Genomic DNA, 72,089 nt, shown 5'->3' with positions numbered 1-72,089 from the left:
CTGCCTCAAAATCAGGGAGGATCGTCGATTCATGATCGATGATATGCAAACCAGGCAGGAGTGAGCTTGTGCCAGCGTGAGGTTTTGCAAATGATACATGTTGCCGCTAAGTTTCTTTCTCGATTGCTCACAAAGTATCAAGTCATTGGTATGAATTTGAACCAGGACTTTAATATCAGTTTGAAAGTGATCCAAACATTTTGACCATCATGATGCCACTTTCCGAGAATTACACAAAATCTAATAGGAAAATGTTTTGATGGTGTAGAGGCTGTAAAAAGAACTTCGCATAGCGCACTGCTCGATATAAACGTTCCAGACTTCCAGAGGTGCTTCAAAGAGTGGGAAAGAAGGTGGGAGAAATGAATCGCATTTAATGGAGAGTACTTTGAAGGAGACTGAAAAAAATGCAAGAAATGTAATAAATTATTTACGTTTCAACTTCAGGTAGTTACTTATTGCGAGAAAACCGGAGAATGGAATTATAATCCCCTTTTGATAATTTAACAATTTATTTTAAAAGTAAAAAGTAACTAAACAAATTAAAAAAGCATATACATTTACAACCAGATGCAAATCAATATCCAAAGGTTCATTTTGATACCTTAATGCCGAGTATAGTCTGGAGCCAACTGAAATAGAAAAATATCAATATTTACGAGGAACGATATAATCGGAAAACAATTATTACGTAAACACGGGCGCAAATGGGTGGATAACAGGTTAGATGTATTTCGGAGAAATTATATGTAGAGTAGAGAATAGATATAGTTTGATAAAAACAAAAGCAATGAAGAGATTTTCGGAATGCGGAATTGCACATCTGTTTCCCAATGGCCATCATTAGAATTTTTTTGTCATTTGTATATAAATATGATGTATAGCAGTACAATTAAACTGAAAATAAAAGTATGTATTCATCCAAAAAATGCGTACAAGCTAGTACCACCAAATATGCATAAATTTTAAATAGTAGATTTTCAAATCCATGTACTTTGGGTTCATGTCACCACGGCATGGCGAATCTTCAGGTTGCGGATCAAGGAAAAGTCCTTTGGGAACAGAAGTGAGTTGGAAATATAATGAATAAGCAGTCGTGAACAGACGACAAGGAATGGTCCTGCATCTTGGGGTTTGTGTGAGGCTAACAACATCATCCTGCAAACAAGTACCTGTTCAGAAATATTCACAGAAGCCTTGGACCACAACTGCTAATTTGGAATGGCCTCACAGAAAGGAAATTGAAGGGAGTCTTCTAACATGGTATATTTAAAAGACTTTATAATTCAGGCTCGTTACAATTCGTAAGGGGTGAGTTAGAGAATCACAGGATGGACGTACTAGGAGCTCAGCAAGCTAGGTACGAAGGAAATGGAACTTTGAATTCCAGAACTTTTACGTTCTTCTGCGGGGAAGGAAAGAAAAAATCAGCAATTAGGAACAGGGGTTTCCGATTACAAGCGAATAATATGAGCAATTATGCAGGTTGAATTTGCTAATGGTATATTACCTTTTATTAATCTTTAGGGTCGGTGGCGTGATTTTATTGTTTTAAATGCACATGACCCAACAGAAAATAAGTATGACAATATAAAAGATAGTTTTTACGAAGAAGTAGAGCGCATATTTGACGAACTCTTACTTACGATATGAAAATTTTATTAAGGAATTTCAATGTGAATATAGGGTGTGAAGATATTTTCTAACATATTATAGGGAACATACGTCTCGCTAAGGAATGTATTGACAACAGTTCTAGACACGCGAGCTTTGCAACTTCCAATAAGCTTATCGTGAAGGGTACAAAATTCGTACATCGCGAATTACATAAATACACTTCGACCCCAGCAAACGGAAAACACATAATCAAATTCAGCACGTTTTAATACATAGAAAAAGACAATGTAGCAACATTGATGTTCAGTCGTTTAGAGACTGATTGTGACACTGATCACTCGCTGATCGGAGTGATAAGAGAGAGATTATCGTTGAATAAAGGAAATATTCACTGTCTGAAAATTGCGATAGTTAATTAGAAATTAGAAGAGAGGAATATCAGTTTCAAGTTTTGGATAAATTTTAGGTTTTAGAAGATTCTGAGTGCAATTGTGTTGAGGATACTTCGGCTGAAATTATAGGTAGTATTAAAATTCTAGCAAAGAAGAAATTGAAACACGAGGAAATATATAGAATCAAACAATGAAAAACGTAAATAAAATTTTTGAGTTTTACGTCCCTAAAGGAGACGGTGATGATGAGTGATGAATGAAATGGTGGAATGAAGAAAGTGGGAGAACCCCGAGAAATCCCACGCACACGGCGTTTGTCCGCCACAACATTTAATGCAGAGCACTGTGCTCTTTAGTTTCGTATCTTAATGGAATATTTTTATTTACTATCTTCATCACTTACATTGTAATATGTAAGGGCAGAATTATCTAATGGAAATTATTTTTATGTTTACTACTTTAAGCTGATTTAAAATTCAAGTATATATTGTTTCCTTATGTTTGTATTTTGCTTAAGAACACTATAATTGGTTTTATATAAATCTAATTTTGCATGAATAATTACAAAGGATTTTGATTATTTAATTCTAGTATCGTTTGGTGGAACTGTGAACATATTTCTCGGAGGAAGCTTAGTAGCATGTGTGGAGTTACTATTTCAATGTATTTCCTCCATACTCTTCAAACAAAATAAGGAACGAAATCCTAAGAAAGGACTTGTGAAAATAATAATGGTAAGGCCGCAGAAACCATGCGATCAATTACGGGACCTGCAGGCACAAGAAACAAGTGAAACAACAAGGATGTACAATGATAACTCAACAACTACCTGCAGTATAAACAAAGAACCTAATCTTTGCGAAAGGTATGTAGAATGAAAACATTTTTTATGATTGTATAAGTATATTCGAATTATATAATAAACATAATAACTTGCAATAAGGTATTGTAAAGATAAGTTTTCTTTCTCTTACAAGGCATCTGTAATTGTAGGTTAGTAGCGACTTTTCTCATTGTATTCCATTGATCTCTTTTTTGTTCCCAGCTAAAATCTCTCGTTCTCATCTGAAAGTGTTCGTACTAATATGAAAACATTAAGACTAAATTAAGATGCATGCAAGGAGGAGAAATTCGCGAATATATTTCAATCTATGTAGTATAAATACAATACGACGTAAACTTCGGAACTTCATAATGTTCTTATCGGGGTAACCTAAGTGTACACTAAGTTATGCAATTTCCTTTATCTCTTTTATTTTCATAACGCATGCAATCTGTGCAGCAGTTCATTCTTTGTACAATATCTTTATATTCACTCATTTGTGAACACTGCTTATGAAAGAATGTAAGGTTCACGTACTGTATCACTCCATTGACTTGAGTTTCTAAAACACATACCATACATAAAGGTAGTTTCAAATTAAAATTCAGGAAAGAAGAGGAACAACTATGTGATTTGAAGGACAAAAATGAGACTTTAAATAATTTGGTAATAACCTCCATTCAAGGCACTGTGGCTCATAATGACACTCTTGTATTAGTAAAGAATTAAAATGATGCTTAAAAGTATGGGTGATTACTACGAAAGGAGTGAGTACTCTGCAATGTTTCGATATGGTGCTCCATATGTTGGCATGGTGCTCCTTATGTTGGTATGGATCTCTATATGTTGGTATGGTGCTCTTAATCAGTTATTGTGGTATTAGTATCCATTACTCCAACATAGACATTTATAAATATTGAATAGCGTTAATGTTATCACGTTTTGTGTTCTGCAAGCCAACTGTCCGTAGCACCCAAAATATATTCGATGTAAATATAGTCGGAGAAACAAGGAAGGTTGATCATTCGAATATATTGTATCATTCTAAGGTTTGAAGAAACTTCCTGAATCTCCATTGTGCCTTCAGTTCGTTCATACGCACGAGGGAGAGGAGAACAGTGTTACGAAAAATTTCACTTGTAAATGTATCGCCTTCAAATATATTACATCAGATTAACAATGCATGATTATGAATAACCACACAAATGCAGTGTTGACTGCGAATTCCCGTCTTTCAGCAGATGAGTATATGCATAGAATTACTAGCAATACTGAATCTGTCTTCATCAAAGAGGGAATGTGACCCATTATTTCTCGGTCCGGTGCTAATGTTCTTGATCCAACCAACGATACCGTAGACGTACATCCCACGATTCGATGAGAGTTCACGGAAAATAGATACGATGAAAAACTGTTCGAGAAATTAGTATAGAGAATACTGCAACAGCTACAATGTGACGAAATTATACAACAATATTCCCTCACCCGGTTTAGAGTCCTGAACTGTACTTTATTAAGAAGGATAAGTTTTCTATAACAATTAATGTGATGTAATAAAAAATACGTTTTAATAACATTGTACAATTGGCCCCACCAGCACAGCAATACGCTCCAGTGATCCAGCTACCACGACGTAAAGTGAATTATGTCAGATAATAGTCATGACGATTAAAATGTACAAATTAAAATGAAACATCCTTGAAATTACAACATGAACCCGGACGTCAGGAATATGTGCTCTATCAAAGAATTACATACTCTAATAAAAATTCAGTACATTCTACCACACGATGTTTGCGCGCTCGAAATTGAGGAGAACTTATATTAATCTAATAACCACCTGTAAAACAGGAGAACATTCTACATAGTACTCAACTACTAAGATTAACTCCACATAACATAAGCAGAATGAAATTACAGGGAACAGTAAATATACCACGCATTCGTTGATTAAAAGATGCATATAACATTGCAAATTCTCCGAAATGTTATTACTTTACTTCCATTCTTCTTATAATAATTTTTATGTTCTTTTTTAGATTAAAACATTCACATGCAGACATACAGTTTCCTGTTTTAAAGAGAACTGTTTCTGCGAAGCACTGTCTTCATGTTTCCCTCTGACAAGAATCACATGTAGCTGTACATTTTTGATCAGTTTTTTTATTTATTTTATTACATGTATATTTTCGACTTCATAGCAAGTAGCAAATAAAATGGTTAAGTGAATTGCCATGAGTTTTGAACTGTCGTATTTCTTCACTTTCTATTCCTTAAACGACGTAACACGCAACTAAATAATGTTAATTATATACATGTAGTGATTGTATAAACTTGTAGTTTGAGGTGTCTATACACGACTACGGTCTTCTATCTTCTATATTCGCACAGACACAGATCATAGCAGGGCTAATTTCAGTTACTATCGTTCTGTACTTAAAATAATGTTACCTGGTATACAAAATCACGAAACACTATGCATCATATATGTTGAGACAATTTGTGCAGCACCTACCTCCCCCAACCATTTATGTTCCCAACGAAGACTTGAAGTCAGGTTTCTCTACTGCTTTTACATGATTGCCTCTTTGTGGTTACTTTACTTCCACAAACGACGGGAAGTTAGTAACATATACATTTCATTTGAATCATGACCCTCTCCTTCACATTAGAAGAACTTACGTGCTTCCTTTCTCTCGCACACTCTTCTCCGTTTCTCTTTGTGTCTTTTCGCAAATAATTCGAAATGATATTAAGTTACATCACGGAATTGTAACAAAGGCTCTTGGAACATTTTGACGTATTCATCGATTCTGACGTCCCCATTAAAATTTATCATACAATAAATCACTGAAAACACCAGATTTTACGTAGATATGAAGGAATCATTTCTAACGTACTATTATATGTAAACACGGATATAGATTTACTTTCGTTCAGTGTGGCAATAACTTAAGATTTCTTGAATAAAATGTAGCCGAGTGAATTTTTATGTTCATGTACCACTATTAAATCAAACCAAATCATTACGGATTTAAAATGTGTGCATGCATGTGTATGTGTTGTTTTACAACCTTAATCTAAATCCTGAAGTTAATAAGACCAAAATTTTATTAGCGTATCCTAAATTTGAAATCATAATTTTCTGGCAAAATTAAATGAAGATGTATATGTTTTCATTTAGGATGACGCACATTATATGTTCGCAAGCAATAAGAGAATTTTTTGCTGAATCTACTTTACATGGGTTGAAATACGTCCTTACAACTCCAAATGCTGTAATGAAGTAAGTATTACATATCATATAATAGAATGCGAAAACAAAGGTAAGAAAATTAAAATATAAGATAGTTTTCGCGTTATGCAAAATTGATTAAAAAGCATTACCTTGAATATTAAGAAGATCATTCTGGATCAGTTAACTTAAATTAGTTTAAAGTTAATCGGTTTTGCATTATGATATATATTTTGGATAGAATCTAACAGTGAAAATATTCTTTTAGATTTTATAATCATGGCTCCATCTTTTAATTTCCTAAACTTCCAAATATATCCTAATTAAAACAATTATATTTAAAATTACCCTTGTGGAATTGAATTAATATCTCTCATCACATATGGTAGGATACATATTTGACAATTTTGGCATATCCTTTCAGGATATAATCGTGTTAGCTTAAATATTATAACTTTAAAATATATGTACAATTTAAGGAGGATTACTATTCACAACATGTGTGTTTGTCAATACTATTTGACTAAATCCTGTAGAATCGTTGTTTGTCGTAAGCCAGGTGAATTCGATTTTCTGCTACTTATCGAGATAGAATTCCTATATATGGAAACGAGAGTTACATTCCTTTGAAGTCACAACTGTGGCATTTCTTCGTGTTTAATTCATCCTTATCAATATTACCTGTGTTTTAATTTCAAAATCTACTTAACACTAGAAAGAAGAGGAAAAACTGCCTTGCTAAGGTTCAATTCGGCAGCTACATTATTTTTGAAGGTTGAAGCAGATTATTGGTGATTTATTAAATATCTCCTGTGTCATTATTTTATGGTATCCGATTTTAATTTTCCAATCATGGTTTTTAAAGCGTCAATTATTTCGTAATTAGTAACTAGAAATAAAAAATACATAGTATAGTGAAAGTTACTCTTAAAGGACTTAGCAGTCAATTCGATCGCTACATTAGTTTTGAAGGTAGATTATTTGCGATATATTGGATATCTTCTGTGGCATTATTTTATGGTATCCGATTTTCAATTTGCCAAACATGATTTTAAATTGTTCAATTATTTCATAGTAAGTAACTAGAAATGTAAAAGAAAATCTATAGAGTATAGTCGAATTGACTTTTACTTCACTTTTACAATTATGTAATGTATACATATATGCTATCTATTTTTACGCCAAAGTGTACAAATAAAAAATATTACTCTGTACATTTATTTTAGACTTTTTGTCTAAATATTGTTGAAAATACATTTGGCAAATACATTTGGAATATTTTGGGGTAAATATGTTATATTAAATTTGATATGTCCAGTATGTCTGCAACGTTATAATAGTCACATGTAGTAAGCTATTTTTTGATAACATGTTACAAATATATTTGAAATACTTTCATTCACGACAATAATATTTATTGTAAAGTGATGAAAAGTATTTTCATCTTTTATGCGAAATTAATATACTTATAGATCAATCATTTTTATTGCAGCCTATCTTCCAAACTGAACACTGAATGAGAAACACACTTCTTACAAAACACTTGTTTCCTGATTTTACCGAAATAATTCTCAAAAACACTACTCTTACGGATCTTGCATAATCCGTGGTTTTGCTACCATTACATTTCAGAATTTCGCCTTGCTTTCTCTTGTTACAGTGTGGTTCCCCATTCTTATCCGAGAACCTGAAACTCGTTCCTGTACATGCTCAGCTTTACTCAAACATACAAAGAGCAGTCAGAGTGATTATCTTCTGGTTTTATGTATTGTATATATATAAGGTATATATATTTCCGTTACACCGTTATTGACAATCCATTAATTGAGACATGCAATATCCACCATAGTATAAAACACATGAACCGGCCGCCTCATCCTGGGTGATTTTACAGAGCATTTCCAAAGTATCAAGTCAACACATCAACAGGAAATTTTCTTTGTTGTAATAAAGGACAGTCTCATTTTTCTCTTCTTATCTTGTGACACACGAACTGTCTTATGTCTAGTATTGAAAACAGCTGTACTCTTGTTCCTTCTCTCATAAATCCTCGCTGCTAAAAGAGAAGATAAACTCAAATTTATATATTCTTCTACCTCTTTGCATTTATATATTGTCGGTGTGTTATTGCTACTGTCTTCGTAAATGTCAGTGGTAAACAGTTCATTGTTATCTTGAGAGGTAAGTGCCTTTGGAATTTCCATTCGATTTGGCATGATTGTAAAAACTAGAGTATTATTACTATTTTTGATATTCTCCTAAGGATCTTCCTGTAAAAAAAAATGTTGCAGATGAAATGAATTCTCCTTTTAAAAGAAAGTTCAACCAGCTTCATTACTACGTATTCCTATAGTAGGAAATTGCTTGTCCGAGCATCAATCGTACCCAAGGAAAGATAACAACTTACGACGTATTTAGTATCTATATCTACTAACAACCAAAATTTTAATCCAAGTTTATTGGGGTTGTTGGGCTAACCCTGGCGTATTTATATCTAACTTTGATATGAAAAAGTTTTTCATCAATAGACTCGTTTTCGGGAGAAGTGTATTTTTTTAAAATTGTCATTAGTTCTATTCTACATGTTGGATGTCAATATAAAGTGACCTGTTCGAAGTCTTTGGTATGTAGTTGACTTTTCGTCAAAACTGAGGTATTGCATAACGTGAAGAAAGTTTACTATTCTCATTTCTTGTTGTCAAAACTTGGTTTCAGACTGCTTGATTCACAAATATTTCACTAATGTTGCACTTTCTCTGGCAACCTCACGAATTATTAAAATGCCCAAGAATACTTCCAACTCAAAATGTGATAAGTCCTGTCTCAATCTTTTTACTCCTTATATTCCTCGAGTATTCTGCATTTTACAGTTAACTGTGAGTGTAACATTTAACTAAGATTTAACTTTGAATGTAACACATAACTAACAGATAACTGTGAATGTAACACGTAGACTTAACAGTTTTCACATTTTCTAAGTCAATCTTATTCGCTTTCCGATCTTCACCTCTAATCCGCTCCATTCTGCTCCACACACATATTTCGAAAGCTCCAATTTTTTTTACCATTTTTTACATAAGGTATGTGTTTCTGAAATATTCAATGAGTACTTACATAAATCTTTATAAAAAGTACCACAAATTGATTTTTTTCCTCCGAAAGGCTTCTTTCACCATTCATACCCTTACTTTAATTTCTTCTTCACGCTTCATATCATTACTAATAATACTAACTACATATTGAAACCTAGACACTTGTTGTATTTTCTCCTCTTCTAATTTTAGATTTCAATCCAACCACTTCGTTTGTATCATCAAGATTGTTGTCTCTCTAACATTTATTGTTTTCCCATATTATTTCCTGCCTTTCCAGCTCTTTTTAACATCTTATTGGTTTCCTCTTTACATTGCGCAACAAGCTAGATATCATCTCCAAACATTGTACACCTAATCATTATACATCCAACTGTAATGCTGTCTAGATATTTCAGCCTGTTTCAAGTATCTCTTTTACATATGATTATGATGATATTACATCAGGAAAGAAACTGTTAACTACTTCTCGTTTCTTTTGATGTAATGAAAGGACGCGGATTATGCGCATGGTGATTCTTCACTAAGTATATATTATATATGATGCTTAAGGATTTTATTGTATATTTATTACATGCATATAAGATTATACAGGGTCGTATCCAGAAGTAGTAGGACTGACTTCTTCCCGGAACAATGTAGGGGGCTGCAAGGCCGGATGTTATAGAGGGGAGCCTTGGGAACCGGCGGCAGTCACCTGCGTGCGTTAGTTGAGTCTGAACCATGTGTTAGCGATCTCCTGTTGTGATGATTCGTCGTCAGTTGCGACGGAGCAAAATTTGGAGCAGCGGTACGCCATCAAGTTTTGTCAAACTGGGAAAGTCAGCAACCGAAACCAAGGACATGCTTACGCATGCCTACAAGGAGGATACGTTGACCCGGACAATGACCCCGTAAAAACAAGGCCAGAATGTCGAAATCGAAAGAGAAATCGATTTTGATTCCATTTTATGACCGTCGTGGCATTGTGCATTAGTAGTTTGTACCTCCTGGAGGGAGTGTATGTGCAAGATTTTATGTGGAAGTGCTCACGCCATACACGCTTCGAAAATCGGATCACACGCGTGCGACCAGACTGGTGGAAAAATGGAAGCTCCACCATGTCAACGTGCCTTGCCACGGCGCGTGGATTGTAGAGGATCTCGTACCAAATTCGGTGTTTCCACGTTACCTCACCTCCCTACATCTCTGATGTTGCACCGCCGGCATTCTTCCTGTTCCCCTGCATCAATAGGCAGCTAAAGGTGTTTCGTTTCGACTTGGTGGAGGCGGTCCAATCGGCAACGAAGAAGGCGTTAAACGGTACCCCAGACGACGACTTCCAGAAGACCTTCTCGCCCTGGAAGGCTCGCTACCAGAAGTTTGTGAATGCCCAAGGAGCCTTTTATGAAGATTATTAAGTCGATGTACCAAAATTTTCAATAATTAAAAAGAAAATATCAGTCCTACTACTTCTGGATACGACCCTGTAAAATGAAATAACATATTCAATATTTAATGATTCTATGATTTGACTTAGAAGAATGTAACAAATGTTATGTATGGATGTGTAGAAGTATATATATATATATATATATATATATATATATATATATATATATATATATATATATATATATATATATATATACAATGATCCATTTTAATCTTTCCACGGGAGTATCTCGAAAACGGTTGAACATAAAAACTGAATAAAAATCAAAATAAGAAAATACCATGGGTCAAATCGAATACTGATGTCATGGTGTCCCCATAGCCTCCATTCATATGGGCCCAGGGCCAATAATCTAAATTAAATTTGGGTCAAGTGACACCTCGTTCGATAGATCCTTATAAACTAAACTTTGTTGGGCGAAAGATTGTTCATTTGGGTCACCACTTTCAAAATAACAGCCAAGGCAAAAAGCCTTTATCAGATAAAACGTCCATTACCACTAATAAGAAAACGGTCGGAGATAAATGAATAGAATAAAAGTCATATAGGAGATCACATAAGGTATATATCATTTCACGCCTCGAGAATAATCCAACGGAGAAAAAGATTATTAAAGTACAAGTGTCATAATGCAAAAGAGGAAATCCAATTCTTACTGTTAGAAAATTATATTTCCGATCTTCCTTCGCAAGTGGGTGAAGCGCGAATGAATTGCAAAATATCAAGTGAGGACCCCACTTTTACTTGCAATGGGTATGCTTTGACTGAAACACTTGTGTATATAAGTGAGTGATACTGTAGTGAACCAACATTTTGCAGACGACTTTTAAGCAAAACCAACGTTTGTACACATTGTTTTAAAATTGCATTGTTCGAGAAATGTCTTTCGCATTTCAATTGGTTTATTTTTGCACAAATCATTGTCTTGAACTAAAATGGAAGTTGCAATTTCCCTAGAATATTACTAACTTCTTTCCATTACAGACGTCTATCTCTTATAAAAACACATTTCAGATAATTTTGTTATGTAGATACAATTTGCAAAAAATTAACTGTCTCTTTTCCAATTTCATCGTTCCTCCCCATCCCCTTACTTACGAAGGATGTTGAAACGATAACTTTTTAGATATTAGATTTCCTCATTTGCATTACTTTTACTCGATCATCTTCTCCTTTGTTGCAACGTTTTGAGCCGTGCAATAATAGGTACACTCTGTAATTGACTAAACGAGTTAGTCTGTTTATTCGTTATTATCTTCAGAAGTTTTAATATTAGAAGTATTGAGCATTTTATCTTATACAGGCACCATCTCTTCGTAGTCAGTTCGGAAATGGTGACACATATGAACAATATTTTAGCACAACGCTGTTCAGTGTATGAAGGTCTATCGAAGGATGTATCATTTGACCAATAATTTAGTACCAAATTTCTAAGCTGGGCTTAGGCTCCATTGAAGGCGACCCTGGGGCATCGCGAAATCATTTGATTTGCACCATCGCATTTCCTATTTGAGTTATCTTTTGGTTCATTTATGTTACACGGTCTTCATATTAGTGGTAATGGACGTTTATCTGATACAGGTAACATATATTGGCGGCCATTTTGAATGCCGTGACTGATATGAAATTTCTTTTGCGACACCACGTTTTAGTTTTTAAAGATCTATCGAATGAGGTGTCATTGACCCCATATTTCTATTTAAATTTTGAAATTCGGGCCCCAGGCGCCACAAAGAGAGACACTGAGGAGCAGTACGACATCATCATTTACCACTTAATTTTCTTATTTGAGTTTTAGTTCAGTTCACTTTTGTTCAAAGGTTTTCGAGACATTTACGTTTACAGATTAAAATAGGCAATCCTCTCTGTCTGTCTCTCTCTCTCTCTCTCTCTCTCTCTCTCTCTATATATATATATATATATATATATATATATATTATATGATCAAAAGTATCCGTGCATCTATCTGAAAATGACTTACAAGTTCGTGGCGCCCTCCAACGGTACTGCTGGAATTCAATTAGATGTTGGCTTCCCCGTAAGCCTTGCTGACAGCTTCCGTTCTTGCAGGCATACTTTCAATCAAGTGCTGGGAGGTTTCTTGGGGAATGGCAGCCCATTCTTTATGGAGTGCTGAACTGAGGAGATGTATCGATATAGGTCGGCGTGGCTTGGCAATAAGTCAGCTTTCCAAAACATCCGAATGGTGTTCTATATGATTCAAGTCAGAACTCTGAGCACTCTAGTCCATTACAAGGATGTTATGGTCGTGTAACCACTCCGCCATAGGCCCTGCAGTATGAACAACTGCACTATCGTGTTGAAAGACGCAATTGCCATCTCCGAATTGCTCTTCAAGAGCGGGAAGGAAGAATATGCTTACAACGTGAATGTAGGCCTGCATGGTGAAAGTGCCACGCAAAATAATAAGGGGTACAAGCCTCCTCTAAGAAAAACAATACCACACCATAACACCACCACTTCCGAATTTTACTGTTGACACTACACACACTGACACATGAAGTTCACTGGTCAATTGCCATACGCACACCCTGCCGTCGGATCGCCACATTGTGTACCGCGATTCGTCACTATACACAACGTTTTTCCACTGTTCAGTCATCCAATGTTTACGCTCCTTACACCAACCGAGGCGGCGTTTGGAATTTACTTGCATGATGTGTAGCTTATGAGCAGCCGCTCGACCACGAAGACCAAGTTTTATCACCTCACGCCTAACTGTCATAGTCCTTGGGGTGGATCCTGATGAAGTTAGAAATTCCTGTGTGGGGTCTGTATAGATATCTGTTGCACTTTACGAACCTCTTTAACTGTCGGCGGTCTCTGTCAGTCAACAGACGAGGTCGACCGGTACGCTTTTGTGCTGTACGTGTCTCTTCACGTTTCCACTTCACTATCACATCAGACACAGTGGACCTAGGGATGTTTAGGAGTGTGGAAATCTTGCGTACAGACTTCTGACACAAGTGACACCCAATCACCTGACCACGTTCGAAGTCGGTGATTTCCACGGAGTGCCCCATTCTGCTTTCTCACGATGTCTAATGATTACTAAGTTCGCTGATAATGAGTTCCTAGCAGTAGGTGGCAGCACCTACTATGAAAAAGGAATGCTTCGGGGTTGTCCGAATACCTTTAATCACATAGTATATATATATATATATATATATATATATATTGATTGATTCATTCATTGATTTTTTTGAGTTTTACGTCCCGTTCAGCAGCGAGGCTGTATGAGATGTGGACCTACTGATTAACGTGGAATCCGAACCACATGATATATATAGGGTGTTAAAGAACTATAGCGACAAATTGTAATAGATGATTCCTCACATCAAAATAAAAGGAATAGTTCATATGGGTCTATGGCGAAAAATGCATAGTTTTAGAGCTAAGGCTGCTCAAAATTTCGAAAAAGCAAAATTTCTACTTGTCCTATTTCGAATTCCAGAAACTGTGCATGGTGCTCCTTATCAGTATAAAACGAACCACACGTGCACAATCTAAAATAAGTATTTCGTCAATTTTCTATAGGCATATAGGGTACACTACAGGGGTAGTTCTCAGATATGATCTCAATAAAGTTCTCAGATATACCCTGATATCAAGATGGGCCCAAAGTAGGCAAAAGGTAAGCTTTGTCAACAACGAACATCAAATGCATCGGAGAGAAGTCGGAAGTGTGAGGAACAAGCAGCTTCAAGTATTTTTTGTGTTCGGAATAACGTGTGGTGCAACTTATCGTCACGATATATTTCACGTTTTCTTCACTTATAATCGTAAAATAAAACATCGAAGCATGCTTTTTCCCGAGTACGATAGACCGTGCTGTTGATGATCCTGAGCTTTTGCGACATCGCGCCCAAAGGTTACGTGTTCACTGCTGTCAAGACTTATTGTTTGCCCAATTCGACCAATCATAAAGTCAGAGCTTATCTCAAAATGCAGTTAATGCCTGAGCTGAGAATTTCTCCCAGCAAGAAATACTTTGCACACAACTGAACATTAATGAAATATGCATTTTTCGATTGGGTATACGGAACTTCCTTTACACTGATAAGTACTAACATTCCACTATTTCTCTAATTTGAAATAGTATCTTTTGAAATTTGGCTATTTCCTGACTTTTGCCAGCCCTAGCTCCGAAACTATGCACTTTTCCCCAGAAGACCATAGGAACTTTTTGACTTATCTTGATGTTAGAAATCACCTCCTAAAGTTTGTTGGTATAGCTCCTTAACACCGTGTACATATATGCCTTGTGGAATGCTAAAAATTGAACTGTAGATCTTTAAAAACTGTTAACTTTTATTATATTCCTAAACTGAATGCTTTACTTTTCAGGGTTCTGTTTTCAGTTATTTGGTTGGTGTTCACATTATGTAGTTTTCTCATTTCTATTAAATTGTGGAACACATATTTGGACGATTCAGTAGCATATGGTATCAAAGTTTCATCACACACTTCATCAAATATATCCTTACCAGTTGCCATACTAATGTGGTACAGCAAATTCGACGGACAATCCTCGTAAGTATCTTTTATATTATATACTAGCAAGGAAGATGATTAGTGAAATATACGTGGCAATATTTTAACTTACACTCAGTGTCAGATTATATCATTGAGTATTAGTTATTTGTTATACTTGACCTTATAACTGTTCATTGCCAGAGTACACCTGCAATTCTTATAGTTGTGTTTCTCTACCGTACGATGGGGTATATGAATAATTTCACACAGATAAACGTGTACTTGAGTTGTTATATCTTTGCACTTTTCTAACAAGATTTCTGTTCCTAAAATTCTCTTCAGTGTGCGAAGAAAGTATAAACTCACAAAAGAGGATAAATGTTGTTAAGCGAACTTAAACATGAAATATTTCAGTTTTTACTTTTTTTCAGAATGCAATGTCGAATATGATAGTGTAATATAGTTATTTCGCAAGATTATCTAACAAACCTCTAATGACTTCCGGTTCACAAGTATGGTACACATGCAAGATAGAACGATAAAAATACTCTTCGTTCCAAACTAAATGCACAGAATGTTTTATGTACAAAGGATATAATGATAGGAAAACCCATCGTTAGTACAGTAGACAAATTTACCAAAGGAAAGTGAAACAAATGGAAGCGGAGAATAGAAGTGCATCGCCACCATAGATAAAAGCGATTTTACCTGTGTGGTACTAAAGGTGTCCGAAATTCCATTTTATATTTCTAGAAAGAACTTGCGGTTATTCCAACGTACTGTCATGGCTACTAATCTCTCAAATGAACAATTTTTTCACACTATCGTCAAAATATATTGTCACATTCTATACTTTTTGCCCATGTCGTCTGTTTTGAGGACCTATATATAAGATATGTGCTCGTTCCTAAAAGACAAAACAGACTCTTTTGTCAGTTAAAAGGGTTAGCATTTATTCGAAACGACCTTGTATCTTTAAAGGCAATAAACACAGGGTTGGAAATTTTTCGAATATTAACAGGATTTTTGTTCAACGTACTTTGAACACGTTGCAAACAAAATATATATTGATTTTCAAATGACATTATCCCAAGTAATTTCACATTTCCAACTTAGTTTTCCAAGGAAATCTACAATAGGAAAATCAACTTCCTTATTCAGTTTTACAAACCGAGAACCAATGAGCTCAAATTTAGTGGTCCCTATAGCAGTAGCAACGGAACTGGGTTAGTTGAGTCACTTAGAAAATTAAACACTTATAACATTATACAATGTAGCTTAGTATCTAATAATATAATCAGGTGTTGACGGATTGTAAAATTACATAAGTATTTACAAAAATGAAAAAGATTTTTCTCAAGAAAATCTTTTTCTTGGAATTGCTTAAATATGTATTTCATCCAATCGCATAGGCAAATTTCAATAGGGAATATGAAGATGACATATCCAATCAAACTGGAGATGTGTTAAAAGTACTATAATATGTACAACATTCCTTAAAATTGTTTCGTTCGAAGAACGTCTAAATACATTCAACAAGAATTACTAATATTATGTTGTAAATAAGAAGTAAAGAATACCGCCTTTCTGGAAGTTATCATAATATCATCACAGTAAATAAATTTAAAAATTTAAACCATTTCTTGATATGTCGAAAATGATCTCAGATGTGAAATTGCTTTAACGGACATTGTAATATCAATGTGCATAGATAACTATTTGAGTTGCTTGGTGTGATTGTATCTATATATTTTGTTTTGAAATACATACTCCTTTGCGAAAATCAAATATTAAGTTCCATGTAATTATTTCTACTTGTTTGAAATACGTCATATGATAATCATAATATCCGACGCTAAGTTACTTTGCATGTGCAAAGCACCGTCCTTATTGCTTTATTACTGAGGTAGAAACCACTAAAATTCTGTTAATTTCATTATTTACGATCTAGGGCATCCTCAGATGGCAACATCAGATAATAAGTGTGAAATTGTAACTTTTCAGTTTACACCTAGATTCGTTATATGTAATAATATTATGCAGTGTGATTTTACTAAGATCAAAACTTTATGTTCGTACGGTAATAATGTTAGTTTGTTCGTATCGAAGAGTATGTCAGATAATACGGGTGTCAATATTTGAATTCACCGACATTTATGTGTGTTTTACCAATTAGTTATTAAAGTTAGAAGGATGTGTCAAGATAAATGAAGCACCCTCTTTCAATATAAATTGATAAATTTCTACAATTATGTGTGTTGAGTTCAGATATTTTATTGTATCGGAGTTATTTTATTTCACAGAATACCTATGATGTATTGATTTCTGCATTACCCATTTGAATTTTATGTTTCTGAAAGTTTTTCTTCCATTTGAAACTAACTACTTACCAGTGCAAAACCTAATAAGGGGAGTGCCAAAAAATGATTTCAATCAACCTTAAAGTTTTCTAAAATGAAAGTAGCATTCCACTATTACGAGAAGAGAGCCTATAGTTAAACTAGGTTAATATAATGTGGCGCCGTAGTTTTTAATAGCTAAATTGGTTGCTCGAATTATAGCACATGCACACTACTTGACCTTTACTAGTTAAAATTGTACTTTCGAAAGTAGTAAGTACTACGATGATCCTACAAATATAATTTTAGTAAATTTAAATAAATACACTTAATTTTCTAATACATTTCATAGAAGCAGATTGTTCTTATATTAGGAATGGACAAGTTTGCAAATTAATGGAGTGTATAATGTACAATAGTTCCAAATACACACAAAAGCATGTATTACCATTTAATATGTATTTTTTTCTAACCGATAAATATTTAGAAATCGCAACTGGATATAGTCGTAAAGCTAAACTATTCTATACTTAAGGAATGCTAGGACTGAATTTCATATATATATTTAAAGAATGATATCATCATATATTACACATTATTCCGTCCTTTAAAAGTAGCCGCGGTGGCTCAGTGGTAGAGCGTTCACCTGTGATGTATTCGGTCTCTATTTCGATCCCAACTCGTATCAAGTGAACTTTGTTGTGGAAAAACACTATGTGCGTGGGTTTGGTTGCGATCCTCCCGTTTCCTCGAACTTTCTTCATTCAACCGTTACATTTATTTCTCATTACCGTCTCCTCTAGCCAGATCGGCATAACCAATTAACGTAAAACTCAAATATTTCTTTTCATTTTTCCGTAGTTCAAGAACTATTTTTAAAGGAAACCTCGTATAGTTGATAGGAGATCTCACTCATCGCTGAAAGTCATTATGATGTGAGTATCGCTCTTGCCTGCCTACATTTAAGTATATATTTTTATATATACAGAGCGATATAAAGTTATATTAATATAGATTAGGACTGTCAGCAGACTGTTCTAACATTTATATAACAATATTTTGTAATTAGTCAGATCGTAGTTTTAAGTGTCATGTTCAATGTTTTAATCTAATATTAGGTGACGATATTGTATACCTATCCTTAAGTTTGAATGCGGTTTCCCTAGATTTCCAATAAATAAGTAAAGCTCTCTCTATGTGTATAAAGGAGATAATATTGAAACTAAAAATATATGGACATACAATTTATTTTTTCAAGTTTCGTAGATAGCGTAGATATTTTTTTTGAGTTTGAGTTAATTGTGTATAACACTTACTGCTGTTGATGTAAAGATAATAATTATATTTCATTTGGAAAGAAATGAAGCAATTTTTCTGATAATGTACATATCATTGCAAATATATTAAACGAGGTACTTAACAAATGTATTTTCTTGTAAGCAAATTCCATCTAAAATTTCTTTTTTACAATCATCTGATTTGAACAATGTTGCCCTTGTGGTACTTCCACTGCGGCAATGAAATGTCAAGTCGGTGCTATACACTGTGAATAAAACGTTTGTGGCGTACGTAAAAATTGTATGTTACAGTTGTAAATCCTGCATTTTTGGGACTTAACTTACAGCAACGTATAACTAAAAAACGCATGTTTCATAATAACTTCTCTATAATTGTTTCACTCATATCTACTTTCCTTATAAAACAAATTGGGCGATCAAGATCTCACAAACATATAACATATAGCTCATACTATGTATGTAATATAAATAACATTGTTAGATATCGGACACCCTGCAACTGCATGATGAAATATTTAGGGCAGTGTCTATGTAGCATTCGGATGACGTATGCTAAGTACTGATTTTTGTAGTAAGCAAGAGGATCTCGTATATTTGTATCCCTGTCACCAAAAGTGCCTTTACATCGCCGTGACGGGTATGTGACCGCGACTACTCCAAGGAACGGATGGTTACAACAGAAATTGTGATTAATTTTGAATAGTTTTTATTTTTACTAGTGAAATAACGTAGGTATAGGAAGTAAAGGCATAAATTTGAAGCTTCAGCGCACTGTCATCTCTGAAAAGTTTCGTATTCTCAGTTTTTGAATTTATTGTCTTAAATTTTAAGTTAATAACTGCCAACAACTGCTATTAGCGCTTTTCACTCTTCAGGAAATTACTACAAAATACTCGCAGGACACTTTTCTAAGTCCTAAATGTGTGCCTGAATTATGTTATTCGCCTCACTGTCTACATTTGAGAATGGAAACTGATTAAGTTGAACGTGAATATGTTTCGCTGTCGTGAATTAAGGCCCAAAATAAATGTAAGTAAGGTTATATTATTAAATAAACACATAAGTATTTAATACTTGTAGAACACAATATACTACAGTAACTAAGGAAAATGATAATCACTAACGTCTGCAAGATTTTTTCCAACGGGGGGAGGCATAAGACCGATATAGAGTTTTTCCATTTATTGCCCTATATATACCAAAAGTCATAACGTTTATCATTGATAGCGTATATCGTCTTATTTTTAATATCCCCACGGTAGCCTATTAGTCAGAATATTCATTTCCAGACATGATGTAGAGAGAAGAGTTGAAGGAGATTTGAAAAGTGGCGTAACGAATTTTACTGCGCCTTGGATAATAGATTTATTCATAGCCACCCCCTGTCCCACGCACTTCAGCTCCTGCGTTATAGTTCCATGTCAGAAGGGCCCGGCGAAAGGGCGAGGATAGAAAGGTCTGTGTCAAAACGGCCCTGGTCGAAAAGGCCCCGCGTCAAATAGCAAGGTCAGAAGTGGCAAAGCGGCAAAAGGTTAACCTCGTCAAAAGGGACCTGGCCAAAAGATCGTAGAGAGAAGAAAGCTCTAGTCAAAAGGACCCATGTCAAAAGCCCGAGTCAAAAAGAACCCAGTTTCAAAAAGAGCATGGGTCAAAAGGTCCCCCGTCGGAAGTGTCTCACTACAGAAGGCACCGAGTCAAATAGGCCCCGAGTTAAAAATAGCCATGTCAAAAGATCCCCACCTCAAAACGACCCGGTGGATACAATTGCACGCTTAAAATATCTGCGATCAGCAGTGAAAATCAGGAGAAATAAAAATCAATGACTAGTGGCGTACAAAGTTTACTGGGCACTGATCGTTGATCATCTATTTACTCATACCTGTAACCTGGCCCCGCATTTCAGCTGGTGAATATATATATATTTCTCGGACACGGACAGAAGTACTAAAACAGAGGTGCCCGAGTGAAAAGGGCCCCGGTCACAACGGACGAGCGACAAAAAGGCCCAAGTCACAAAGGACGAGGCCCAAGTCAAATGTTTTCATGACAAAAAGGCTCTTGTCGAAAGGGCTCTATCCCAAAAATCAACGAATAAAAAGGGACCCCGCCTCAAAGAACACAAACAGTCTCGTGTCAAGAGAGCCAGATTCGAAAGGGCACCACAAGAGAAAGCCTCGGATCAAAATGCCCCGCTATAAAAATGGGACGAATAAAAGAGCCCCACGTCAGTTTGTCCACGGCTCAAAAGCCTGAGATCAGGGATGGAAATCAGGAGAAAGAAGGGGATATGAACAATGGCTAATTTTACTGCGCCCTGGTTAATCGATTTACTCCTACCCACCCTTTTCAGACAAATTTCAGCTTCAGCGTTATATATATATGTTTCCATATCAGAAGTGCCGGACAAAAGGGCGAGGATAGGAAGGCCCAAGTCTAAGCGTCCGGATCAAAAAGGCCCGCGACAAAAGTGCCCAAGTCGAACATACCAGGCATCAAAACGGACCCCGTGTCAAAAGGACCCTATGTCAAAGACGTCCGGGTCAAAGAAGACTCGGCATCAAAACGGCATTGGTCAAAACGGCATTGGTCAAAACGGCCACGCATCACACTTGCCCGAGTCAAAAGCGCTCTGCGACAAAAAGATTCGAATCAAAAAGGCCCGGCGTTATAAGGAGCCGAGTCAAAAGAGCGCGCCAGTCAAATGTGACTGAGTCAAAAGATTGTAGCGATAAAGGGCCCGATTCAAAAGGGCCCTGCCTCAATAATGCCCGGGTCAAAAAGACACCGCCTCAAACGGGCACGGGTCAAAAGGGCCACAGGAAAAAGGGCTCGAAGTCAAAAGAGGCCCCGCGTTAAAATGAGGCGAGTAAAAGAAGTCCCGTGTAAATAAGGCCCCGCGCCAAAGTGCCCGTAAATTACAATTCCACGGCTAAAAAGCCTGAGATCATTAGTGGAAATCAGGAGAAAGAAAGAGATATGACCAGGACGTAACTAATTTTACTGTGCCCTGGAACGTTGATCACCTTTATTACTCATACATTCCTCCTGACCCGCTCATTTCAGCTGGTGAATATATATTATGTCAGAAGGACACGGATAAAAGGGCGATGACTGAAATACCCGAGTCAAAAGGTCCACGACAAAAGTGCTGATGTCAAAAACGGCCCCACGTCTTAAGGTTTGGCAACTAAAGGGCCCGAGGCAAATGGGTCGATGTCAAAATGCCCCGTCTCAAAAGAGCCCGCGTAAGAATAACTCGACAACAACAGCGCCCACGTCAAAAGAGCACTGTGCCAAGCGGGCCCTGGTCAAAAGAGCCGGACTGAAAACGGCCCTTCGTCAATAGGGTTCAGATTCCAGAATAAAACAGGATCTTTTGTAGAAATTTCTTTGAGACATCCCTATTTATCCTACGATTGGAGATCTTTTATCATTCTCTTAAGAATAGAACTACCTTTCAAACGATAGCATTCACGTGTCTCCACCGTGTATCTAAGGCATGAAAATGGCGGAAAAATGGATTTTTTGAATAAAACATTTTTTTTACTTCTTGCCCCTATGGACCTCCCTGTGCTAAGGCGGAAATCGGAAAAAAGTCTGATAACTACTGCTCGGAATGTTTATGCAAAATTTCAATCTTCTAGGTTCAAAATAAAGCCCATCAAGAAATGGAATAATTACAGGCCTAAGAACAAAGTGTTTTTAAAGTCACCATCTCCTAACTGTCGACGCAGAAATTCGTGAAACCATATTTAACGCGCTCTACGATGCCTCTAGAATGGAAAAACAGCTTTATTGGTGCTTTTTTTAATCAAATGATGAAGAGAAAAGAGGCATTAAAACTCCAAAGGGTTAACAAATCCTCAAGAACTGTCACGTGTTGAAGCCCTCACATCGAATTGTGAGTGGATTTCTGGTGCTGTTCTAATAAAAGTCAAACAAATTTCAAGCCTTTGCATCTATTTTTTCATTGCAGTATTTTATTTTATTGTTATTATTATTATTCTTTTTCTTAAATTAGATTATGTAAAATAAACATTTTTTAGTTTAATTTCCTATTAACATAATTCACTAATATCGTTATTTTTAAACTGTATAAGTACTATCGTGGGGTCAGATTTAATCCCATTATTAGTTCTGAAATTAAAATATGTCAATCGTATTACCATTAGGAGTTGATTGTGGACCGTTTACCTGTGCTATACTTTCATGAATTTAACTAGTTTTGGGGACAAAAAAATACTTTCAAAGTATTCTTGCACTGATTGTCTTTTGGTAATAGATTATTACAAAACGAAACATCATACTTAGATGAAGTATATATATATATATTTTGCTATCCGAAAGTAACAAAGTATGAAAATTAACTTATTTTCACAAGGAAAGCATTCAATGATTAGTGCTGAGAAAATGTAACTTGTCATTCAAAAAAATACTGGCAATTGATGTTTCTTGTGTTTTATCGGTTGCTTGGCTACATACCCGTATAAACAGGGTACTAGTGGGCCGGGTCCTCTAGTTTTACTGTCCCCTTTCAAATATTCACGGTAGGCTTGCAAATGCACTACTAGAATATAGTGATGAATTATAATATGGTTGGATCGACCCCTTAATTTCCACCGTCCCCACTCATACTTTTGGGCTGGCTACGGACCTGCTTGGCTACCTATTTATACACACAATGTTTAGCCTTCCACATATTAGCCTTTAACAAGTGGTCTTCCACATATTACGTAAGTTTATTTTTGACCAATTTTTACCCCTCCCTCCCTATGCCACACTTCGTAACGCAAGGCTGAACCCCTCTCCCGTTCGTTACGTAACACTTTTGGTTCTTGCTTTTTTCACCAATTTTGCTTATTTAGGGAGTTATTTAATAAAAACTATTTTTAATTGCAGACCTTTTATTACATAATGCTTCTGTTCTGAATATATTTGTAGTGCTTTTCTCCAATAAGTGAAAGTACCGGTACGTATTAGAAAATGACAGGATGGTAATAGTATTTTAACCCCATAAGATTACTTAATCAAGATACCTAATTCTTCAAAGCTGCATGCTGTTATTTCCCAAGGAGATCACCGCTATCCTTTTAGGTCAGATGATCACAAGGAGGAAATTCTAACAAGGAAGATGCAGCTGAAACAGGATCTAAAGAACTAACATCGACATCTTTTTCAGCGATCCAGGAAGCTTCGTGCATTTGAAGTGTGCCAGTGTCGACGATGCAAAGTTCTCTTCATCGTCGACCACAGATTCGAAGTGGCTGTGCATTTGAAGGAGCAGGGACATCTCGTTTGTGAACAATCTTTCGAGCATCTTTCCTCAAATTCGGACTTCAGCTAACCTCTTGCATATTCTTCTTGTCCTAAATGCGAGAATGCGAATAAACTCAATTTCTACAGAAAAATTCTAATTCAAAAATCAAAAATTTAGTACGAGATAATACCCGAAGAATATCTCATTTTGATCTACAAATTCTGGATCATTCTATCACGGAAGAGAATTTCTCCTGTTTCCAATGGAAAAGCCTTAACACTACAGTATTCGCATGAAATTGTTGAAACATGAGTGCTCGCGCGGATTACAATTGTAGTCCATTTGAGAAATATATATATCTTAGTGGTTATTCAATTGGTATTTTTTACATTATTTTTGTGGGTTTTCACAAGCAATAAGGAACACATTTCAGTGCAATTTTTTTTGCTTTTTAATCCACAAAAAGAATTAGAAGCCAAACCTTTAGAATGCGTATGTAATTTACTATATTTTTGTAAATGTTTGTTTATTTTCTTGCTATTTGATTAAAAATTGAAAATTAAGAGGAAATTTGCATTTAAAGTGTTAAAACCTGTTATAAAAATAAAAGGAAGTTGTTAAATTGTTGGCAAGTTTAACTTCTACACTTGAAAACAAGGTCAAAAGTAGGCAAAATTTTGGGTGTTTCAGTCATAAGAATCAGGGAAAAGAGTGTGCTTGTGGTCAAAGCAGATCCACTTACCGCACTTGAAACATATTTTTTGGGTACTCTTGTTTCCTCACCTTCCACAAGGAGGTTCGATAAGTTCCATAGCCAGAAATTCCAGGAAGTCTCTATGGTTGATCATAGCATCATTGTTATTTCCTTTGAAAACAATGAGAGCGTTTACTCCAGCACATTTTAACTCATGGAAGATGAGAGTGAGTGGCCATCTTTGCGAATTCCTGGCTGTATCATACTGGCGACACAACTTGTCCAATATGTCAACTCCAAATTTAATGTTTTTCTATGGAGTAATAACTATGCAGTGTATGAATGATATTATGACTGTGTTCGCGTATTTTATGGGTGCACTGGATCAATATACCATCTGGTAATTCTGCCCTTTCCAATTAAAATTCTCCGTGAAACCTGGCTTCCTGGATAACACCGTTCCTTTCTTCATCTTCTATTTCTTCTAAATCATCACTATCACTTTCTTCAGAGTCACTACTCGACAACATCGCGCTTTATTTCATTTTAGTGTTCTATACTCAAAACACTTTCGTCGTCACTTTCAGTTTCTGTTAGCCACTGTCGTATCTGTTCTTGCTCTGACATTTTAAACTAACATATATATCACATATATTTGAGCGAATAATGTGAAATAATACATTCAAAACGAGAACAGTTAAAACGTTAGTGAGAAAACAAACTATCACGTCAGTACTCGCACGGATTACAATAGTAGTCCATGCGAAAATAGCAATCCGTATAACATCAGTGCGTTGACCACGGGTGCTATCACTCGACTAATGGTTCTAGAAATGGGGGAGGAAGGTAGACGACCGCTCAAGGTCACAAGTGTTGCCAACCCTCAGATACCAGAAAACTGAAATCAACTGGACTGCAATAGTAATCCGCGCGAGGAGTGTAGTGTTAAAGAATATGGTGAGGTATGATTCAAATCAAAGGTTTTAATAACATACTCATAAATAACAATACGAGTGGGAACATGAGGGCATTTTTAGGCGGTAGTTACGATCACTAACAACTAACACCGGAAAAGCGTATTCCCTAAATCCAATGCTGCTATAGCCACAAAACGGAATTTTATTTTATTGCAATACATGAATGGCTCGCCACCATTATGCTGGTGTCTTGTGCGTCTTCGAATCTCTTCTGTATAATACAATACAATAGAATATATATATATATATATATATATATATATATATATATATATATATATATATATATATATATATATATGTGTGTGTGTGTGTGTTTGTGTGTGTGTGTGTGTTTGTGTGTACTAATGAAAGTGACTATGTTTGTAAGTTAATAACTCTTAACCACACGACCAACCTCGTTTAAACTTTCAACTTAATGAAGTTCTGCCCAGGGATGTTCTTTATCGTTTCACTTTGAAGGTTCAACTTGCAGGAGGAGGATGGCATATACAAAATGTTCGAAAATGACCGATATTAGAGTCGAGTCCATGGTGTTTGGAGTGGCTAAGGTGGACAGTACCACTTTCGATGCCGTTTAAATTAAAATTTAACCATGCAACTTCGGGAAGGGGAGATATATGAATGTGATCGAAAATGACCGATATTTGTGTCGAATCCATAGTTTCTTGGGTCCGTAAGTTGATGGTGAAAGTTTTTGCGCTATTTATATCCAAAATGAAACGATTTCACGGCTACAATACGTGAGATACTGGTATTGTAGCTAATTTATAAAAAAGGAAAGAACTGAATAATTTTTGTTTAATTATTTTGCTTATATATAAGTTATTATTTTAGCTCTAATTGTTGTTCTAATGACTAGCACATGAGCCATTTCTGTATGAGAGCTCCGGTTCGAATTCCACTTTAAAAGGTAGATTTATCACCTACGTCTCATATAATCTCGGTTCTCAAATAGAAAGCTAAAAATCACATTTTATCTGATTTGGTTCCATGTCATTCCAATTACATAAGGTTGATCTCAAAACAGATTTGTAGTACTGTCTTCAATTACCATCAGGCGGCATAAAAGTTAGCAGATTATTTCTTCTGATTTGAGACCAGAAACTACTTTACGAGACAAGAGCAGGCGGGAAAAAAACTTTTTAGGTAATCGAGACGAAAGAGAAATACTTCTTCAAAGACACAGACGAGACGAGAATTCTATAGAAATTGACGAGATGAGAAAATCTTGTTTCTCGTCTTTCTCGTGAGGAACACTACTGTATTTGGGATTGAATTATGGTCATCACATGAAATGTTAAGGTTATAATACTGACCTATCCATATTCTCCTTCCTTAGTGACACGGACGACTTGATTTAATTACCGGGACGTTTGAGTAGTGTTGCTCACGAGACGAGCCGAGGAATAAAGTTTTCTTCTGTCGTCTCTTAAATTGAATGTTAAATTCTCGTCACGTTTTGATTCTCGAAGAATTATTTCTCTTCTCGTTTTATAAATTTATGCCTTAGCATTCTTCTTAATTTTATCTAGAAATTATGGGAATGCTTCCGAGTAACGACAGGTCCATTAAGAGTGTAATATATCACCATTTAAATCACATTTATTATTTTAGTATATTATGTAATAACTTACCTACCTTAAAATGTTGATAAATACTATTCATTGTCAGTGGTCGTGGGTTTTCTCGAATTCCTCCCGTTTTCTACCTTTGTTCATTCCACCGCTTTATTCATTTGCCATCATTATCGTTTCCTTTAGCCTAACGCATAAGCACGGTACGTAAAAGTGAAAGATTTCATTTTAGTATTCATTGTGTTCGTACAACCTCTGTAATAATGTATGAACTTTTACTATGAATCATGTAATACCAAACACTGGTATCTAAGACTTCAGTGAAATCTTGCCCATCAAACTTGATAAATATCTTGTCTCGAAAATGAGACAAGAATTGTTGTTTCTCTTCTCGTCTCGAGCTGATTCCTGACACCAAAATAAGACAAAAAGTATAAACCTATCTGTGTGCACAAAGGCTTCCTTTGTGTTAAATGCTGCCGAAAACGCGAAAAAGTAAACTTTAAAGGTCCACAGCTCCAAAGCTATGGGACCTACCATAGTCTGGTCTAGACGTAACTTAGGATCTAGTGTGTGCACTATCCAAATATCCATGTTTCAGAAACCTGCGGTACTTCCGCGAAAATTTTTATAGAGGTAGTAGCTGAGTGTTTCAAATTATTTGCCCGTAGCAAAATTCCTCCTATAAAATTTATTGCGAAAGTACCGCAGGATTCTGAGACATGTATTTTTGGATAGAGTACACACTAGTTCTTAAGTAAAGTCTGGACCAGGTATGTACTTCCCATAAGTTTGGGGATATGCCCATTGCAGTTCATTTTCTCATGATTCCGACAGCCTATACTCCGAAAGGAAGCATTTGTGCACCTAGGTTGGTCTATATATATATATATATATATATATATATATATATATATATATATATATATATATATATATATATATATATATCTGTCTACCTGTTTTGACTCGGTCACTTTTATTCCGGACAATTTTTCACCCGGACCTTTTTGACTTGGGTCTTTTTGTAGCTGGCCTCTCTTGCAATTGGAAACGTGAAGAATAAAAAAAGAGTTTCGTGGTGAAAAATACTTCAATTTGAATAAGAATGAAGTACCGACTAATTCCGAAACCTTGGTTACTCAGTGTTGTAAAAACATGTAGTATGAGAAATTTTTCGTTCAAACATATGGCATTTTGTATGATTCCTTTTATAGTATGAAAGAAATATCTTTTCGAGCGTCGTTGCCTACTTCGTGCGGAAGTAAGTAGAAAAAAACAAACTTTGCTCGTGAGCAAAAGAAATTACGGCTATATACATGGATGTTCTGTGTTAAGGATGGTAGAATAGCTACTGTGGTATGTCAGAAATTGAGAGATGTTGAACATTAGCCCGTCCCTTTTGTTGGAATGAGCGAAAAGAAACAGAAAGATATTCGGTTCCTAATGAAGTTCTTGTCAACTGAAGACAGCGACTGGATTTAATGTATATTGAATGAAAATCAGAAGAAAATCAATAACGCATTTATTACCATGAGTAATAACTTATATTTCTTTTATTTAGAATAAAGATATTATTGTGAGGCAATAACAATGTGCTGTTTCTTGAATAAACGAGCATTTAAAAAAAACATATAGCGTTTAACACAAATGTGTTTATAAATAGAATAAATAGTATATATTTCTCATTTAATACAAGCTATGTAGTACACATGTAGATGTTTATATTTAAAAAAGGTGTAATATGTATTTTCAGGCTGTTTTCGTCCATTCACGAAAACGGTCTATGTGCCCTTCTTCCGGAATAGGCCTCAATTGTGGATTACTTTTTAATGATAATTAGTAAAATAATAACAATCAGTAAGATGCGTTAATGTGTATAACAGTTAACTTTGTATAACAGTTAAAACATCTCGAATTTTCCGAATGTAAAATCACCTACTTCTTATTTTTCAGATAAAAAGTTGAATCAAATATTTTCTGGAAATAATAAAATGGAAATAATAATAAAATATATTTTTTGGAAATATATTTTATTGATGTAACTAGTAAGCTCTAGTCTGATAAATATTAAATTTGAACACAAATATTTGTGTGGAAGATAGTGTTTCCGTTAGTTTATTTTGAAATATTACAAATTCAAGTGTTCGATTTAAATATTATACATTATTAAACATAATTCCCACTTAGTTCTTTGTCTGCAGAAACATATGCTTTGGCTGCATAGCTCAATTAACTTGTAACAGATGCTTAGAGACTAGTTTCCCTGAGCCACAGCATGACCTGCAGGAAATTTTGCTTTATAGTATTAATGTGTAAGAGTAGTCTCCAAAACACCTAATTTAATTCGATAATTAAAAAATATTCTTATGTAAAGAATGTCGACCTGCAAGTGTTAACATTTTAAAGTCGTTTCACTAATTACATATAACCTATTTTTTGTAATAATGTCTCTGGTTTTGTTTTTTAACACGCCGAAGCTTATAATATATTACTGTTGTTTGTAAAGAAACCGAAGTTTGATAAAAACGTGAAAGCTGGTTTCAACTATAAACAAAAGTTAAATTAATACATAGCTATAAGCATGTTTTATAATATATCGTTAGAAGCATAACGGCTACGTTACCTGATTTTCTATGAATAGTAGTGAATAAAACATTTTCAGTAATAACTGGCCTAAATTGAATTAAATGCTTGTCGTCTCTATTTTCGTTAAACCCTTACACCATTGAAGACTTTAGAACCAGAACGCTCCTTTCAGGGCTTACCTATCAGTGGTATAAACACAATGAAGATAGGAGAGTGTGTCCTCATCTGACATTCAAACTTGAAAATTGTACACATACATGAATTATTGTTTCAAGAATATGCTCATATGAATATATAATAAAACTAAAGAATTACATTTATACAACATTTTGAGTAAGACAGAAGGACTAATCGAATTTATCGGACACATCAGACTTACTATTTACCTCACAGTATTATAGTTTTTTTAATACTTGTAAAATCACGATTGAAAAAATTAATTAATTAGACTTATAAACTCTTGCGTATCATCGTCCTTTAATTAAAACTACTAGTATCCAAAATAGTACCTGCTGATGCGCGGTAAATATCCAATTCACACCAGTATCTTACAGAAAATCATATGCAAATATGGTACGAGATTCTCCACATGAACGTAAATTCTGAATCTAAGAAGATCTCACGAAATACAAATTGTTAATAGTTAACTACATTGGTATTCTGTTAGTATGTGCTATTAGCTGTTTTAATATTATATCCTTGTTTATATATATAATGTTTTAATGTGCATAGTTTACAAAGCTTCAGAATTGAATCTATTCATGGAGAGAAGAAACATCTGTAAAGATTTCCTTGGAATCACTTAGAAAGGATATACGAGGCCTGTCTAAAAAGTATCTGACCTTATTTTTTTCCACGCAAAGTAGTGATTTTCAGACGGCGCCACCGTGCACGGTGGAATGAGGAACCTTAATGCGCATGCTTGAATTTTTTCACCGCATTCGCGTGTGCCAGTCGTGAGCTGGTGGTCGCGAAGTGAGGTGCTGTTGGTAGTGTTCGTCGGATTTAGTATTTCTCGCAAGATTGAGCAAAGATACTGCATCAAATTCTGTCAAAAGCTGGGTGATTCTCAAAGCCAAACAATTCGTAAGATTCAGCAGGTGTTTGGAGAAGATGCGATGGGTGTAACACAAATTAAACAATGATTCAACCGATTCAAAGATGGCCGCACATCAGTCGAGAGTGAGCAGCGTAGCGGCAGGCCCCAAACTGCTCGGAATGCAGTTGTTGTTGAGCGGGTGCGAAATTTGGTGATGGCAGATCGCCGTTTGACAGTGCGGGAGATTGCAGAAGATGTTGGAGTGAGTAAAGATTCTGCACATGCAATTTTGCGTGACGATTTGAACATGAAACGAGTGGCTGCTAAATTTGCACCCAAGTTGTTGTGTCAGGAACAAAAAGACACCCGTTTCGACTTTGCACAGGACCTTCTGGACACCACCAACACTGATTCTGGGTATCTGAATTCCGTGATAACTGGAGATGAGTCATGGGTGTACGGGTACGACCCAGAAACAAAACAACAATCGTCTCAATGGAAGCATCCCGATTCTCCAAGGCCGAAGAAAGCGCGGCAAGTGCGAAGCAAAATCAAGGTGTTGCTGACTGTTTTCTTCGATGCCCGTGGAATTGTGCATCACGAGTACGCACCGGAAGGACAAACAGTGACAAACGAGTACTATCAAGATGTTCTCAGGCGACACCGTGACGCAGTCCGGAACAAAAGACCAGACATGTGGACAGCGAAGAACTGGCACGTCCATCATGACAACGCCCCAGCACATTCATCCCGATTGATCCACGCGTTCTTAGCGAAACATGGAATTACAACCGTTCGCCAACCTACCTACTCTCCAGACCTGGCTACTTGTGACTTCTGGTTGTTTCCAAAATTTAAGACGTTTCTGAAGGGATCCCGTTTTGAGAGTAGAGAAGACATAATGAGGAGCACGACGACGGAGCTGAACAACATTCCAAAAGAAGACTTCCAGCGGTGTTTCCAGCAGTCTAAGGATCTGTGGGCTAAGTGTGTGGAAGCACAAGGGGCCTACTTTGAAGGGGATTAGGGTCTCAAATCTGTCAGGTATTCGCAACTATTTTTCTGGCCAAAGGTCGGATACTTTTTAGACAGCCCTCGTCTGCGAACCATGACAGCTAGATATTTACGAAAATTGGTACACCGACAAATTGTGAAAAGCTAACGATCGTGTTGATAGTTACCCGACGAGAAAATCCTTTGTTTGCCCACAATATATTGTACATATACCAAGAATTCATAGGATGAGACTGTGCAGAATTATACACAAAAACCATCGGAGAAAGGTAAAAAATTAAATATGTGACCAGGTGGCCTGATACCTACGAGAGGGTGACACGTAGTGACATGAGGTGGAAAATTTTCCATTTCGGAAAATTTTACGCTATATTTTTCTGAAAAATTTTCCGTTCTAAAAATATCAGTAATAAATGAAATTCCTTAAGAATCATAAAAATTGGTTGAATCCATGTATAAAAATGTTAAAAAGTGAAATATCGTTTAAAGAATTTGAAAATTTGCATGGCTCAGACAATTTTCAGTACTATGTAGGAACAAGTTAAACAATTTTTCATTAATCGAAATATTTTTGCCCTTGTATGGAAAAATTTAAGAACTCTTTATGAATCGGAAATTTTTCATCATCTTGATCGGAAAAAGTAAACTTTTTGTGAATCGGAAAGTTTTATTTCTCTGTAGAAACAAGTGAAAGGAATTTTCATAGGTCGAAAAATTTTCATCACGATGTAGAAACAAGTGTAAGGAACTTTCCATAAGCCGAACAATTTTGGATATTATGTATAGTGATGTTAGGTGGAAAATTTTCCACTATATTTAACTATAGATGGAACTACAAAACTGAGTTTCTGAAGAGGAAAGTAAGTCAGCAAAAATTATAATTTACCAATTAGCTTTCGGGAACCGGAGAATTTTCTAATATTTCAAGTTAGGAAGAAACATTTTACACAGTGTTTCTCTTTCTCTCTTCTTCTGCGAGCTCCATCTTTGCTAAGTGGTTAGCATACGCGCCTTTGGCATGGAAAACCTGGTTTCGATTTCCAGCGGGAAATCATGTAGTTTGGATTCCACTTTAAACAGTCAGTCCCGTCTTATATAGTCTCGCTGCTGAAAGGGACGTTAAACTCAAAACAAACTCAATTCGATTCCTCTCACTGTCTCTTTCTCTCTCTCTCTCTCTCTCTCTCTCTCTGTGTGTGTGTGTTTAAAGAGCAGAGAGTGGTACATCGAGTGTGTATGTGGTACATCGAGTTCGTGTAACACAAATATCCCATTGTATAATTTAAAATTTCAATATATTAAAAGCCATGAACATTTTCCGATTCATAAAAAAACTTCACTTATTCCTATATCGTTGTTTAGCCGTAAAATTTATTGGTAACAGATATTTTATTAAAAAGTTTCATGATGTGAAAATCTAACGACTTTTCATGTCAAAAATATTTCAAAGACTTGAATGCCATCTTCCCACAGAATCCACCTTTGATCTTACAATATTAGATTTCTTCAGTTTAATACGCATAAGAAAGGTTTTCTCAGAGCTTTACTACTTTTATAGATTTACATACTGGAACATTTTAAAATAGATATAATATAAAGTGCCTACTGCAAATTTTGGACTACTCAAAATTCGAGTTGAAGCAAATCATGAAAGCAAACACTATTAATACTGAGTTCTAAAAGCAACAAGTAATTTCATTTTATTTTACAAAATAAAAAACATATTCAGTATATATATATATATATATATATATATATATATATATATATATATATATATATATATATATATATAAAATTGTTCAATCGAATCCTCATTATTTCTAGTACAGTTTTATACATAATAATGGTAGTTTTACAATACAAATATGCAATACAAATATATGGATATGCTCTAAGATGTTGATTATACAAAATTCCAATATTGAAATTATGATTTTTGATTTACGAGCGTTAAACACAGTAAAATCATTTTCTCTTATTTTTTGTTACAATAATAATCTTCATAAGGAACTTTTATGTAATAATTTCATTACATAGGCAGCCCTACATGTGAGGAAATAGTAAAAGTTTCTGTTTCTGAAATTGATAAATTCATAAAGAAGTATTTTAAATTTCTTGTTAGAGTTTAAATATTGGAATGTGATACTAGTTCTCTACGAACTCGATGCATGTTTCCTGCACTGTACACATAACACACACACACACATACACAAACAAAAAGATGGAGAGAGAGGGGGAGACGTCGTATATTTTTACTTCCAAACTTGAAATATTTGAAAATTTTCTGGTGTCCCATAGCTAATTGGAAAATGATAATTTGTTGCTGTCTAACTTTCCTCTACAGGAATTGAATTTTATAGATGAATGTGCAGTTAAATATGGTGGAAAATTTTCCACCTAACATCACTATATATAATATCCAAAATTGTCCGGATTATGACAAGTTGTTTTCACTTGTTTCTACATCCCCATGAAAACTTTCCGATTCATGAAAATTCCTTTAACTGATTTCTACAGAGCAATAAACCTTACGGATTCACAATATTTTTACTTTTTGCTTCAAAATGAAAATTTTCCGACTCATTAAATGTTTTTCAATTTTTCCATACAAGACAGAAATTGTTTCGGTTCATGAAAAATTGTGTCACTTGCTCCAACATAGTACTTAAAAATGCCTGACCCATAAAAATTTTCACTTCCTTTAAAAGATTCTTCACTTTTTGACATTTCTGTACATGAATTCAATCAATTTTATGAATACTGAGGAATTGTTAGTTGATAACTGACATTTGTTAAGAACGGAAAATTTTACGGAAAAATATAAAAAGAAAATTTTCTACCTCACATTACGACTAAACAACGATGTATTAATAGGATAAGTAGAGTATGTTTTTTTCCATAACTGGGGACACGTGAACAAGAACAGGGCAGCATTGCAATACAAGCAAGGCTGACATCCAAAACGCAAAGTTATAGTTCTTCAAAAGGAACATATTTCGTTTTACTTCACTAAAACAATTGGCGTAGTACGTGAAAGAATATACGGGTATGGAGAGTTATCAGTTCTCCACAATAAGAGAAATATGACTCTCTAGAGTTGAGAAGTTAAGTGTCAGAACAGGCAGGTCCGCTTATTGCTATATTTTCGGCGTTATTGGGATATAACTTAGCACGGCCTCACCAGGTCACTGCTTGGTATATGTACTATATGTTATGGCAAACAAGATATTTTCGCACGGAGTGACTATACTACGATGATTAGCGATTCAAAATTAGTCGGGGTATCAATATGCATAAATGTCTCGCTGTCATCATTCAAATACGTCTAGAAAATAACAAAAATTAACTAGACGCAATTGAATGATGCAACATCGTTATATTGACTAGAATCTAGTTTCTGAACCTTGTTCTGTATGACAAAAAAGTTTCGTAGCAGGAGCAGAGAATGACTGTAGTTTATAAAATGTTAATAAATACAATCCTCCGTTTAATATCTATTAATCGTATATTGAGGGTTGCATTACAAATCCGTGTATATTTAATGAATTTCATACAAATAAAGGAACAACGATTTTGAAGAAAATATTATTGAATCTCAAAAATATGACACCATAACCTTCATCTGAAAATCATGAGTCCTTGTATTGAAAAGAATATAGTTCTCAGTAGAATTGAACGCACTTACTCTGACCCACCGTATGTGCTTCTTCCCTTCTTCGTTGCCAACATTTTGTGAGAAAAGTAAAACTACAGTTGGCCTGTACATTCGTGAATTGTTCATGTGCCGTACATTTATGAATCTCCTGTTGTAGATTAAAGACGTCTACACAAGAAGGATATCGTACTAGCTTCTTAGACATACATTATTGATAGGCACCAGCTAGCAGCTAGGAAACGAAGCACATATACAGTGAAGGGTTTCAAATCCAGATGTTACATTTACATAACGCTTTATCCGACAACTTGGTGTTAGTCTTCGAGGAAGACAGGGTCTGCTTTGGCACTTTGATTAGAATAAAAATGATAACGTGCACTGCATGTAGATCATTTGTGATTGATTGTACCTGTTTGAATTCTGTCCGGTCTTCACAACAACCATTATTTCTCAGGTGCGTTTTGCACGTTGCAAAGCTGGACAGTCCCGAGACCAAAAAGAAGGCTTGTCCTTGCAGTTGACACGAAAGAACATAATCGTTGTACAGTGCTCCACACTATGACTACCGTGGGCGCATTTCACACAAACACCAGAATTCCTATTCCGAGGTTCTAGTGTGCAGGAAGTCTTGACAATTTAAACTAGGCATGGGATTTGGAATATAGGAATGGACTTTAAGTAGATAAAAAACAGCATTAAGACATTTCGAAAGATTAACCAAACTAAAAATAACAAGTAGAGAGTAAGTAGCTTTGAGTTCACCTGACGTCCTACTTTTAATTTTAGCTACCTATACAATGTATTGGTCTTTCTGAATCTCGTTCTCTGTGGCATTTAGTTTAATCTCCAACGTGATACACATAGTGAGAGGCGTTCAATAGAGAATGGAGTTTATCAAAAATGTTAATTAGTCAAATAGTAGTCCATTTCAAAATCTTGGGTGTTTGTTTCTCATCTGCAGTTTCCACCAATGATGTCCAATTATATAATTTCTTAATATCTGTAATATATCATGCGTTTAATGAGGAAATGTGACAAATGTTTAATGTAACTCGGGCAGTTTGCTTCAGAATTAGCACTAGCAAAATATTCAATTACGAAAGGTTAGACTACAGATGTCGCAATTTGAGAGTTTGTGTCGCTCTCACTGGTTTTGAGTTTTCTATGCCCGTGTGACCTTAAGAATTATTTTAAAATGTTAGTACCGACAAAACTTTACAATTAATTTCATGTTTTAAAGGGAAAATGTATTTGACCCCGCAAGGTTACGCGTGAGCGCTTGATAGGAGAAGTTACGTACTCCCTTGCATACCTTATCTGTCACAGTAATATCAACATGAGGCCGAAATGGTCAAGAGGAATGGTTGTGCGAGGAAAAGCATAAAGCCACAGAATAAAGAATTCGAACTAAACGAAAAGCCTATCGAAAATAAAATAGACCCCTACAACCTGCACCGAAAAAGTAATTTTAAAAATCCATGCCAATTTTTATTTTTATTTTTTTTGTTTAAAATTTTTAATTTGGTATGTTGTAATAGTTCTATATACACTCAAGGACTTGACAGTGGAAATACAAGCACTGCACACATGGAACAGAAAGCTGGGTGAGTTTTCGTATACCCAAGATGAACGATAAAATCCACGGATATTCCATTTTCGAAAACTTCCATCAATCAATAAGAGCTTCACTTCTCACGGTCGTACTGGGCACGAATGCGCATCACTCTTCCATAAGATTGTTTCGGGCCTGTATATCTTTCGAATCACAAATACAAATACTACGAACAATTTCCAGCAATGTTAACTTACAGAGAAAAGTCTACATCCGAGGCTTATCTTTGTTCTGTGCTCGATCGTAGCTTGCAAATCCCGGGTGATGAGCCCGGTACAACTCCTAAAGTGAAGTCTCAATGGCTGACTGCAGTTCCGAAGATCTTGACGATGGGGCCGCCACATCATAACGTCGGGCAAATAGTTATTTTAGAACATTAATGACATATATATATATATATATATATATATATATATATATATATATATATATATATATATATATATATATATATATATATGAGTGTGTGTGTGTGTGTGTGTTAATATATGGAGTTAGGATATGAAATCGGATTCCGTTCAGCAATCGATATGTATGAGACACGGAGCAACAGTAGAACATGGGATCTGAAGCCCGGAAACAACCGACGGAAATCAAAACCGGGTATCCCGTAGCGAGTACGACATCCATATGAGTACTATATATATTACGGATGAGAATATAAGAGCAAAATATGAGCATGTGGGACATGTTTTTATGTTCGGAAGAACATCAACATATGTTGTAATTTGATGTTTTTCAATTGGACATGCAGGTGTATACTATATTAGACTATTCTTTCGAATTGCATATGGCATCATAATTAAGGAAATAGTGACATTATCTTGCAACTATGAACTTCTCACTTTTCCTAAATTTTAGAGCAGTAATGAGCTTATCATGCACCTGAATCGTACAATAAGAATAGGTTAAATACTTTCTCACTTTCTAAACGAGGAGTTATATTTATTACGAAGATATTATCAAAGAAGGAAACAGCGGATATTGATGTCACATTAAGCCCCTTCAACTAAAGCCTCTGAAGATACTGGAATTAGACAGGGAACAAAATCCGATGACTATAGCATTTTTTGGCATTCTGCAGGAAGAGGTATGAGCTATACAGAATGCTTAAGTATATAGAAATATTTGGCTATTCTTTTTCTGCATTATACGAGTTATGGAAGTTATCTAAACATAAAAATTTAAAGGTTTAGAAGACCTGATATGAGCAATTCAGAATTATTAAGTTTACTATTCTAAACTTTTACCTAATTCACATTTACGTTTAGAGCTATTCTCTATTATTGGATCTGTATCTTCTAGATTTTTACAGCGTCCTTATTTTATTAATCAGTGACAAAACTGATTAATGATGTATTGCTACTGGAAAATTGGAATTATAATTTTAAAAGAAAGAACATGTATCAGCCGGGCAATATAAGATAGGCAATAACTATACCTAGGTATATACTGAATAAGAAGTTTCTACCTTATTTGCAACATTTAAATCCTGACTATCGACAGCTCCTTGACATATGCAAACACTTCTATTTTTGTGTAGATATATGCTGCACATTTTACAGAGGCTAAAGAAGCGATGGAGATCGAAACAATCATTTGTGGAGCTTCGAATCCCGTGTATGATTTTAAGAGTTCTGAATTAATGAACGATTTCTGAAAATAGAAAAAACAACAGGTTGAAATAAGAAATAAACTGCAACATGGCGGTCGTCCGTAAACCATAGTTCAAAATGTCTGGCCCTAGCCTTGTTGTATATTTCCTACATCAACTTTAATAGAAATACATCCATATGGATTTTAGAACGGGCCCTAAGGGACTTTTCAGACACCCTCTATATATATAAACAATGAATTTTCGACACATGCACCACTCACACACACACACACATATATATATATGTATATATATATATATATATATATATATATATATATATATATATATATTGTTACACAGTTAAGCTTCGAAGTCCTAAGCCGGACTCAAACTATGGGGCGAGACGCCCGCGCTTTTCTAATTGTAGGAGTTGCAGAGAAAGAGAGAAAGGGAGAACGGAGTCAGGTGAGGCTTTGATTGCATTAGCAATCTGATGCCTCATTGAAAGCAACCCACACGCATGTAATAGTGGTATGACCCTGGCTTTGATTTACCTAAATCACAGTGCCGGGTCGCGGTTGTAAAGTTAGTTAACATCACGCAAGCGATAAGTACATAAAAACATTATGTATTTGGAGCTAAGCGTGAAATAGAGATGTATTAGTAAATGTAAAATAGATACTTCAGCCCCGGCGTGATGGGGGAAAATCATAGAAAAACTAGAAGTCTTGGCCACTATTGGGCACGCGCGTGAACAAGCTTCTCCAAGCTCGTCAAGGCTCGTGTCCTAGCTCTAGAACTACGTCAGAACTAGCAGGAATGCGTGGGACGAAGTCGCTTTATAAGTGAGGCTTTTCGCCGAGCTCAGGTTGTTGTTCTCCGGCGTTTGTGAAGTACACTTGGATTCTTTATTACGGACGCTCCGTATCAGATCAGGTATGTAAGTATTTTTCTAAGTCCTCCGACATGGAACAAACACTTGAGACTTGTTAGGAATCAACATAAAGTTTAATTTAAAAATGAGACCATGTTTCCCCTTCGAAAATTATCATTTTCCCTTTGGGCCAATGCAAGTTGCATATCAAATTTACTATTTTCAATAAATCCCGGCTTAGCATAATAACCTTCTAGCACCAGTTTGGTAACGCAGGGGTTGTGCCCATACATGTTATGTAGTAATAATCTAAAGTTGTAATTTCAAGTCACCGAGTTGTAAAATTCTTTGTATTCTCATTTTTTACTTGTTTTCTTTCTATTCTTATAAACAAACAGTAACGATGGAAATGGTCTCTTTAATTTAGTCATGCTATCCCTCCCTATCTAGATTCAGTTCACAGTCTTCATATGTTACCTGGGTTTCTTTTTCCAGTACAAGCTCTACCTCTGTAATACGAGTCTCCCCCCATTGTTGAGACTTTTATTGCACTTTCTCATCATCTTCGAACCAGTAAAGCCTAAGACGTTTCGATACTGAGGCTTAAAGGGAGTTGGACTCAGTACCAACTTTGACATACTGGGTGGAGAGTAGAGAAGTGATCTCAAATACGATTTCACAAAAGAAAGTGTATACAAATATAACGACAATCTCAAACAGCACATAACAATATATACAGGGGATAGAAAAAATCTAGACACACTTCAATCAGAACACGTAAGTTTGGCCCTCCAATGTAGAACGACGACAGCATGTATTATTAAACAGCATGTATTATTCGGCATGCATGAATTATTCTTTACCTGCACCATTTAGATATTTTAATCAAAGGTGTTATAAACTAGCCAACTATTTAATTATTTTATATAGGTTAGAAGAAGAAGTTATATACTTTAAAAAAATATAATTATGAAAATATTTTGTATCTTAGAATGTTGATTGTGTATGGATAGCAAAGATATAATATATTGTCGTAAGATGGCTGTAAATAGCCTAGATATATCTATACAATAAATACATTCGATTAAGCAACATTTGCAGTTTTTGTGCTAATTTAATAGGTGTGCAACTCACTTATTTGTACTAGGGACCAACGAGTACATTATATAATGGTGCCTTCACACCGGGAATAGCTAAGAACTGGTAAGAAGTTTAGTAAACCAAGTTTAGCAGAGAACACAAGTGAGTGCTACGAAGTTGTTTTATTCATTGTGTACTGTTTGAAAGTATAGTTAAATACAAACATCATTGAGTCGATTAATAATTATACCATCTTGAGGAGTGGAAAGTTAATATGTAGCAACACTAAGATGGATTTATCAGATAGTGAAATTAACGACATTAGGACTAATCAAAGTGAAACTGGTGAAACTGAGAATTTGGCAGATGTACTCAAACAAATATCTCGTCAAATGAACGGCTTGGAGCGAAAAATTGATGTATCTCAACAACAGTTGGATGACAAAATGAATGCTTTGCAGCATAATATTGAAGAGCAATTTGAGGACAAAATTAACAATTTGCAACATAGAATGGATGAACAATTCCATGACAAAATGAACCGATTCCAACGCAAACTAGAAGATAATATATATCAACAGCTGGAACAGTTACAGCAGAGAAACGGTCATAAATGGGAACAGTTACATCAGCAGCAAAACAAATGAATGTACAAATTAATGCCAGATTCGAGAAATGCGAACAGAAAATGGAACAGGTAGCTGAAACCTATACCGGAGTACAAAATGCCGTCGAAGTTATAGAATCGGTTGTGAACGAACATTCTAATATGATTAAAGGACTTCAAGAGGAGTTTCATACTTTCAAGGAAAAGTATATTTTTGCTAAGGAGATGGAGCGCGATGACGGACCTAGGAATATCAATCGACCTCCTGATAATGGGACAGAACCAACACCTCATTCCCAAGCAATTTTTGAAGATAGCGGATCATCTGATGATAGTGAAGAGAGCACCGAATCAGGAAGAAGAACGAAGCATCCTACACGGAAGAGTAAGAACTCTCACGGCAACTGTAAGTGTCCTAAATTTTATAGTACTGATACGCCTTTGCGATTCAGTGAAATAAAATCCTTAACAAAATTCAGTGGTGTGCCTGAGGATATCCCAGCTAGGGTATTTATAGAAAAATTCGAGGACGAGTGTGATTTAATGGGAATTAAAGAGTCAAAATTCATGAAACTTCTTCCTCATGTCTTATTGCCTCCATGTTTGACTTGGTTGAAAGCAATCCGAGATAACATTAATGGGTATTCTGATTTTAAAGAGGTGTTATTGGCAAACTATGAGAACGATTTCATGTTAGCAAATAGTGACGCATTACTAAGAACGAAATCATTTAACCCTAAGATACATTAAAATGTTACCGAATTTGTAGTAGCCACATATAATGAATTAAGAGCACTCAACCCAAACCAACCAGAATTACGTATAATAGCTTATGTCCGTATTTTATTACCATTTAGATTACAACAAATGTTGATGACCGCTCAATGTGTCAATTTTAATCATTTGATTATGGTAATTCAAAGTTACGAAAGCCAATTTCTAGCACAAAGAAATAGCAGAAATCCAGAGAAAAGTCAGGCTACTTCTAGTCTTAATAATATTAATTATGCGCATATTCGAAATTTAAGTATTCAAAATAAAGATAATGTTAATTCTCCAGGAAATAGTGTCCGTTATTTGGTACTAGAACAAATAATCAAAATAGTAACGGCAATTTAACTCAACCAAATCATAGATACGGTAACGGTAACAGAAGTTGCAAGAATTATAACAGGAATCCTAGTAGAAATCGCAATACGAATCAGCGTACTTTGTTACAAAATAGATTCCTAGATGGACAAATTTGCAGCAACAGAAACTCAAATTCAGGATCTTTTTGTAATCGACCGGAACATACTCAAGAGTGCGGAATACAATGTACTTTATTAGAGTCTACTGATCCTTCTAATTTAAACTAGATGGTGCTGATGTGGCTTGGGTTGAAACCACATCAGCATTAAGTGTATCTAATCAATCAATTGAGGATGAAACTAAATTAAAAGTTGTGCATATTAATGCAATGTATCAATACCTACCGATAGTCAATTGCTTTTGGAGATTCGATGATCATATAGAATTAGATATGGATTTCACCGAAAATGATTTTGTTTTTCTAAAAACCTTTTCCACAGTGCGGATTATGTTAAAAAAATAATTAAATTCGTGTGCAACTTACTTATCCTTGGCGCTCGACCTATTATGATAGAAGCTATCCCTTTGATATTCTAAATTGTACTTAGGATTTTGTTAATGTTTATGTTATCCTTATATGTTGATTTAATATTTGCGTGTTAACTGATATTTCATTTCAATCGTTGTGATTCAATATTAAACCACGTTATCTTATATTTAATTAACATCAATTTTGTTGATTTTTTCCTATCATAATTTCATCTTATTTTTCTTCTTCTGAATTCTATATTCGGGAGCCATTAAAGATAGAACGACGACAGCATGTATTATTCGACAGCATGTATTATTCGGCATGCATGAATTATTCTTTACCTGCACCATTTAGATATTTTAATCAAAGGTGTTATAAACTAGCCAACTATTTAATTATCTTATATAGGTTAAAAGAAGAAGCTATATACTTCAAAAAATATAATTATAAAAATATTTTGTATCTTAGAATGTTGATTGTGTATGGGTAGCAACGATATAATATATTGTGGTAAGATGGCTGTAAATAGCCTAGATATAACTATACAATAAATATATTCGATTAAGCAACATTCGCAGTTTTTGTGCTAATTTAATACGTGTGCAACTCACTTATTTGTACTAGGTACCAACAATTACGTTATAAATGTACAACACGTTCTGGTGTTGCCGATCGCTTTTTTGTATTCAATGTGTCATGTGAACCTTCCTCTTCCGTCAACAGTAACCAGTTTACCTGTGAGTGTCGTAGTGTGAAAGTGGTTGCGGTAAAATGGGCGACCTGACAGACTTACAAATAGGCATGATCGTTGGTGCTACTCTGGATTGAGCTCCAGTGGCATGAATAATGTGGGGATATCGAAAGGCACTGTGCCCAGTGTCACGAGGGCATACACAATTCATGGACAAACAGCGTCTGGAAACACAACAGTGGTCGAAGAACAATTCTGTTAGATAGGGACCGGAGGGCATTGAAACTGATTGTAGCTGCTAAATGGAAGACCACTGCAATGAAAATTACCTTTGAACTCAATTCCGGCCTACAGCAACCTCTTTTATCGAAAACAGTGTGACGGTAACTTCATAAATTGAAAATTCGTAGCAGGACCGCTTTCGTCAAACTCTTGGTCACAGGAGTAAATGCGAATAGGCGTATACTATGTGGAAGGATCACAAGGCGTGGAGTCATGAGCAGCAGAAACACATAATCGGGTCCTATGAATCGACCTTTACCTTGTTTTGAACAACCGGTTATGTTTCGGTATGGAGAACACCGTTGTAAGCTTATCATACAGACTGTCTGTTCCCAACTGTAAAGCATGGCGTGGTTCTGTTACAGTTTGGGCAGCGATATCGTGGTTTTCTGCAGGTCCCGTCATAGCCATGCATGGAATGAAGAATGCTAAGGTGTATGAGTCCTTTTGGGGGACCATGTTCTACCCATGTCACAAATATTGTTCCCTGATGGTGATGGCATCTACCAAGATGATTTGGCACCCTTTCACGTTCCAAACAGGTGGAATCGTGGTTTGAGAAGCATCACCAGGAGCTATCACATCTCCCCTGGATCCCGCAATCAACAAATCTTAACATCATTCAGCCATTGTGGTCTGAGTGTCATTGGTGTGTTTGGTCTCATTACCTTCAACCAGCATTCCTTAAAGAAATGGAACATGTTTTGGAGGAACAATGGTACAAATTCCATACACCACGATTCAGAAGCTGTATACGTCCAATCAACGTCGGATCCAAACTAGTTACGATGCAAAAGGAGGTCCAAAACAATACTAGGTATGATTTTCACACTTTTGCAAACGTTTTAGATTTTTGTCTAACCCATGTGTATATACATTGTCAACCCCATTTTTGTTTACTTGATTGTTTTTCATTGTCATTAACCTTACCTGACAATGCTAATTTCAGTTTTTCTAGTTTCTTTTCCAATTGCGTTAATTGGGTTAATCTTAATAGTTCCTGTTTCACTTTCGTTTCCGATTTACTACGCATTTCTTTTCTAAGAATTACTCTACTCTCATCCGAATCGCCATCTTCAGTATCTACCTGTTCCTTGATTTTCTTAACTACATCTTTTACAGTATCTTTACCCGTTTCTCTCTTTATTCTCTTATCTACTTTACATTTATTCTTTTCAATTCTTTGCAAGTCTTCTACAAATTTATCTATCGTGGAATAGGCATTGGTACCAACTTTCTGCATATAATATGGTTGCAATCCACCGATAATAATACATATTTTCTTTTTATCCGCCATCTTGGAATCTAACCGTTCACACATTACTAGCATGTCATAAATCTAATTGATAATAGGTTCGTCCTCTTGATGTAATCTTTCCCTTAACTTCTCCTCAATATCTAGGGTTACATTCGTCTTGGTAAATTCATTAATTATCTGTTCCTGTAAGTCTTTATACGTCATTCCCACTAGATTGTTTCGTTTAAGAAACAACGTAAGCCTTTGTCTACCTGTTCGACGAGCGCTTGGTAATAGCATTTCCTTTTTCTTCTGTTACACTTTCCATTCGACATGCGTCATCAAATTCATTTAAAAATCCGATTATGTCATTATCCGATCTTAAGGCAAATTTCTGTAATTTATTGATATCCGCATAAACCATCACTTTCAATGCAATTTCTGTCTTATTTCGGAACTCTGTTTCTATTTTCTTATTACTATTATTAGATCTTACAGATTCTTCTACTTTACTAGAACAATTTTTCTGCCTTTGTAATAATTTTTCATCTAATTTTAAGATAGATGGAAAGTCTTCCCTCAACGGTTGTGGCACCGGACTTGAGGGAAAATTTCTAACCGGTTCTTCTTGAAACACTATCTTATGACTTCCTACGCTTTGTGTTACTGTTTTATCTGGCCTCTTTCTTTCCGGAGTTCTAATATTAAATAAATTTTCTACCTCTAATGGTATTCCTTTATTGGCTTTTTGTGCTCTAGTTCTAATAATTTCTTCATTCATTTATTATAAAACTACCTAGTTTCCGTATATAAATAGTAATATCTTACTACTCTAAAACTATAAATAACTCAACATAATAATAATCAACCTTAACTTCGTCTAATAAATTCTAATATTCTACAAAAATAAAATAAAATGCCTCTAACGTGTTTCAATGTATCATTACCACTTAACTTATACTGCTAGTTCTCCCGGGAATCGAACCAAAGGTTGCCTTCACCATATTAATGCTGGATTAGTACTCTAAAATAATAAACCGCCCGGGAATCGAACCAAATGTCACCTCCACCATGTCATTGGTGTTTAACTTAAATTTTACAACCAACATTCCCGAAGATCGAACCAAAGAACGCCTCCACCATGTCACTGGTGAGTAATTTAATAATATAACACAGCAAAATATTATTTCACCAACTAAATCGCCCGGGAATTGAACCTAAGGCTGCCTCCACCATGTCGACTTCCCTTGTCGTGCCTTTGATAGCAATCGCGTAGCTCTGTACGTAGGGAGATTGTCCCCTGTACATTCTCTAAAATGTCCAGGAAAATTTAGGAAACTTATCTCAGGAAAGCAAACACCATGCCAAGCTTCATTATTAAAAATTTGTGTTTTCATTAAAGTGATTTGTCGTTGTAGGGTTGGATAATATAGGCACGTTTTGCGGTGCCAAATAATTTTGTAGCATAGAAGAGGATGAAAGTTTGTTGTCAGTAAATATGGTGATCTGTATATAGAGATACCCCGCATGGGTAGTTAAAGGAATAAATATATAATGGACGTAGTTCAAGTGTAGATAATTGTCGGAAGGACAAATGATGTGAAAGAATATTGTGAAGACATGATTGACGAAATATATTAAGGAATAAATGTATTATGCAGAATTAATCAGTGGTGTGTACGGGAAGCTATTCTAACTGTTATTAAATATACAGTTTAGTAATTAACATTCCCATCCTGAATTAACAACATGGCGACGAGGATTCTGGAACCAAGGAGGGTAGATGCAGAGATGACGGTGAGTTATATAGAGGCTTTTAATAAAGAAGAGGAGCAGGCAGAGACGTATTTGCAAAGATTTATGAACTATTGTCAGAGTAACGGAATCAAACAGTCACAATTTTCTTGTATTTTTCTGTCTGTTATGGGTCGTCTTCATTTTGAAGCATTAAAGAAATTGGCTACTCCCAATAACTTATTCGAAATGGAGTTTTGTGAAATCAGACAACCTTTCCTGGATCAGTTCAGACCTATGTTAAACGTGGTCGAAGAAAGGTATCACTTTTATAATATGAAGCAACAGTCCTGGCAATCAAGATACTAGTGTGTAATGCAATTGAAGATGCAGGCAAACAGGTGAAAATTTGATTCACTGACAGAAGAGATTATTCGAGATCAGCTAATTTGTGGTGTTAGGAATGAATGTGTTCGCAATAGAATGCTAGAAGTACCAAATCTAACTTTGAGTCACGCACTGGAGATGGTCAAACAAAGTGAGCCCTCTGTAAATCACAAAGACAGGAAAGCAATCATGAAAATTGACAGTTCATCATATTTTTGGTCTGCACAACGAGAATACAATCGTTACTGGCGCTTTAGAAAATGCGAACCTTGTGGAATTAGACATGCAGCTAACCTATGCTGAGCAAAGGGCGCACGTTGTTTCTCCTGTGGATTGGTGAACCATTTGGAAGATGTTGTTTGAATAACAAGTTTTCTAAGTTTTACAGGTCGAGGCCTAATGAAAGAAGTCAGTCAAACAAAAGTTTCCCTAGCGTTTCGACTAAACGTAATACAGTTCATACGAATATTCAACTGCACGATGCCCTCCAACTACACGCATTTAGTAACGAAAATAAGGATACAATTCAGAAGGAATCCATATTCACTAATATAGCAACAACTAAATGGACAGATGAGACGAATGTTATGTTTCCAGGAACACCAGAGACCTATAACTTTAATAAGGTGGGAAGAACTGACTCATTGGCGCTGTGGATGAAGAAGACGGCCACATGGTTTAGAAACGGATGATTTGAATTCCCTAATTTCAAGTTCTGTTAGTCACTAAAAAAATAATGCAGTATTGTATGTGATTTTGAGTTTACTCTTGTCATTGTTACGGTTACCTATTCAAAGAGAGGAAGATCGATCTTTGTATTTTGAGATTGTGTTCATGTCATTTTCTTTAGTTATTTTTAGATGGGCCATGGGCATCAAGATAGCACCAGGTCCAAGTAGTCACCAGGCGGGTGATGGAAAGGCAAAAACTAAGAAGGAGAGAATGAGCTTATATGATAATTAAAAACAACAAGGAGAGAATGTTGTAGGGTTGGATAATATAGGCACGTTTTGCGGTGCCAAATAATTTTGTAGCATAGAAGAGGATGAAGGTTTGTTGACAGTAAATATGGTGATCTGTATATAGAGATACCCCGCATGGGTAGTCAAAGGAATAAATATATAATGGATGTAGTTCAAGTGTAGATAATTGTCGGAAGGACAAATGATGTGAAAGAATATTGTGAAGACATGATTGACGAAATATATTAAGGAATAAATGTATTATGCAGAATTAATCAGTGGTGTGTACGGGAAGCTATTCTAACTGTTATTAAATATATAGTTTAGTAATTAACATTCCCATCCTGAATTAACAGTCATTAATGTGTAATGTGTATTGAGTGTAATTAATATGCAAAACATTATCAGATCACAACTCGCTAAGCCTGAGTATTTTCTCTATTCGATAATGATGATCAGATAGCAAACACATACCTCTCGAATTGATGTAGTTGGTCGTCCTCTGGAAACAAGGTGCTGCTTAGCAAACTCCAACAACTTGGAACGATGTAACTACCAAGATTTTAGAACTTTAAGCGATGGTAGAAGTTATAATGTATAATATTCCTCTATGACTTGTAACTATTCGCTGTCTAATACTCTCGTTGTTCGCTGACTTTATCTAATCCTCTCTTAACACGTGACTCTGAATTCATTACCTTAGACTGATCTCCTTCGAATGAATTCTCTCCGAATGCTCTACTTCCATCCTTGGTAAATTATTTATTTGGAAGACGTTAATTTCTAAACTGCTACGTTGATTCACGTCACTCCATGTGTTAGCTAATCTAATTGCCGAAATTCACATTTGTGCAATGATCATCAAATAGACAAAATCTCCAGACGTCTATCTCCATAATCTGACTGTTTTGTCACATCCCAAAATTGTGTTGATGTTAAAAAATATTTTTACAATAACTCTTACAATAGTTCTTACTCTGCAACTTGCTTATTTTTTGTCCTTCATCATCATAACATTACAAATCCACATGTCTGTGTTTACACATTACATAAAACAAAAACAATAACTTGGACAACATTACAATCTCATCATAATTTTGAAATATCTTATTAATGACTTTCTTTTACTTAATTTTAAAATTTGTACTTTTTTCATTAATTCTGTTACATCTTTTTGTTTTTATTTTAACCAATTTTAATAGATTTTTGAAATATAATTTTATCTAAATCTAACTCCTCATCAATATATATATATATATATATATATATATATATATATATATATATATATATATATATATATATTTAAATCCCTCTACCAATATAGAGACCGTTATAAAACGTATCCTTTTTGCAACCGGTAGAACGGCTGGAGTATAGAAATTTGTTTTTGGATATATCGTCTCTAGACATTGAGGATGACACCGTAGTCAACTTTTTTTCTTCAAAATTGATGTATTTCTGCCTGTTCCCAAAGTGGCGTTCTTCTGGAGACAATTCACTCAAGTACCTCTTCGGAGTCCAGTATAGATGCTTTTTTGCGTACAGTTTCAGGCAATTTCTGCGCCCATTCAAGCAGAAGTACCAACGTTTGCTTGGGCGTCGAATTAGCCTTACAATGAAGCAGACTTCCGGCGAAGCTGTGTATAGATGCTTTACGCACCTCTAGTTATGGTAGCAGATATGTATGTATTTATCTGATGGAGCGACGAGCTCTTTATTCTGTTCCTTCAGCTTTTTACTATATACAAGGAGTATCAGACCACGCGTCCCAGGCACTTTTCTCGCCTCGTAGTGCACGTAGACACTTCAAACAAAAAATGAACTACCAAATCGTATGTGAAGAATCAAATAGTGGTGCTTCCGTATCCAGTGGCGTAGCGGGAATACTTCCACGGGGGATCAACTTCGAAAAATTTATATGGAAATTTTTCTTCAGTTTCAATTTCTTTGGGAGTATTATTAAAAACAAGCAATTTTGCAGGAAGCACTTTCCGTTAAATTCTACGGTTTTGCATCTATGTGTGTTATTTGTTGTTGAATTGCTATCAGACCACCCGTCCCACGCATTTTTCTCAGTTCGTACTTCGTAGTGCAGGTAGACACTTCAAACAAACAAAAAAAATGAATGCCAAATCGTAAGTGAAGAATCAAACTGTGATTCTTTCATATTCAGTGGCGTAGCGGGAATACTTCCGCGGGGAATGAACTCCAAAATTTTAAATGGAGAGTGGTACCAATTTCGATTTATTTGGAAGTATTATTGAAAAGGAAACAACTTTTACAGGAACATTTTCCGTTAAACTCTCTGGTTTGGCATCTATGTATTATTTGCTGTTGAATTGCAACTAAGAACAACAGTTTTAGTTGGTAATGACTCCAAAAGAACATCAGATAGCACATGTTCTATTAAATAGTTGTTGAAAACGCTTTATAGCATTTAGTATCAAACGTTAGGGCATATCTCGTCTACTTATCAACAAACGAAAACAATATTACAGGATAGTACTTGTTTAAATTTCGGAATCTGAACCAATTTAAAACAGAAAAACAGAGAAAAACACTCTTTGGTTTTAAACTACGTATGAAAGAAATTTGGGTGCAAAGTCCAACAACTCCAAAAAAAAATCAAACTTACGAAATCACTGACACTCTCTTAGTCTTCTTAACTTATGTAAACATTTTAATAAATCACTTTTCGGAACTCATTGCACAAACAATTGTTCAAGAATAATAAAAATAAACAAACTGAAGATAATAAATAAAATAAATAACATGAACTGCAAGTTCTGAACATTCTCACCAAAATATCGTACTCCCCCCCCCCCCAAAAAAATAAAACACAATAAATGTTCAAAGGATCGTCCAGCACGTGCGATGCACATTCGAATACGCACCGGGACATTGTAGATTGCTCTTAACACTTCATTTCCTCTTAGACCATGGCAGACATTATAGAGCTTGTTCATTATGTCTTCCCTTGTAGTAGGACGCTCTTGCTAAACCAGCTCCTTGACACGTACCCAAAAGAAAAATCGAGAGGAGTCAGGTCCGGAGAACGAGCTGACCAGGAAACGGCCTCCTCTTCCGATCCACCTGTTTGGAAATAAATGAGCAACAGTTTGTCCAGCAACTGTTGCAAAATGAGCAGAGTAACCGTCTTGTAATCACATTATTTCACGAGTTGCTAATGAGACCTCTTCCAAGCGCTCACAAAGAACATCTGACAAATAATTAGCGTATCCTACTTCTGTTAAAGTACCTTCGAAGAAATAAAGACCAATTTGGCCTCCCACTATACCACGTAAGACATTTAGACTCCAGATATGTTGATTGTCAACTTCACGTACCCAGTGAGCATTCTCGCTGGACTAGTAGTGAGCGTTGTGTACGTTGACCTACATTAATCTTGAAGGTCACCTCATCCGTACACAGAATGTTGTGGTCAAACATGGGTTCCTGTCGCTCAGCCATTGACTCCAGATGGTTATGGAAATCTTGTTCTCGGAGTTTTTGGTGCAGACGAACATGATAAGGATTTAACGCGTTATTGTGCAGAGTCCTCCAAATCATTATGTGGCTCATAGCAGCATCCCTAGCTACTCGTCCTATTCAAATTTGGGGAACCATAAAGACTGCATCAAGCATGTCGGGAGACCGTTTATCCTGAACATGTCACCTGATCTCCAGACGTTTGTTGTGGTGAGGACGGACATGCCCAATCCTTTGCACACAAAGTGCCGATCAGATACTCGTGAACGTTTGCGGACAGATAGTCAGCGTTTGTGAATATCTGAGGGTTCAGTGAATATATTCTTGTGAAGGCAAATCGGTTGAGAGCTATGTCCATGTGACATACTTTTTGGTGTGCCTCGAAACAAGATGCGCTACATCGTATTCGGATGTCTTTACTCCAGCATTCTTGCGCATCCACAGTGAACAAGCATCATTGTATCTGTTTTGAAATCGTTTCATAAAACACCTATCAGTGAGTTGAGTCTTGTGAGTGATATGTGGAGGAGTACTGAGCAGTGAATCCTGTGATCCCTCGCATATTTAATCACTTTCAGTTCTTTATGGCTGCCATGTCCATCAACAATTAGCAGAACTGGGATGTGAGGGGAAGGCTGACAGAATTTTACAAAGTGTTGCAACGAAGTTAAAAAAAATATCAGTCGTTATCCAATCAGTACTTTGTGCTACAGCAATACTCTCAGGTGGAGCATCAACAAACAGTCCCTCACTCTTCTTCTGGCGCGGAAATACGACTATGAAGAGGGGTAGTACAAACTGACCAGTAGCACTCACGCAGAATATCAATGTTATATTCCGACCTCTTTCGCCCGACGTAGGATTGCCAGATTTTGTAAGCGAAAAACCCGGACACCAATCTCATGCTATATAGCCATTAAGATCACGGTTCCTACTCATTTGGTAAGGATCTATTATACCAGTCTTTTCAGATTAGTAGCTACTTACAATTTTCCAGTTCATTCTTTTTATAAACAGTTAGCACAAATGAAGCCCCACAAAGGATGTATAAAAAATGTGGAGAGGTAACGGGAGAGTTGCCTGGTGACCCTTTTTCCGAATTCCGAGCTTTTGTGTTTAACAGGCCCTAAATATTGCGCCAATTTCGACACACTCTCCCATTTATGATTGAAGAGATACTCTTTTCTTTGTTGCGTCATCATTTGAGTCAGATATACTACCTTCCGTTTTCAGGTAAGAAATACTAGTTCTTGCGGGCTGATTTTTATTTCAATCTGAAGAGCGAAAACAGGCGTCCTGAAAGCCTTTTTCGGGACAGTTAATTCTTTCATTGAAAACCGGGAAGTCTGGCAACCCTAGCCCGATGTCAACTTGCCCAGAACTCGTTTCCGTTTTTCACATATCACTTTGGAATTAATATGAACACACGATAAACCAATCTCATGAGCGTTCATATTCGTGATGGTGGAAAAGAACATTTCTTCATCGGTGTGCACTAATTTGTATAGAACTTTGCAATTTGTTCCTTATTGAAACTTGTTCACGATATACTTACAGGTCGCGGTTTCTCAGTGGTAGAACATTCACCTCTGCTGCATAGAGTTCTTGGTTCGTTCACAGCTCCGCCAAGTGACTTTTGTGGTGGACAAACACCGTGTGTGTGGGTTTCCTCCAGGTTCTTCCGTTTTCTCCCACTTTCTTGATTCCACCACTTCATTCATTTCTCATCATTGCCGTCTCCATTAGCCTAGCCGGCATAAGCGTGGGAAATAAAACTCAAAGATTTAAATATACTTGTAGACACAGGTGTTCTAACAAATAAATTGGGAAGTCACTTCTTAAACTCGTATAAAAACCTTTCACAGCACTCTGTTTATCTTTGTTGAACCTGTCATTGATATTTAGTTCTTCAACTAAGTCAAACTATCTTCATTTATTCTTACCGTGAGAATGACATTAAACGATCAGCTAACTGTTTCACATGGCATTCCAGCTCTTTTCCATACATATCGGGGAAAGTGTTTTCTCAAATCCTAACTTACGCGCAACAGATAATTTCATTCCTTGCTTTCGCTGTGACAGTCTGTGTTGCAGAGAAGTATTAGAGTCACCAAATCTATGTATCAAATGCCATGTGAAGCAGTTAGCTGATCACTTAATGGCATTATCATAATAAGAATACCTGAAGCTAGTTTGCTTATTTGAAGAACCAAATATGAAAGCATCACTATTTGTTGTTTGAAGTGTATACGGGCACTACGATCCGAGAAAAAGCCTGGGACGTTGTGATCTGATACACCCTGTATACATGTTACTTTAAAATTTCTGCATAATTCCTGAAATGGGTTAAGTGAAATAACATTTGAGGTTTGAAACATTTCTTTCAGTTTCAAACAGTGATCAGTTCTTTGAAAATAAAACGTTTACTTTCCTTTAAATGGGTGAATATGCAACTGAGGTAAACTGTATGGCGTTTTATTCTTCAAATGTAATTTTCTGTTATGTATAAGTAAAGCGTTGACTTTCATTTATATATCTACAGAATACTTCAAAAGTGCTGTAATATACAAGAAATTGGTAAAACTGAATTTGCGGTGAAAATGTGTGAGAACAACATTTTTACAATTTTAAACATTATGTTCACTTCTGTATATATTAAGTCTTTCCGAGGTTCCCAACATACTTTCGTTGGAGTGAAAGTCCGTGGCCATAGGAAAAATTGTTGAATATGCATCTCAACTAAAAATTCATAAGAATAAAAGTTTAGCAGTTTCAAGTGTAGGTTTTAATTAAAGCGGGTTGCAGGACATTTTAGATACCGCATTTACGCGTCTAGAACATCCTCAAATGTGAGACAAAAAAAAAAAACTACTACTCGGCATTGACTTTTAAGAATGAAAAAGATAAATAAACGTGAAAACACAATGAAAATTTTTCGTCTTCCATTTTGTTTCCAATTTCCGGATAAAACAATTTCCCATTTTTCGCAAAATGTGGGTATTCCTAGTACACATTTTTCACAGAATCATGACTAACGAGATTAGCTATCTCCGTCAAAACTCAATCGTTTTCTGCTGTAAATTGGGCCTTACTGACAGTGCAAAATGTAGGCCTAAACTTGCAAACTCGAATGTAAGACACACCTCAATTTTGGGGCTGAAAAATAATTAAAAATGTGCGTTTTAGGATTGTGTAAATACGGTATTTGAAAACGAAGGGAGGACAGGAGGATAAGATGGTCATTTCTTGAACATGGATAAGAATATTGCACTTTGTTAGTAGAATATATAAAGAAAGCATGGTCCATGCAAGTTGGTGTCCTAGCACACTACGTCTTGCTCATACTAAACTACTTGAACACTAGATTTCAGCCAAACTGTATTGATCGTCAAGGAGCCCGAGGCTTACTTTGAGTTCGATGAACTACGCTTTCTGGGAGTACGGTTAATCTATGTTGTAATTCAGCGTATATATTCCCGACGGGGCTCATTTTGCACGAAAACAAAGGATATATAAGGGAAGCAATTTACCCAAATTGCCCCCCCCCCCATTTTCATTCTTTACCATTCCGCTTCAAAACATAGGTAGAATTCAACAGAGGGCACATTGAACAAATGTGCTCTCATCTATGATACGGGACTTTTTGGACACCCTGTAAACAAACTCCATATTTCTTTGCTTCTTGAAACTATTGTCATCCCTTAAAAATTTTACCCTTATACGTATAGCTTTACTACGAACTTTTATATTTACCTATCATCCTCTGCAAAAAAATCTACTTTTTTTTTTTCTTGACACTCACTCTCTTTAAACCAAACCTTTTTCAGGCTGTTACTTCGTAATGAACAATTTAATTCAGTCTCATTTTTCATTACAACCTTACGTGCTCATTGACGAGTGTCACATCAGGAGGCAAGTAAAAGTCTTGAAGTCTAAAATACCAATTAATCTATAAAGAAATCTTACTTCCAGTAGTGACAGCAATGCAATAGTGTTGATTATCCCCATTAATTGAGACCACGGTTACGCATCTAATTAAGCATGCGTTTGTTTAGCAGAAAGGCACTACAGTGCATTGTTACTATTCTTATAATACTTCAAGCTTGAAAAAGTGATGGCAACCTTCAAAGCCTTCAAGTATTAATTTAGACTATCATGTTTACGTTGTTCCAAAGAAAATATATAAAGGAGAAAATGTCTGAACAGTGATCAGAAGGAATGATACTTGCTTCAATTCGTTATTTCTGATCACTGTTCAGATGATGTATGTCAATTAAATATTGACCCACAACCCATTGACCCACCACCCATCATGACTATGACTCACTGTGATCCACCATCCACCATGACCCACTTCAACAAACCATGACCCAATATGTCCCACTTCCTAACGTGACGCACTCTGACCCACTACCCATCAAAACCCATCGTAATCAACTTTAACCCATGATCCACGTCCTCCTGTCCACTGGCTAAAGAGTTTACACTTGCAATTAAACAATGCTGTGAAGTTATCACTAATCGGAGTTTGAATTTCTACGGTTAATCGCTCAAGCACCGCTCTGTTACAATAAGGTGGATCTGACCTTTACAATATAAAATGGTAAAGTGTTTGTCATGGGTAAAATTACGATGAATTTGAAATATTATATATAATTATTTCCTTGCTGAATTACAGATACTTTTCAGTGGAAAATGGGATGAAATTTGAAAGTCTCAAATCAAGGTATAGTGGACCAAAGTAAATGTGAATAAAGATGTAAAGTTTTTCATATAATTAAGTATTCAGTGAAAACTTAAGACTTCCATGTAATTAAACTTACAGTACAAATTTTGTATATATGTATATATTTCTCTCAACCTTATAGCTTCAGTGCCTTGTGCTGTGAAGGATCTATAATAAACATAAGATTCAAAAATTATTATATTAGAAAGTAGTGGATATATGATACCAGTGCTTTCTAATTATTACTGCTTTCTAATTAATTGAGACTGTATTTTTTGTGTCTCAATTAATAATTGTTTCTTAATTTTTTCTCAACTAATATCGATCGTTTTTGATTAGTTTTACAGATCAACCCACTACCAATTTCCCATATATAGAAAGTCTCCCCCATAGAAGAGAAATTTAAAAAACTGCTAGAACACGTTCTGTTTATTTTTAATAAAGAGTTAATATACTGAATTTCACTACCTAAGTTGAACGACTTGTGAGATACACAATTTTTCGTAAAAAACTTGGACCCCCTCTCCCCCTTTAGTATATGTATTATAATAAAAGCGATATGATAACATCCCAGTTGAGATTAGGGTCTAACTATCTACCAAAATTCATTTCATTTGGCTTTGCCATTTGTCCGTGATCATCACTCACACTTAGTTACATTCGCTTTTATGTAATAATTCATGTATTACAGATGATTCAAATATATTTTTTTCAGTAGTTAGCTCCTCTAAAAACTCAAAGGCTGTATCTCGAAAGCCAGGTAGTAAGTCCTATTGTTGTTACAACAGTTACATATATCAATATCCAAGATACCTGAAGTTGTTTTTTCACATAGATATACTCATCTCAGATAAGTAAACAGAAAAAAAATGAAAAATGAATAAAATGGATTCCTTGAAAGTGAAACACAGGCACATTCACCAGTGTTCAGAAGATGCTGTCTACTATGGACTGAATAGAGTGAGTCAGTCGGTCTGAGTGTGTCGGTGAGTCAGAGTGGGTCACGGTGATTGGTAAGTAGCAGTGGGTCACGTCCTGATGACCACGACCCACTGACAAATTTTGACCCACTGACCCATGTGAATGTTCAACTTTCTAAATTAAAACATTCTGATTTGCTCAGTGATGATATTAATGTATATTAAATGAAATCTTTGAGTTTTACGTCCCACGGTTATGCCGGTTAGGCTAAAGGAGACGGTGATTATGAGAGATGCGTGAAATGGTGGAATGAAGAAAGTGGGAGGAAACGGGAGAACAACGAGAAAACCCACGAGCACGGTGTTTGTCCACCACAAAGTTCACTTGGCGGGGGCTGGGATCGAACCCGGGACCCCAAGCACCAGAGGTGAACGCTCTACCACTGAGCCACCGCGTCCCCCTAATGTATATTAAGTAAGCAAAGCTTGTAACATGTAAAATGTCACAAACATTATCACAAAGACATACTGGAAGTGAAAATACAAGTATTGATAAGTTGCTTTCTTATTAGAAAAAGTTTCTTCAATTTACACACAGTATGAAATACTATAAGTTACTTTGAATAAAACCGTCAGTAATAGAACATAATTATTTGACCAGTAATTATGTAGTAATGTTTGCACTAAATTATTTTGAGAACCATCTTACATCATTTACTTCAATTATTTTAACCCCAGCCAAAAACCAAATAATAATAATAATAATAATAATAATAATAATAATAATAATAATAATAATAATAATAATAATAATAATAATAAAGCAGGAAAATGAGTGATTGAACAATGTTGAAGAGTTGTACCTAAACACATAAAATTACTCGTACTTTTAAAGAAGCTCGAAAGCAGTTGACTGTACCAGTAAATATATCAGCACAATCTTCCTGTCTTTACCCAACAATGAAAGCTTAAAATTACCCTTACCAATTTCAACCTAGAGATTACAAATGTTCAGAAAAGGAAGTTCATATCTCATTTAAGGGCTTGATTGTGCCGACGTTTTAAAGTTATTTGCCTTTCTCATTGTTAAAACATGCCATACACCATGAATGAGCTCGGTATTCCGTTTTGTACGCACCCCGTTCGAACTTTTTACTTAAAAAAATACCATCAACCAAACCAGAGCCGTAACTAGAGATTTCGGCGCCCGGGGTGAAGTAGAATTCGGAGCTCAGTACAGACACCTTACCAAGCTTTCTTTTTTTTCTTTTACATAAGAAAAGCAGCTTTTGTTATTATGCTACACTGAATTTTTATTAAGCTGCTTGAAAGAGCATTACAACAGCCAAAAGCGATCATTATGTATTCTTCTACAAATAAGAGCTGCTTTCAAGAGGTTTATTTTGGAATTTTTGTTAAGCTTGACAAAACTCCCTTTGGTTCTATACAAATCCATTTGGAGAACAGTTATGGAAACTTAAAATACAACTATTTGCAATATTTCATACTATCGGTAAGAAATGATATTTCAGTACAGTAGAAACTATGTGCTTTTAAAATGTTCGAAATGAATTATAGCTAGAATTTCCAGTAATAATTGTAAACTTTTGTAATTTTATTCTGTAGGCAAATGGGATTTTAATTTCAATTCTTTTACGACAAAAAAATATTTTGTGAAATGTAATGGATATTTAGAAGGAGCCTTCTTTGCGAATTTCTCAATATTGATCTATGTAGCTAAAGAATATGTTTAATGTTGTATTTCAAATCCAAAATATAGTTCGCTACAACATTTTGAAATAATAGTAATTACTTAATCTCTTAATCAATAGAAGTTCTAAATTTAAGGTTGCTTATTTTAATTTTCATATTAAAAATACAGTAATACACATACACACATATATATTATATATGTGTATACGTTTGGTATGTATGCTGATAGAAAAACCACAAAACTAGATATTTATGCACAAAAGAAAATATCCTGACGATACAAGTGGTTGATGGAGAAATTATTCCAACAAATTCCTTCAAATTGGAAGCATTTCATACAGCCTATAAAAGGAATAAAAAAAAAAAAACACTGGTAGTGATCAGTCTTTGGAAAAGAGAAAATTCGCTGACTCTTTTTTTACAACTGCTTGAAGTTCGAAAGTGTTATTGTTCGTTTTGTTTACTTATATTTTTAATATTCCCGCGCAAACAGCAACTTGCATGTTCTCTCGCGTCTCTTCACTCCTTTCATTTTTGTATCTACATTCTCAAGAAATATTAATCCCATTGGGTAGAAAAGCATGATTAAGTAAGCAAACTCATCACCACCAACGTATTTTAGACTCAGACTTTGACTTTTTCTGATTTTGAAAACGCTCTTGAGTACATCATTACTTAGCACCTTATATATATCACATCGTCATTTAAAATCATATACAGCAATAACTTTCTTTAAGTACTAACATGTAACAATTCCCAAGTGTAACACTCCGATTTTGATCAAATTTGGCAGGTAGATATTACACATGAAATAAATGAATACGTATTTTCTTTTTACGGAAAAACAGTTTTAGGGTACAGAAGCCCCAACCCAGAATTTTGAAAGTTGGCGCTCGAAAAGCAAGAAGAAGTGGACCGAAGTAAATGAAATTATGCATAGATACCGTAGAATTAAAACGAAGAAATACGTATTTCGTATTTTCTTAAAAAAAAAAAAATAGGTGGGTGGGGCACAGACCTTTCCAAACCTTTGATTACAAAATATCAAAAGTGCGAATAAGTATATATTAGAAGTGCCTAAAGGATAAGGAGAATTACTACAACAACTTGTGTAAGGACAATAGGCAAAAAAAAAAAAAAAAAAAAAAGCGAACACGTGTTTTTAGTTTCTGCGGAAAAATAGTGTTGGGCCAAGGCCTCTCCGAAGAAAGTAAATATTACAGCAGAAGCGCAAGAAGGAGTGGACCGAAGCGAATGAAATTGTGTGTAGATATTGTATATGTAAAATAAAAGAATTCGTGTTTCCCAAGTGTCCCGTACTGATTTGTTTCAAATTTGCACGTCGACCAGTAAACAGCAAATAAATCAGCACGTGCTTTTATTTATGGGAAAAACACTGTACGGGTTAAAGGCGCACCCCGAAATACTATAAAATACGTAGAAAAAATACTATATGTAGAAAAAAAACTAGTGAAATTTTGAAAATAGTGAAATTTTAGCAATAGATAGATGACCTAAAAGTAGGAATCAATACGGTGAATTTCGAGTGTTTAGTGTTTCTGCTCTCAAAAGTTCAAGTTCAAAGACTGAAGTTAGCGCCCCCTAGCTACTTGCGAAACACGTATTGCCTTATTTTACATATACAAGATATATGTATAATTTCATTCGCTTCGGTCCACTCCTTCCTGTGCTTCTGCTTTATTATGTACTTTTTTAGGACAGGACCTTGGCATCCACACAGTTTTTCCGCACAAACTACAAAACACGGGTTAGCTTATTTTTTGTATCGTTTTTTAACATACTTTCGTTGCGTTCTCTATGTAATTTAGGCACTTCGAAAGTATACTCATAAGCACTTTTCATATTTCGTAATCAAATATTTGGAAGGGTCTTTGCCCCACCCATTTATTTCTTTGTTTCAGAAAAATACGAAACAAGTATTCCCTCATTTTACATCTACTAAGTGCAATATCTGTGCACAATTTCATTCACTTCGGTCCACTTCATACTGCGTTCGAGCGTCAACTTCCGAAATATTGGATAAGAGCTTTGGTCCCCAATAATTGTTTCTCCTCTACAGAAAATTATAAAAGAAAAAAAACACGCATTCGTGTATTTTATGTGTGGTATCTAAGTGCCAAATTTTATCAAAGTCGGAGTGTTACAGTTGTATCAAATTGTATCAAAACCGACAACAACATTGATTTAATAGGGCGTCAATACTTTTAAAAATCATTTCTAGCACTTTTTCTTTCTTTTTGCTCGTTCGGCGCTTTCTAGCCATCAGCGCCTGGGACGACCGCCCCGCGCGTCCCCTTCTTGCTATGGCTCTGCTGGAAACGGATCCGAGGTTTAAGGAAACTAGTATAAAACGATTGACAATTTTCTTATAAATGGATATAAAACATTTTTAAACTTCTGCCAGTAACTTTCGGCTTTTATTATGTGAAAGTGGCCCAAAGACGCCCAACTGCTTGTAAAAGTAATTGACATCCCACACGATTAATATGTATGATAATAGTTGAAACAACGTATTATAATAATTATTTGGAGATAGTCACATGTATTCTATGTACAAGCTAAAAAAAACATTGTAACTTTTTCTTATCGTCTTGTATATTACTATATAAATTATTCTGTCAGTTTTTTTCAGTTATTTTTTAATCATTGTTTGATTCCTTCATTCATGTTGTTTCTTCTAGCTTCCGAAACCGTGATAAATCTCTCTATCTGCAAACAGAACAAAGTGCATGCACGAGCCAGTGGTGAGCATAGTTGCCAACTGCGAAATGAGAACTTCCGGTGGTCCAACGCGCCTTGATGTATACAGAACTATACGCCCGACAAGCTATACGCTCACGACTGTCGCGCACCTGCCGATGAAACCCTGAACTACAGTTATACAAGAAAAAGTTATCTCAGCACCGTTGGGACCACCAACGTCAATTTTCAAAGTTGATTTCTACGCACTAGTGGTGGTGAGAGGAGACCGTCTAACACGGTTTCCCACTGGACGACCATATAGTGTCGCCTGATCGACCAGGTCGCCTGATGGAATGCAAATCGCCAATGTATGGTCGTTCCATCGGTATCGGGATAAATATATATATATATATATATATATATATATATATATATATATGTCTGTGTGTGTGTCTGTGTTTCCGTGTATTCTTGGTAGTTCTTTAGTACTTAGTGTACAAAAGCAGAAAAAGGTGATACTTATCTTCTCTAAACCGTTTATTACTTGTAAATGAGGTTCAGTATAATAGTTTCTTATAGGTATACTATATATTTATGTGGTTTCGGAATACATAAATGTTGGTATTTGTGTTAAATTCATTCTTCATTAATGAATAAGGAAAAGAAACAAAAGAAAATAAGAAAGAACTGTGATTCTCCTGGTCATTATTTAGATGTAGTATATATGATTTGCACTGCTTATTACACCTCCCGAAGTAGTACATTTCATAAAATAGCATAAACTTAAGATCATACTATTATACTATTTCATGTAAGTGTTTTTCTGTATTATTGCAGAATGTGCAAGGAATTCGTCAATTGCTTTTACAATTCACAACAATTTGAATGTTGCTCCAAGATACGTTCTATGCCAATTACTCCAACAAAGTTCTACGCAGTGAACTCGAAAGTGACAAAGTAAGGGTTCTCTGTTTTGTGATGTAAAACTCAATTATTTGTGTAGAATAAGGCAATTAATATAAAAAACGTTAGCCTTGTAATTTAAGTCACTTAAGGTCTAATGCTAGTTTATTATCATAACCCCATTTAAAAATAAATGTATCTTCGATTTATCTTCTTGATGGATAGTTTATGTACGCTTATCACTTTTTGTACTTAATTATAATTGATGTGTCTCTGATTTTCACAACTATTCTATTTTAATTTTCATCATGTATTACTTGTGCTAAGTATATAGGTGGTATAAATACCTTTATATTTGATTTTTTAATTGTAAAGATAACCAGAACTAAATATGTTATATGTAAAATTGCTCTTTTCTCATCCCGTTATCCAAATTAACAATGGTATTATACCAAATTAGCCATAGTAACGAAAGGTATGATAATTTCTGATTCATATATTTTTATACGAAAACAATCAACATAATATCTGGTTGAAAGGAATTGATGCAAATGAAATGTATACGACCCATAGAATTTCATTCTATCTGTAAATAGTTACAAGTATAAATAATTCCCTAACGTCCCTAGGAGAGCAAGCAATATTAATTACCACACGTACAAGCAATATTAATTACAACACCAGTCCCAAGTCTCAAGGAATTTGATTGCTCTCTTCTTCGTACAAAAAATATCTACTGCGAAATTAAAGTTTTGCCAAATCTTCTTACTAATATTCCAGAAGAATTTCGAGATTGCTAGGAAACTAAAATCACCGCGACTAAATCATAACCAAACGGCTTCAAAGGAAGCGGAGCACAATTAAAGTAAACCATATGCTTCTTTCTTACATGAAAGGGAGAATACCAACAAATACTTGTCGTTGAGGTCGGTCTTCCGATTAAACCTGAAGGAGAAAACAATGTTGATTTTTATACCTTCTTCAACGGAAAACAATGAATAAACTCAGTCAACACGCAGTAAAATATCTTCATCTCCTTATTTAGCATGTTGTATTTACTTTCAAATGATTTATTTAACATATTCTATATAATTGATAGTAACATTGTTACCATTGTTAACATTCATTCTTTAGCAAAATATACACATTTTGTCGTACGTTTAGCGATGGCAACAGCGCGTCCTTTTAACACCACACTCATGGCGTTTATGGTTAGTTTGGATTGTTATCTATGAGTGCGGTTATGATGAACATTTTCTTTAGTGTAAAGGAACCTGGTTGAAGACGATTTGAACCTGGCAAATAACTTAACAGTGTTACACAATGGCCTAAGAAATTATGGATTTCTGCGTGTCAACATGAAATAGATCTAGGCGTGAAAGAGAAATAGAAATGATAGCAGGGGAAGAATGTGATTACAATCAATAGTAGTGTTACAATCATGTCACGTGTCAGGTTCATGCACTCTAAGAACGGTCTGTCGACGGTGTCATTTACAAGAGTGTGTACGTTACGTTGTAGCATATAACAAAGAGTGATTTCAAGATATTGTTTTTATCATTTTCTAAATACTGAAAACAAACTATAATGATCACACCAATAAATGTAGGTACTATATCTCCTCTTCGCAGCTGTTTATTTTGCAAATCATTAATTGTAACATATCAAGTTCTTGGTGCACCAACAGAAATATTCTTCAAAATTATTACACATGTTATTATTACATATTTATCTTTGATATGCAAAACTACTACTTAGTCATATCAAAAATATTAGTACGCCAGGTGTCAAATATCTAATTAACAATTAACAAGTATATATTTCTCAAGAAATACGTTTATCGGAAAACATAGTTTTCTTACGACGAATGTTTCAAGCAATGAACTGCAATTGTAAATTTGCTCCTTTCTGTTTGTGATAGGTATAGTAATTACATTATATACCACATGCATAATTTCGTTCACTTTCAAAGAAACATAAGCTACCAAGCCTTTTAAATGACATATTTTCTTTCTTCCCAGAGTTCTAACAAACCTTACGTCCAGTTCAGCTCTACAATATTCACAAATGAAGTAACCTAAACTAAGTAAACATTTTTAAATCGCTAATTTCATATTACATACCAATACCTCTGATTTTTCAGAGTTTAGCATACGTTCAATTCGCAGAAAACATCTGGATTAATGTAATCAGGGAATAATGTATATTACTGTAGCAACTTATTCATAATGTAAAGAATAGTTACTCATTTCTCTAATAGTTCAAATTACTTTTCGCCTACCTTAGCATACAACAAAAGTTTAGGAACATAAATCTAAATGAGATGTTCTTAATATAACCATTCTTGTGCGTGGCAGCTGCAATCAAAATACAGAGTACAGAAAGTGCAGAAATAGAGTTAACTAAATGAATCAAAGAAAGCAAACATGGCCGAGCGCTGAATGACATTTACGAGGTTAAGCAGTATACTGATGTTATAAATCTGTTAGGGGATAAGAGAAGAACAATAAAAAGAAGTTTAGAAGTCTTATTAAACACTTAAAAATATATTGCTTAGAAGTAAATGTAGATGAAACCAAATACATGGAAGTTCACCTTAATTCTAATACTATGTATTATGGATGGGTAAAATTATCAGATAATACATTCGACAAAGTGTTTTTTCCGAATATCTAGGATCAACATTAACAAACCGATTATGTACACACGTAGAACTTAAAAGTCTACTTAAGGCAGGGAATTGGTGTAATTATTCAGTTGAATATTTTTTGTAGTAACAAATTCTGTCGGAAAGTGAAGCTTGAAATACAGTATATGAAACGATAATCATGCCTGTTGTGCTGTAGTTATGAAGTGTGGTCGCTTTATTGTGAGGGAAGAAACAACACTAAAAAAATATGAGAATAAAATACTGAGAGGAGCATTCGGATCCAAGTGGAAGGGGAAATTATGATGTTGGAAATTTAATGATCAACAACTGCATAATTTATAATGTTTGTCAAACATTGTCAGGGTTGCCAAGTCTAGAAGACTAAGGTAGGCAGGCAATTTAGCCATAAGAGAAGAATGTAAGAATCTCTTTTATCTGAGAATTTAATGGCAAAACGTGATTTAGGAAGACGTATTTACAGAGGAGAAGACAATATTAATAGAGAGCTCCTAAATGTAAGAATGCAAAGTAGAAACTGGTTTCAATTAACTAAGGACGGATTTCGAAGAGGATCCTTTCCTACCGCGGCATTGAACCTCTGGCCTCCGTAGGTCAGGTAGTTAGCTATTTAATTTTACCCTTATAAATAATTAAGAACAGTAACCAGGAATATTTCTAACCCACTATTTATTTACTTCATGTATTTTATTTGAAAAATTACATAAAGCGTTTCAGTGTTGTGCATGTGATCCAAAAGCTGATCCAAAAGGTGAACTCCTTATATATTCTCGTTATTTCTTACTTTCAGCGAAGGCGTCGGTAATAAAAGCGGAAGACAGGTAAAGTTAATGGATGATAAAACTAACACTAGTGATACTTTATAATTACGAAGTAATAATGAGATAGTAACTAAAATAATTAATATATTTCCTCCAGGGGAGCTCCGTCGAATGAAGAGTGGTTTCTGACACTTGACGGCGAAATTGAATTTATTTTCATGATGAGGAAACTTGAGACAAAATTAATTGTAAGTAAATGGGACACAAGGTATAGGATCATAAATAAGTGAATGCCTATCTTGACTATATTTATCACCGAATGTACCAAGCAATAACGTATAAATTATTTGGGACTCAGTAACGATGTTTCTTCCCAGAACTTTTTTCCTTTAAACTGTATACGTTAAGCATTCTCCAGCATTCTATACATTTTCAGTTACTGAATGTTAACATATATTTTGTACTTCCCTTTAAATTTATTAAAAATTATAATCACAATAGTATACAGATGTTTATTATCAATAACGTTTGTTTGTATTCTGAAATTCGTTTTTTCTGGATATATAAATTTTAGTTCAATTTTCCGTCAAAAATTGTCCTAAATTTTCCTTCAAACTATATGTTTACTATATCGCTTAAAGGCATTTTACAATTTTTAAAACAATTTTAGAGCCTATTTTTGACTTCTAATTTAAATTATGCTCAATACGCCACAATACGCTTATACTGTCTTATCGAATATACATATACAATTATTATAATCTCTGAAACTGAGTGCTAAGTTATTAACTTCATTGCTGTATACCTTGTGTTTATAACTTCTAACGAAACACATTTACACACATAATAGAATTTATGGTTAAACATACTGTCTTTATATTTATATAATACCAAATATTTATTTAAAGTTAAGTAGTTCTTGTAACTCTCTAAAAGCATGCTATTTTATCCAAATTTTCCTGCGGTGTTGTAATAAAATATATTTTAGTCTTAAACTATTATTCTGTTATTGTTCACTATATTTGATCATTTACTTTACTCAAATCTTTTTATTAGTAATGTTGCCTATAGTTTATCCTCTCGATATTGTCATTTGTGTCACCATAATTATTAAACAATTTCATAAATTTATACAAGTATATAATTTGAAAACAAATAGCGAAAAAAGTCTTTATTCCATATTTATTTATTGGTTTTATATTCTAGTTTATTTAATTGTACCGGAAATCATGCACTAGACTTCTGACAAATTTAGATACATATTCTCGCATAGATCATTTATTGAGTACTTCGTCGTTTTTTCATAAGCACAGTAAAAATTTTCTCTATACATAGACTTGCTTTTATAGTTAGATTTAAGCACAAGTTTCACATATTCCATTCATTTGTTCATAAGTTCTATATTAACTCTAATCCAAATAGTTCGTCTGTTATTTCCGAAAAAATCTTGCATCATATTCAAGACATCTTCTTTTCAAAGCATTTCTCAAACTTAACTGACGTCTCTGTCCTCCATACTATTCGATCTGATGTCATACTCAGTTATATTTTATGACAATAAAATGCCAAAAAGTGAAATACTTATTTGTTTAAAATAGGTGCATCAATAAAGTACCGTACAATCGAAGAATATCTTAACAATTATATTTTGATAAACATTAAAGTAGTATTCAGATTAACTGTAAAAATCAATTTAGTATTTCCGTTTATCGTGGCGATTCTACAACATATCTACATCTATAAATTATTTCCTTTAATAAATATCAAATTTCTATGACGTTTATTTCATATTGTAAATTTAAATATAGTAATAATTATATAACTTAGGCTCATTATTTCTAATAGATATTACATTTGAGATTCAGCTACTCTCATTTTCTATACCTAGAAATGGCAAGGTGAGTCTAGCGGACTCATTGATTTAATAATTTTAATATTATTTATTATTTTCTGTATAAATAGTTGTTTGTTATTTTGCATCATACTATTTTACTTCTAAGCATTTCAACATGTGCTAGTTTTACCAAAAGGTTTTCCTATCTCAGAAGAATATTATGTAACGCAAAGTGACAACGTGAGTTCGAGGGACAGTTGTAACACGTCTCTAAAATTAATTTTGTATATATACAACTTTTGTCTCTAGTTCTAAGTAATACTCTTATAGCATTAATTATCCTTATTGTGACTGATTCTAACATTATTTCTTCATAATTAACTATAATAAATTAGATATCTTCCTGGCATTTTAGTAACAGAATGATGTGTATGCTGTAAAATACTATTAGTTTACACTTCTTGGTAACCATATACCTTAATTCTTACATTCATAGCTAAACTATAATTTCAGAAATATTAGTGAGTTTGTGAAATGCTTGAGCAGTTGAGTAGAAGTTTGCAATGGCTGGTGGATCACTAGTTGTTAATACCGGAGATGAAATTCTGGAAAAGTTGGTCGCTTTACGTGATGAATTATTTCTTTTGCTTGAGAAAGAAAGTAATTGAAGTGTTTTGTAAGCAAAGTGTATGAATTACCTGATCTAATTAGTGACTGTAAAATGTAAAAATGCAAATAGCTAAACCAAATGCTGTAAGCTTGCATATTTACAACTCTATATATGGAACAATTCGGGACACTAGTGCACAACGTGCTCAGAAAATAAGAGCTCATAACCATACCAAACGACGGTTGGAAGAGTAATTATCCCCGTCAATAAAAACATTATTAACCTTCTAGACATGAAGCTGAGCGTGAGAATTCAAAAAATCAAAACTGAAACAGAAAGGCAAACCCACTGATGAAGAAGAATTAAAGTGCTTTCTTGGAACACTTTATACTGCAGACTATGTAAAGGCTAGGGACTGCAGCGTTAAATATCTATGTAATAGCAAGTATGCATCCGTATATTAAGAGCTGCAATGGAAATTAATCTATTCAAATATATATGTACATTTATTACCTTCGAGACAAGTTGGCTACAATTACAGATGTTTGGGACAGAACAAATCATCATCTTTGAAAACAAGAAAAAGAAACATGACAGTTGATGGAGAAGTTAGTTCGATTTTAAGGAAATTTCTCATTTCGACAGTACTTACCTATATAGGAAGAAGAATACATAAGGAATATTTGGTAAAACACATTGTAGAAAATATCCCCAGCATGGAAATTCTAGACGGGAAAAGAAGAAAATATAACATCTAGAAACTTAGCAATAAACTCTGTTAAAACTGTAATAGAACTCTATCACAGAAACAACGTAAATATCACAAGAGAAATATGTTTTAGAGATTTCTCCATTGGCAATACACTCTTACAAACCGAAATAACAATCACCAGAACTCTAAGAAAACGGAAAAAAGTATATACTCGCTGAATTCATTTCACATATAGACAAAGCTAAATTTTACTTCTGTGTTAGGTTTCCTCCAAACAGCACAATACCTTCCATGCCCCTAAAAAAAGATAAGTTGTGATTTGTCTACTTTATGCATAAGGGAAAAAATGAGTAAAGCACTTGAAGATTACGGAAGTAGAATAAAAATGACCGATATGGGTCAATGTCTGGAGGTGTTTTTCCTCTTTTTGCAGTGATTTCTGATAGCATGTACTCGACTTCTCAGTGTCGCAAGACATGCTACGAACTACATACCATAAAACCATGGAAAATTGAGTACGCCATGAAAATCGTTCTCTTTTACGACCCCTTTTTAGAGTTGTACATTTATGAGCACTTAAAGAAAAACAGAAATCACATAAGACACTTATTTTCGCAAGCCTGATGTATTATCGGAAAGGCTACTAATATAACAGAAAATAATGAGGATGTATTCGTCCTCTTTTACGACTCCTTTTTGCAACCCCTATATAGCATAGCAGAAAAGCTACAAACATTTTTTTTACCATAGAAGAGTATGACTTACTTTTCAACCACTATTTGACTTTTCACAGATTCCATAAGACTATGAACAAACACTATAAGCCCTGTTAAACACAGCAGAGCCAATAAAAGATTACGACTTAGTTTTGAAACCGCATTTAAGACAGAAGATAATCAACCAATAGCATTGATTTACTCTTTTCCTTTTATGGTACTTTTATCAACCAGTCTGTAACATAGTAGAAATTATACAATAGAGGATACATAGCATTAGACTATGAACACTTTTTCAACTCCTATTTAAGAAAGCAGAGATTTCGCCATGGATAGTAAACTTCTTATGCCACATTTTTAGGGGTGTAATCGTTCTATTTTCACCCCTTTCTACAATTCTATGTAACAAATTGTATGATCAAATTTCAACCCCACACATGCAGAAGAGGGCTCGGTGGCTCAGTGGTAGAACCTTCACCTCCGGTGCTTGGGATCCCTGGTTTGATCTCAGCTCGCGCCGTGTGGACTTTCTGGTGGACGTACACCGTGCTCGTGGGTTTTCTCGGGGTTCTCCTGTTTCCTCCCCTTTCTTCTTTCCGCCATTAAACTCATCTCACATCATCACCGTCTCCTTTAGCTTAAAGGGCATAAACATGGAATGTAAAATTGAAAGAATTTCCCATACATGCAGAATTTCGCAACTTCTATTTAACAAAGCAGAGATAAAAAAATATGATCTTTATTCAACCATTAATAACAAAAACAATGAGCACTAATTTAACCCATGGAAGAAAACACATAGAACTAGGACAACATATTCCAACCTCCATTTAACATAGTGGAGCTTACACAAGAAAGTTTACGAAAGTGCATTAACTAGTATAATATTCGTAATCAGCATGTGAAAAATAAGGATTTGTTAAACAGAAGATCTCTGCTACTATGTTAAAAACAGTGCTTGTAGATTTGGTAATACTAGTTGAAAAGAAGGTCCATAGTCTGTTATGTCCTCTGCTATGTTAATTATGGCTTGGAATGTGTGTTCTTAGTCAAACGTGAGATACGCCCTTTTATGTCAATTTCAAAAGATTGGAATGAAACTCGCTATATAGAGGTTTTCGAACATGCTGATTACGGATATAACATACGTTTTAACTTTGGTCTTACTGTTTATCTAGGATACGCCTATATAACATTTTAACCGATTTGGATAAGATTCAGTATATAGAAGATTTCAAATATGTTAATCAAGATTATTGGATTTATTTTTATCTACGTTTTTTTATATTATGTGGTATATGATCTTTTATAAGAATTGTAGTATTTTAATTATATATAATTCATTTTCAATGGAACATTAGTTAACACATACAATAATAGTTGTAATTTCAAGGCCATAGTTGGTGACTTGCTGGCTCAGTGATATAGCTTTCACCTCCGGTGCTTGGGGTTTCTGGTTCAATCCCAGACTGTGTGGACTTTGTGGTGTCAAACACCGTGCTCGTATATTTTCTCGGGGTTCACCTGTTTCCTCCCATTTTCTTCATTTCACCATTTTACTCATCTGTCATCATCACCGTCTCCTTTACCTTAGCCGGCATTATCGTGAGTCGTAAAATTTAGAGATTTCATTTTATTTCAAGGCCAAAGTTCAAATATTTAACCATGTATAACCCGTAAACAATTCAACCTGTTTACAGCTGTTAGTATAAAGACAGCAAATAGTTTATGTGAATAGAGCGTAAAAATTAAAAAAAATAGCACTTTTCTCAATAGTAAACAAAAGTAGCTGATTTAAAGAAGCAATGTTTTCTATTCCTCACAACGAGTTAATTTAAGAATAGAACATATATTTACAGAGAAACAATTTAAGGTTAAATAGAAGAAAGTGAAAAGTAGGATCGAATTTAACTTTAAACATAACAAGAGTGAAAAAAATTATAGTATAAGAAAATAATATTTTATTTTCTCTACACCTAAAATACTTGAAGCGTTAGGGGCTCCATGGCCGTTAGCACTAGAAGGAATAGCTATGACCGAGACTGTAACTGATGAAAAAATTATCAACTGAACAAAAATCCACAACTTTGCAACGTAAGAAGAAAAGGTGGAAAAGTTTAAAATGTCTA

Source organism: Thermobia domestica, chromosome 3 (assembly GCF_964235325.1).
Source record: "Thermobia domestica chromosome 3, izTheDome1.hap1.1, whole genome shotgun sequence".
Classification (NCBI taxonomy): Eukaryota; Metazoa; Arthropoda; class Insecta; order Zygentoma; family Lepismatidae; genus Thermobia; species Thermobia domestica.
This window is presented reverse-complemented; position numbering follows the sequence as displayed.